Genomic DNA, 72,089 nt, shown 5'->3' on the forward strand with positions numbered 1-72,089 from the left:
AATAGTTTTATAGAGGAAAATTCAGCAAACATAGCTTATAGCTAATATGTGCTGAAGATTGAATCTACGCTAAAATACCATGTAGTTTCAGAATGCAGATTAGCTGCCTTGAACTGCATTATATGGCAGTGTATACTTATATAATCCAGTTCAATGATATGGAAGTGTAGATACAGCCAAAATTTCCTTTTCTGCATAAGGATTAAAGAGGCATGAGTCTCATGTTCTTTGACATATGGACATTCTATTGCCTTTGAGTGCTAAATTTAAGCTCACAAAGACATGTTCATATCACAGTGGGTGATGCACATAGACAGAAAACCTCATTAGTGTGAAAGGAAACGTGTCAGCCAAACATTTAGATAGGTAACACTTATAGTAACCCATGATACTATATGGTGACCTACTTGAAAGAAAAGCCCATGGTTCAATGAGAAATTATTTTTGCGATCAATAAAATGCAAACTCTGACAGAGAAAACAATCCTAAGAAAGTGATGTTGTGCTGTCACAGTGTTGAAAGTCATTTCTGCAGGAAAAGAGAGATTGAGATTGAGTTTATGTATGCATGTGTATGTATGAGAGAGAGAGCTGCTATTCTTAGGATCTCATCAGACGAACGTTGAATGCACATTTTTAAAAATGTTCCCATGGGATCGTGTATGTCACATCCTGCAATGCACATCACATTTCATAAGAAATGTGTGAGTTCTCACTGGGAAACTGTCTGGTTGTCATTGGCTTTGAAGCTCCAGTGCAGTCTGGTTTTAGGTTGGTGCAGTCTGGCTTTAGGCCAGGACATGGTACTGAGACAGCCTTGGTCGCCTTAGTTGATGATCGTCACCAGGAGCTGGACAGGAGGAGCGTGTCCCTGTTGGTTCTGCTAGACCTCTCATCAGCCTTCAATACTGTCAACCATGGTATCCTTCTGAGATGCCTCGCAGGAATGGGCTTTGGAGGTACTGCCTTGTAGTGGCTCCAGTCCTTCCTCGAGGGTTGTTCCCAGAAGGTGTTGTTAGGGGACTCCTGCTCGGCCCCACTGCCATTGTACTGTGGGGTCCCACAGGGCTCCGTATTGTCCCCTTTGTTATTCAACATATACATGAAGCCGTTGGGGGAGATCATCTGGAGTTTCGGGTTACAGTGTCATCTATACGCAGATGATGTCCAACTCTGTCACTCCTTCCCACCTCCTACTAAGGAGGCTGTTCAAGTCCTGAACCGGCGCTTGGCCACTGGATGAGGGTGAACAAATTGAAACTAAATCCAGACAAGGCAGAGGTACTCCTGGTCATTCGTAAGGCCGAACAGGGCATAGGGTTACAGCCTGTGCTTGATGGGGTTACCCTCTCCCTGAAGGTGCAGGTTCGCAGCTTGGGAGTGAACCTGGACTCATCACTGAACCTGGAACCCCAGGTCTCGGCGGTGGCCAGGGGAGCTTTTGCACAGTTAAAGCTTGTGCACCAGCTGTGCCCGTACCCTGGGAAGTCAGACTTGGCCATGGTGGTCCATGCTCTGGTTACACCCCGTATAGACTACTGCAATGCTCTCTACATGTGGTTGCCTTTGATGACTGCCTGGAAGCTGCAATTAGTCCAACGCTCAGCAGCCAGGTTATTAACGGGAGTGGGGTACCTGGAGCATACAACTCCCTTGTTGCGCCAGCTCCACTGGCTCCCAATTAGCTTTTGAGCACAATTCAAAGTGCTGGTTTTAACCTACAAAACCCTATATGGTTCTGGCCCAGTTTACCTGTCCGAATGTATTCTCCCCTATGAACCATCAAGAATATTGAGATCATCTGGAGAGGCCCTGCTCTTGGTCCCGCCACCTTCGCAGACGTGTCTGGTGGGAGCAAGAGACAGGGCTTTTTCTGTGGTGACTCCTCAACTATGGAATTCCCTCCCAAATGAAATTATATCTGCCCCCTCCCTCCTGACCTTTAGGAAGCTAGTGAAAACTTGGCTGTGGAATGAAGCTTTTGCGGATGATGTCTGAGACCAGTAATCGACCAAAGTTACTGACCACAATATATGGACTGAATATATGGACTGAGTTGAACATGATTTTATCTTGGTGAACAGCTGTTATGTAATTTATCCTATATGTATTGGTTAATTTTAATGTTGATGTATGATATTGTAGATTTTAGTGTTAGCATTGAATCTTTGCTGTCAGCCGGTCTGAGTCCCTCTATGGAGGTAGAGAAGATCGGGATATAAAAGTTTTAAATAAATAATAAATAAATGAATGAATGAATGAATGAATGAATAAATAAATAAATAAATAAGCTGGGTGGAAATTGGAAGCATCTTATTTTTCTTGGGATGAGCAAACCATACCCACCCATTGTATTCCATGTGATTTTCATTAACACATTATAGTGATGTGTAAAGTATGGGCATGGTCGATATGATGTGACCAATCTGCTGACAGATTTGGAGGAGGTAAGCACTGCCCATCTGATGAGATAGAAAGCACATTCAGTCTTTGAAATCAGAAAGGAGCACATTACATGTGATGGGGATATTTTGTCCCCTGTCATTTTTAAGACAACATGCATACAGAACATGATGGTATAGCGATTCCCTAAGGCATGTTCCCTTTGAGTGTGACAAGGTCCATATATTAAGGAGGTTGTGGAAGGCAAAAATAATAAAGTAACTGATACACCTCCCTTCATAAATGATCTCATTCTTCCTATTTGTAATGGCAGTGCTAGTTGTGGAGAAGGTTTGCTTATATAAGTGGGATTTCAAATCATTTTAAGTCAACAAGGTCACTGTGTTGTAACTTTTCCCAATAACTCTCACACAATTAAGATTCATTAATACTCTTTCCCATTAACAGATTATAATATGCTGGAAGCTCATGTAAAGATAAAAAAGCAAAAAAAAAACTTAATTTAATGTTTAGACAATCCATATTGGGATAGGAAAAGAGATAGATAAAAGAATATTATTTAAATTTCAGTATGAAAGCCAATAAAGCTGCCTGTCATGTATGGATGTGAGCCAATCACATGCAAGTCTCATGAGTGCTCTCCCCAAGACAAAGGAAGACAAAAAATTAAATAACTTTTGTAAGGAGGAAGAAGTTACCTTGGCAAGTAGGAAGGAAGCAAAAAGGTGTGAGTACATAGATCAGAAAATAAAACAGAGAGGTGAAACAAATGGGCAGGCACACTCTCTGAAATTCCTTCTCATTACCAACATGTCCAAGGTTTGTTATTAGGAAAAGCAAGTTGAACTGAGTTGAAAGATCACTATGGCTGCTACTCCACAACTCTGTATCTTTGTGAATGGCATATCATCTATCTGTGGCAAGCCAACATAATCACTCTGTACAAAGGAGGCTCTGCATTTTAATCTAGTGAATGTCAAGGCCTTGCAGCCATTAAGAGATAATCTTCACTCTAAAAATTCCAATTAAAGTTCATACATTATTCAAAATAAAATCTTAAAAATAAGAAAGGTTTAGCAAACTCCCCAGACTAACTTTAAACATAATTGTGAATTCAGTTATAAAAGTTTTAAAGTGTAATGAGTCTCTTGAGGTTCAATAAAAGACTGAGAGCAGATTTTAATAACTCTGATCTGAAAATGTAGATACCTTTTGGAAATATAAAATTAATGACCCATTCAGTTTGATTTTTTTTAAAAAATGTTAATAGGTAAATACTGGTTTTTAGTATAAACTTTTGAAAGATATTATTTCAATTTGTGTTTGCAGCACATTAATAGATTTACTACAGTTTCCTCAGATATTGTCAAGTTTTTTAATTTGCTTGGTTGTTTAGCACATTTGTACTATGTGCTTCAGCAAGAATTTGACAGTACTGTGCCCTCAGGTTAATTCAACAGTTCCAGTTCCATCTAAATGGGATGGAGCACATAGGGAAAAGAGAATGGCAGTAGGTAAATGGATTAAGTCCCACAGATATTGCCCCTTCTTTTCTCTCTCTGATACCAGGGTAATGAGAGCCGAGATAAAGATCTTTCAGCTGTTTTGCGGCAATGGCAGCCAAAAAAGCACATCAGATTTCATTTCCCAGGGCCCCGATTTGCATCGTCTTGCAAACATTATATCTGGGATGCTGCCTATCTAGAAAGGTAGAACCTTTTATCATAATGTGATCTCAAAGGGTAGACCATTGTAAGTCTGGTTTATGATATCGTAACTATTGAACAGGATGCCAGATATTGCCAAAAAGATTTAACAAGTCACAATTCCTCAGGTTGAATTTTGGTTATCATAACAAGTGTTTCTATTTCTTGAAATAAAGCCAGAAATTAATTCCTCTCATAAAGCTGGAAAATACTTAGTTGTAATCTCAAAAGTGATATTTTCTTGCTCTATCCATACTACAATTTCTCTGTTCCTTATACAGACACCCAAGTATTATTTACCTTTCCACCTATGATATTAAGCTCAGAAAGTAATAGCCTGATGTTATGTCCACAGTGTGTTACATAGGGCCCTTGTATCATGCTTTTTTTCATCAGTTAAACTAGGAGATGACTTTTGAAACAATGCCATCAAACATTGTTGTTGCTGTTGTTGTTGTTTATTGTTCGATTCTGTTGATAGATCCCAGCATCAAAACAACACCCTTGTTTACTTTGCTCTGCTTGCTTCCCTCCCTTGTGAGAATAAAAACCTTTGTAGTTAGGGACTTATTCGTTAGAAAAAATATCTTGTTTTAATATAGAAAACAGTATTATCTGTTGAGGCAGCAACATTTTCTGCACAAACAGCATTTTTGTGCATAAATATTTTTCCTGTGCAGAAAGTGAGGCTTTCTCTGCAAAAATTCCACATATGAGCTTTGTATAGAATCCATCATTTTCTGCAAAGGAAATAGATTTTTCTACAGAAAAACAATATTTTCTCATTGTGGAAAGAAAATTGCTTTCTTTAATAACAAAATTAGAAAAGAACAAAAATAATCAATTTTCCAGAACACACAGGTTTATTTTAATTTTGAATACTGTGTGGGAAAAAGTCAGTCAAAAGGACATTTGGCAACTCTTTAAAATATTTAAGGGGAAGAGAAATTCATGCATCCATAGAATATAGGTACTACTCAGATGATTCAAGGCAATATAACTTTATTACATCAATGTGTCTCCTGTAATTGAAGCAATTAATGAATCCATCTGCTCACATTTTTGAGATTCTTTTGTAATTGTAGAACCAGACCAGGTATTCTCTTTTCAAGAGTTTAGGTATAAACTTTGCACTTTTCTTTTTATAAAACTTTCCAAAAAATTGAACAGCCTTCCCATTATATTTATCTTTAAAGCTTAGAAGACAGTTTGCTATAGTGATGCTCTTAAAAGTGAAAAAAATACAATTTTAGATATTTGGCACTCAGAATTCATCTCCCTCCAACTCTATTTTTATTATTTCTATTATTAAGAGCTGGTAACATGTTATTGTTCTGATGTTAAAAGCTTGGAAAGCTGCCAAAATATTAAATTTGAGGACATTTGATTCAAATAAAAATTGAAAGTACCATAGCAAAATATGAATGATTACCCTTTTCATCTGCAAATCAAGGGAAATGGAAAAAAAAATCATATTTTGAGGTTATAACTTGCAGCCTGACTTGGTTGAATGGATATTAACTATATAGCAAGATGAAATCATATCTATAGGAAGCATTTCCATAAAACAATCTAGCTTATGTTCATTTCCATGATCACAACTTGGAATGTTACCTGCAAGGAAAAATATTCATTTCTGGTAGTGGCCATTTGGCTAGTGAGAAACAAATTGGTACCATTCTAAAATGTCCCAATTAGAGAGTTAGATATATTTAGAGTGAAAAAGTAAACAATCATAAAGTATGATATCTTGTAGAGTTGTGTGTGAAATTTGTTTCTCTCGTTTAATTGGTTCTTTCATTTCTTTCTTTCCCTTTGGGAACATGGAATGGGAAGCCCCTCCCTGGTATGAAAATCAGCTTGACACAGAAGCAAGCAGGAGCCGGTAACTGGTTCCCCCTTTGCTTTCATGACTACATACCACTTCTAGCTCAACTGAGCTCCAGGTCATCAGCTCTTCCTTCTCTGGACCTTCTTGAAATGCACAGCCAAGGACCAAGAAGAACTTCACCACCAATATGGAAAACTTTAGCAGCAGCAACAGCCAGGCTTCTAGTTCACATCCATGGAAGGTCGAGGGGGGGGGGGGACCAAGGCTAAATGCACACAGCCAAGGACCAAGGGGTTCTCCCCTTCCTCCCTCGGCCTCTCCCTTGGTGAGATGGATCTGGTGCAGCAGGAGCCTCAAAACCAAGTTGTGTCCTGCCTCTCCTCTAGAGTAGAACAGCATTAAGAAGCATTAAACCCAGTCTCCTCCTCTACAAAGAAAAAGGATCCTGAAAGAGTGGTAACTCTGATGCTTTTTAAAAAAATCTAGGTCTTAATGAAGGATATGGAAGGGAGGCCTGTGGGAAGTCCTCCCACCCAATAATGAGTGTTTTCTTAACCCCATTGCTACCAAAGGGCCAAAAAGAACCCTCCTTTTTTGTATGCTTAACAAAAACTCCATTCAGTAGTGCACCCATTTTGGGAGGTGCTGGAAAATGGATATGGGGGCATCCAAAACAAGCAAGCAGAAACAGATAGCAATTTACCCTGAATGCACAAGCCCAATATCTTGTAATATCATTACTGATCACAGGACATTTTGTATAGTAACAGTTCTGGCATACATTCTACAGTGAAAATCTCAGCAACACTTTCCAATCCTGGTAGTTTGTCACTTCTAAATTTTATATATTTGGGATTTTAAAGTGGGGATAAATTTTAATATCTTTAATGTTTAAATGTTTTATGAGCAATTATTTATGTTTATTGTTAGCTGCCTTGAGTCCCTATATCAGAAAAAGTGGGATAAAGTAAAATAAACACATTAAATATATTGTTACAGAAGATCTTTGTCTAGCTGCTTACCTGCCTCTTTGTCTACAGCTGAGTTGTAGCGCAATACTTTAATTATGAACATTATATTCAGACTTTAGCTATGCTTTTCAAGTTATACTTGAACTCTGACACTGCGAAGCCACAGACAATTCCTTACATGATATATTTTTCAGATCCATAGAATTGGATTATGATTTGCCATTTCTCCCAGTCTATCACCAGAGCACTGGACACTCTCCTTCCCTTTCACTATATACCTGCAGGCATCCAATGAAGATAAAAGGTGGAAGAGGCAGTTGAGAACATGGTTAAACCATAAGATACATTCATTGTTACAATCATATAGGTCTTTAAACAAACAAAAAGGTCTGGAAACCATGACATTTTTATTAGTAGCAGCATAAAGAGCTGGGTAAGTTTAGTCTGCAGAAGAGATGGTTGTGGGGAGACATGATAGCCATGTTTATATATTTGAAAGGATTTCATAAGAGGGAGCAGGTTTCTGCTACCCTAGAGACTAATACTCAAAGCAATGGGTTCAATTTACAGGAAAGGAGATTCCACTAAACATTAGGAAGAACTTTCCAATTGTAAGAACTGTTCAACAGTGCAACACTCTGCCTCAGAGTGTGGTGGAGGCTCCTTCTTTGAAGACTTTCAAACAGAGGCTGGATGGCCTTCTATTGTGGATGCTTTAATTGTATTTTTCCTGTGTGGCAGGGCACTGGATAAGATAACCCATGTGTTCTCTTCCATCCCTATGATTTTATGATAATAAGGCTATCAACAGCTACAAAAAGCAGCTGGAAATGGTTGCCATCTTGATGAGCTGTTTGTGACCTTCCAGTAAACTTTTGGTTGATCAATGTGAGAAACTGGATTCTGGACAAAGTAGGCTTTTCCAGAGCTCAGAAAGGATCAGCAGAAATATGTTGAAGCCATTCAAATAGAAAAATGGGAAGATAACATTTTGTATCACAGATCATATATGCTACAATAGTTGATCTAGGAATGGTTTCACCAAGGAATTTGATTGATTTGTCTAAAAAGTACATTACCAAGCTCCATGTTTGATCTGATTCTTAAAGCTCATCATATGTTTTTATGACAAGAGCAGGCTGACATAATCATAACAATTTCCTAATGCATTCTTAGACACATGCTTTAAAGTGCTGATGATATCCTCAGTCCTAATCCATATTTACATTCTTTGATGCCAGATTTTCACAGCCTGTTCTACCTCAGATTTAAATCACATTTTAACCTACAAATAAGTTCCTGTTTGTATGCTTTGAAAATATTAACAGATAATTGGCACAGACTTTAAAACCATCAGGCCACTGTCAAAGCTGACAGCAATTAGGAAAAAAACCCCACTGTATTTCTAAGAAGATGGGGAAGAACTGAAAGTGAAGAAAGCACAGTGAAACTGCTCACTTCACTAGTAAAATCTTTATTGGAACACTGAACAAAATTAGTATACCACATAAAACTCTTGGAGAAATCAGACAGCAATCATAAAGAATAATGAACAATGAAACCACAGGTCTAAGAAAGAAAACAACAATATAACATTTATTCCGGGCACAATTAAGGTGCATAATGATTAATACACAGTTCTGAAGGGCAGGGAGAAGGTGGATGCCTCAAAATTAAACAGGGTAATGGGCTGAAAAATAAAGGGGCATGAACTGAAGCTAAGAAAAGACTGGACAGCAAGGGAGTTTAGACTAAATCTCTTTGCATGGAGGGTAATTAATGTGTGGTACTACAAGCAATTAGGAGGTAAAAATAAAGACAAAATGCTAAATAGGCAGGTAGAATGACAGTTGGGCAGATGAGTTCCACAGCCTAATTTCTTCCCCAAACTCTGGTACATTACCTCTGCTGACAAAAGGTCAAAGACAACACATAATTCAAATTAGTGGAAGAACAGCATGTTCCCAGATGACTGCAGTTCAAGATTTACAAGGCAAATCCAAAAACAATGACGTGATTTACAAGGATGCATAAAATGGTAATGGTTTTGAATATCAGCAGTGCAAACTTCCCAGAAAACTTTATTATCACCTTACATATGCAACAAAAATAAATGTACCATATAAACTAGAGTATAAGCTGAGTTTTTCAGCCCTTTTTTAGGCTGAAAAAGCCCCCCTCGGCTTATCCTCGTCAAAGTTATTTATTATTTTACTCTTGTTGTTGTTGTTACATTTATGACTTTATTATTATTATTACATTTATCATTTTACTCTATTTACTATTTTTATTATTACAGTTACATTATTTTACTCTATTATTATTATTATTACATTTATTATTTTACTTTATTGTTAAATTTATTATTTTACTCAATTATTATTATTACATTTATTATCTTACTCTCTTTATTATCATTGGAAGGATACATAAACATATTTACATTGAAGATTAGAGTAATGGTTTAATCAGAGTTGGACAGTCTTATCTTAAATTACAGTTTTATGTAAACATTCAAAAACATTTAACCTACTGATGCCTCAATTTAAGTAATTTTATTGGTATCTATTTTTATTTTGAAATTTACCAGTACCTGCTGCATTTCCCACCCTCGGCTTATATTCAAATATGTTTTCCCAGTTTTTTGTGGAAAAATTAGGTGCCTTGGCTTATATTTGGATCGGCTTATACTTGAGTATATGCGGTACTCAGAATTCCGCAAACTATGCCTTTGAAAATGGAATTAATGATGAAGTTACATAGTAGTTAGTTTTGACTACTAGATTGTCTATAGGTAGTTCTACCAGTTCTCCTGTTTCTGTATATCATGTATATGCCAATCTTATGTATAAATTGAAGAAAGGTTTTGGGCCAAAATTATGAATTTTCCATGGATAAGTCAAGGGTAAAATGAAAGAACACGTTAAAAGAATGTAAAGAATGAAGCAAAGGAAAATTATGCTTACAAAAATTTTAATAGGCTTATCTGTTTGTGTTCACCATAAACATTTCATGGAGATGAAGGGAATTTTATTTATTTATTTATTTCATTTGTATATTGAATTATAGTAAATAATGGCTGTGTGTTGTGTGAGAAGGCTAAGGGAGTGTAGATGCATTCCTTTGAGATGAAACAACACAAATATCACCTCAGGAGGCCAGTTTCCCCTGGCCACTGCCATTTTCCTGCCCAGGCATTCAGAAAGATCAGAAGTAGTGATGCAGAGGAGAGAATGGAGGGGGTTAGTAATTCTTTCAGATTTCCCAAAGATTTTGGTTCTTTCACTTTCATCACTCTACTTGGGAAATGAGATTGTCCCTTAAAAAAAGAGTTAAGGTTCCTTGCTTACATTGAATCATGGATAAAGTCAACTCAAGTTTTTGGATTTGATTTTTTCACAACTTCCAAACTTATATGTGAGTATATACTGAAACTATGTTGTGCACTTTCCCAGTGCTCTTATGAATACACTTAAACTGATTCCTCAAAACCAGAGAGGACTAGCAGATTCTGCCATGTACCTACATTAAGGTAATGTAGGCATCCAGATATGGCAATTTAAAGACAAATGGCAACCTTTTTAGCTTTGCTTTGCTTCCTTGCACTGAAAATGAAACTGGCTTTGGGAGGTTTCTGAGGTTTACAAAATTCAAATGAAAAAGCATTGGGTAAATTTCATTTTTTAAGTTTTTGGTGCAGGCCACACCCACATGTTGGATATTGTGTCGTATATACAAATTTAACAAATTTGATCCGACTTATGAGGTCTAATGATAATTTTGCACAATCCTACTATTCAGCTATCCCACTATTCAGTTATCTTGAACTTGGTACCACTGGGAAGATTGAAGGAAAGTGATGGATTGAGGTTCAGTCATGCAAATCATGAAATGCTGCACCTGAACCCTGGTCAGCACTTCTCAGTATAGTTGTTAGTTTGTGCTCAGCGCTGTCGAGAAGGCCTTGGGTATCTGCCACTACACAGCTCTAATCTATATCCTTCTTTTTCTGCATCTTTTGGTTCTCTTATTAAGTTTATATGCCTCTTGTATCCCATTAGCTTTAGAGGTGGCAACTAGTGCTACCCTCCACAATCTATTTCTTGCTGCTGCTAGATATGCTATGTAATGTCATGAACATAAACATGAGAAAGTCCAATTACTTGTGTTAGTTGTATACAGTAAAGCTGAAGAAATGTGAACATTAATAAAGTATTCTTGGCAAAAATCTATAGGATCTGATTTTCTTTCTTCAATTTCATCTTGATCTGTGTTATGCAAGGCAAGTTGGAAGATGTCCAAAATCATCTAAATTATACAGCTCATGTGCATTAGTTGCCCCTGCTTAGATAATGTGTTATCAGATTTTAATTCACCCATGTTAAGGTTGGAAAATGTCCAATATCAATGATATAATCTGACTAAGTTATCCAACATACTTTGCTAGCGATTGCCTTCATTTTTGTTAGTGAAATACACATTTAACAAGCTAGCCAAATACTCTATTCAAAATGATAAATAAAATTTTATTAGCTATGAAAACAGAAAACAATGCTGAATTTATTTAAGACAAGCAAAAAACCAAAAGCAACTGTCTATTAACTCAAGAGTTATAAACATTCCACTCTATAGTTAAGATTTCTTCTGGAGAATGAATTTCCTATTGAAATCCAATACTTTAGGGAATGTACAATAAAGTGCAATTCCATCCTATGGTAGTTTGGGGCATTTAGAAATAATTATTCTATATCTTTTTTATTAGAGGCCTTGATAGGATACATATCCAGTCAACTCATATTAAGATGACAAGATTCTGGTCATAATACCTATAGCTTATTTGGTGCTTCCCTGATGAATGCAAACACAATTGCATACAACATTTTGCACATTCTTTGTTTTGGAATGGGGTGAAAAGGATGTTTTGGAGGTGAGGCTGTTGGAACAATTCTCAGAAAAGTAAAAGCCCAAATCACCCAGTGGGTTTCATGGCTGAAGGGAAATTCAAACCCTGGTATCTAGAGCTGTAATCCAATACTCAAATCACAACATCACACTGGCTAGTTACTTTCAAGAATGAGAATGTATCCTTATGATTTTCAGCCCTGCTTTTTATCACTGCCCATTTCTTTAGGAATAAATGTTCCATTCAAATTAAAGGTCAACATCACAGGGAGTTAGTAGAAGTGCACAGCTAACTACAACAGTGAGTGTAACGTGAATCATCAATAGAAGAATGGATGACCTTTCTCCAACAATATAGCAGGAAGAGAAATGTCGATAAAAAGTGCAGACTTTTCCTTCTCCCTCCTTTGTTTGTTTGTTTTTTTTTGGGGGGGGGGTTGCATCTCTCATTACACCCAGTTATTTCCTGTTTATATTCTCCAAGAGAGTCTCACTTCAAATGACCAGTTTAGTGGTAAGGAGGAGCTGCCAATGCTGGAGTGAAATAAAAGCTCACAAATCTAGTCTCTCATTCCTGCTGCCTGAGTGAAACAATCAAATATGCATGAGCCTCCCTGATCTTTTCAAAATGGCAAAATGCTTAGCACCAGCAGATCAGACAAGCTATTTTATCTTTTGCATTGTAGTAGACACTTTAAAATTCAAAGAATGCTGGCAAAGCAACTGAACCATCGTCTGTCCCAAGCTCAAAGGACACTGCACTGAAAATGCAAACATTGTTGTGTATAAATCACATTTTATCAGATAGTTCAAAGATGACAATGGCTGTCTATCTAGCGCTACATACATAGCCCTGTGCAGACAGCTGTCTTCTCAGTTGGAAGGCTAATGGGAAAGAAGAATTATGGGTGTGCTTGTGAGTACTGCTCTCAAATCTCCCTGAATGTTGAAGCTGTGTTCTAGATCCTCATATGCAGAGTATTAAGGTCTCTATAGGGTTATGCAAGGGCATTCAACTCAGCAACAGAGCTTCTGTGAGTAGGAATCTACCTTAAGAAACTCACAGTTCAGAGGAACTTTGAGTACTTGGATTCAACCAAACCTCAATGAGGAAGGCCTTGCTATTGTATATATACAGGATATATATAATGCTGCTGATGGAGATGAAAACTGCTAAAAAGAGCTTTAAATGTTTAGATAGATAAGATAGATAGATAAATAAATAAATAGATGATTATATAGTTCAGCAAAGCAACTTGAATTTTGGACACACTCTGCAAGTGTCATCAAAGGAAATATCACGATGAGCCTGCACTCCCAAATGTACACCTTAACCACTATTTCTATATACAATATATCATTGTCTTCCTTGTTTGTCTTAATAACTGCTATGATACACAATGACTATCCAATAGGCTATATCACTTGATGGACACATTGTGTGCTTTGGTAGAATAGGCCAATTTTTCCTTAGTTTGGCTGTATCTCTATTATCAGTTTGATAGAACCAATTCAGTCCCAAAAACTTGTCTTCTGTCATGAAAGAAGACTGAGTCAATAAAAATTACATACTTGATATGGAAATCTAGTGATCAGTGGCAGCTCATAGATTTCATGGCAGTGGAGTATTGAAGTGCCTATTTATCCCTCAAATAGGTTCAGCCTGTTAAAGAATTCTGTTAAAGTTGAGACAAAAATATACCATGTATTTTAGGTAAAGGTAAAGGCTTTCCCCTGACATGAAATCCAGTCATGTCCGGCACTGGGGTGTGGGGCTCATCTCTATTTCTAAGCCGAAGAACCGGCGTTGTCCGTAGACACCTCCTAGGTCATGTGGCTGGCATGACTGCGTGGCGAGTCATTACCTTCCCACCGGAGAGGTATCTACTTACATTTGCATGTTTTTGAACTGCTAGGTTGGCAGAAGCTGGGCCTAACAGAGGGAGCTCACCCCGCTTCCCGGAATCGAACTTGCAACTTTTCAATCAACAAGCTCAGCAGCTCAGCACTTTAACCCACTGTGCCACTGAAGACACAGTGTATTTTACCATCCCACTAATATGGGAGCCACTATCTGTCACCAATAGTGACATGTAATGCTTTCTCTCCAAACCTTGCCTTATATATTGGGTTGTTGCGAGTTTTCTGGGCTGTATGGCCATGTTCCAGAAGGATTCTCTCCTGATATTTCTGTTCTGCCTCCAGAAACAGAATTTATAATCTGTTCCCTGTGCCTTTAAGGATAAGAGAGGAGGGAAGAGGAGCTCAAGCCTCAGCTCCTGCCTGCTTTAAAATGGCAGTTTCGACAGTTAGGAAATCAGTTAGAAAACTAGGAACAACAGGAACAGGGAGTTAGAAAGAGTACAGGATTTCACGTCATGTCGGAGATATATTAGAAGTAATATAATATATATAATATAATATAATAGTAGTCAAGTCATGTCGGAGATATATTAATAGCACAGAGATAATAATTAGATATTTATAGAGTTACTAGCCATCCCCTGACATGCGTTGTTGTGTCCCTGTGTATATGTTTTTTTGTGTATATATTTTTGTGTATATATGTGGTTTTATGCATGTGTTGTAATGTTTTTTTTTTTTTTGGCATTTAAGTCTCTTCTGCTGTGTTTTCCAGTGTTTTTATTATGGTCGCTTGTTGGTCTGATAGGCGTATTGTGTCCAAATTTGGTGTCGATTCGCCCGGTGGTTTTTGAGTTATGTTAATCCCACAAATGAGTATTACATTTTTATTTATATAGACTAGCTGACCAGCCACACGTTGCTGTGGCCCTCAGAAAACAGAGGATTTGCAGACATGAAACAATCTGGGCTAAGGAACTCCTCTCACCAAAGGTTTCCCACTGGCTAGTACAACAACAATTTTTATTGATTAGCCAGTTGGCCTTATCAAAAACAGACAGTGCAAACACAACATACAACATACAACATACGTCTGGTCCTATTAAAATAGAATACCAACATATAGGAATTTATCAACTTAAAACCAATGTAGCTTAGCCATAGATATATGCATCAACTATCCTCGTCTCCCCAACACTGCACCCCAATCTGATCTATGAACTCTGATCTCCTTTTAGCAGCTTTAAACAAATAAAGGGCACCTTGTTTTGTCAGAATGGAGTTAAAACCAGCCAACAAAAATGAGGTTTTAGCCACTGTATCCCAGCTTATTTTATTGCAAATGAAAGGCCATAAATATTTTTTTCCTTCCTTTTTCATATAGATTGCAGTTATGTAAAATGTGGTTCAGATTTTCAACTTCAGGGGCTCCACAGATACAGAGTCTTTCTTCATATGGGATATGATTGAATCTGCCATGTCTCTCCATGGATTCAATTTGTTCAAATCTTGCCCTGGTAAAAGCGGCTCTTAGGTGTTGGCATGTCAGCTTTTAGATATGGCGCCCGCTGGAAATTATGTTTAAAGAGCCCTAACCACTTCAGGGATCCTGTGTTTGACAGAGTGGCTATATCTTTCTGGGCTTCAATATCTAGGACCCTTTGAGTTACAGTCCTTTTTTCAGCATCCCTATTCTGGCCTAAGGAGGCAATTTGTAATCTGCAGGTGCGGAGGAACCTTGTTAATTGTTCTGACCAGGAAGCTTGGTTTTGGCCATTAGATTGTACTAAAAAACACAATTTTGGAAGTCTATTATCTTCGAGATTTTTTATTTTAGACCAGTAATTAAAGGCCCTGATTTTGGCTAGTAGAAGCCAGGCTTTTAAGGTGCAAGGCTATTCAAAGGTAATCCAGGTGGGCAATTGCACATTCACAGTTGGCTCAAGTAGAAATCATTTCCTTTTCCCACCTTTCACATATCTATAAATAGAAGTCTCTCACAGAATGGTAAAACATCAGTGCAACACATGAGGAACATCCTTGGAGATGGCGTATTGTCTCACTCCAGAAATGACTTGTTGTATTTCTAGGTTTGGAGAGAAGAGGTCCCCATAAATGGACAATATTTTTTTTTAATTTTTATAAAATGTCTTTAGCAGTGTTTCTAAACTTTTTTTTAACACCACAACCCCTTAATGCAGTTTATCATGTTGTGGTGACCCCCAACCATAATGCTATTTTCGTTGCAACTTCATAACTGTAATTTTGCTACTGTTCTGCATCATCATGTAAATATCTGATATGCAGGATGTTGAAAGCCTTCAACAATACATTGTATTTCTGTTGTTATAAATTTAAAATAATTAAAGCATACTGATTAATCACAAAAACAATTCCTTTGGGGAGTATGGACAATGGATGATGGGATTTGGAGTACCTTCCACTGATTCAGCTCAGACTTCAACAGACCACTAAGACCCCCATGAATGACAGATCTGAACCAAACTTGGCATCTCCTTGACCAGCAGAAAATACTGGAGGGGGTTGAGAGGAAATTACTGTAATAGGATCCTAGTGTTGCAAGAGGCCTCCAAGGGCCATCCAGTCCAATCTCATTCTGCCATAAGGGAAAAACATAATCAAAGCACTCCTAACAGATAGCCATAGATACTTCCTCACTTCCTCACTTCTTTTCTTCCTTTCTCTCTCCCCTCCCTCCCTCCCTACCTCCCTTCCTCTTTCTTTCCTTCTACCTTTCCTTCCATTTATATCCTTCTCTTCTCTTCACCAATCCTTTTCTTCTTTTCTTCTCTCCTTTCCCTTTCTTTCCCTTCCCTCCTCCCTTCCAAGGCAGTTTGTAATGGGTTTTAAAGGTGGGGGGAGGGTGGAAGGGGGCATGTGGAACCTAAGTGGGGGAGTTGCTGGTCTTCCCATGGGTTGCATCTTCCCTTGACCCAATGGGTCCTGAGGGGAGGGGAGGAGTGTGTGCAGCCACTCGTACAGCCAGACTTGCCTTGCAATCCTCCGGTTTTGGGGGGAGGGTTGCCTGGGGGCCACTTGGGCCTCAAGGAGCCTCTACAGTGGCTCCAGCTGCTGCCAGGGCTTGCCTCACCAAGCTTCCACACCCTCTGTCTCTTCTTCCTTCCCTCTTTCCTTTCCTCAATCCCTCCCTTCCCCAAAAGAAAGAGGACTCTGCCTTCCTGCATGGCTAGACTTCTCTTCTGTCACAACAGTTAGTGCATCAGTCTTCTTGCGCATTGGGGAGGGGGCCTTTTGCATATGCTCTGTAAGGTTTTTTTTTTGCGAGGAGGGGATTTTAAAGTTATTTCCCCTTCATTTTAAAGATTTTTTTTTGTTTGAAAGACATAGATTGGATTAGTATGTGTTTTGTTGCCAAATTTGGCTCCAATTCATCCAGGGGTTTTTGAGTTCTGTTAATCCTACAAACGAACATTACATTTTTATTTATATAGATTTAGATAAAGATTAGGTATTGGTAGTGACATAGTGGCATAGAGTTAGATATAGTATAGATGACACATCAAATATCTATTTAGTAAAGTAGTCACATTCTGGATTAAGTACAAAGCTGCAGAAGATCATAGGATTTCCTTTCATACAGTGGCAACCAAAGGAAAGGAAATTCAGTTTGTTTAAATAAACCTTATTTTACTTTACACACAGCCTCTGATCTATCCCTTGTGTAAAATTCCTTCCAATCCAACCCAAATAACAGAGAGTCAGAACAATTTCGCCTGCATCTATGGCAGGCTTCCTCAGAGGTTGGCGAGGTCCATTGAAAACTAAGAAAACGGGGTTTATATGTCTTGTCTTATACATTTTCTCATTTCTTGGTTACAAATCAGGTCATTACAGCTCCATTCATTTCATATTAAGTTTCAGTCAATTAAAACATGAGAATGAGAGTGTTAATATCTTTCCAACAGTGAATACAAAACATAGATCTTTTCTTCCTGTGTTCTCTTCATCCGATATTGGTAGTTCTCTGTATTATTAGCATAATTATTCTAAATCACTTTCCCTACATTTCAACTGTATTTTGTTAGAGGTATACTTCCACTTTTCTATGGAAAAATACTCACAGATAAGTTATCTGCTTGTCACTTATTTGGGGAAAATGTTTATAAAACCAGAGGGAGGACTGGGGATTGGTAGTGTCACACTTTCATCAATTTTGATGTCATTTTTGTTTTCAAGAACAGCTGTTCCAAGAAACATCAGTCAATTCCACATTAAATGTGTTTTGCTTTTTGAGTTCAGCCAACACAGGAGGGAATTATTCATGCCACTCTAACAAGATATTTGCCAATGAAAATATACACTTCATAGGCTTGGTGTATGTGCCAGTAACTTATAGGCAAACGAAAGTAGTAGGATGCAAGGCAAAGGCAAAGCTTTTGTTCTAGAAACTCTGCAGGGGAAAATGTTTTTCTCTAAAACAGAATGGATTCATCCCTTTGAGTTCTTTCAGCTTTCATGTCTTTCTGAGTAAACACAAGATGGAAAACTTTTGGCTGCACTTTTGAGAAAAGAATGTTAAGTATTTTAAGTGTCAGGAAGCCAGCTTATCCACTCTTAGGCTATTCTTAGTATTTCCTTAATTTTGCTCTAGGTTTACAAAGAAAGATTTCTTGGCAAAGATGTTGATGAAACCATACTGTGAGTCGCTGTGCTGCTTTATTCATTGGGGTAGGGGGGTGGTGTCACATGTGAAATTTCTTTTGTTAATATGCTAATCATAACTCCCAAAGTATCTTCATAAAGGTGATGATATATTTAATTCTGTCTTTGGCGAAACATAACCAAGAAAATTATCTAATTTTATTATTTGCCCTGGCCTGCAGGTATGGCTTTTAGCTCCCTATTCTTAAGCCCATAAGGATAGATGAAATAACATTCCTATGGTGGGCCCAATTTTATTGATCTCTTGAACTGACTTAAAAATTATTTTCTTCCCCACAAAACCTTGAAATTCTGCCCATCCTATTGTTGGGTTCTAAGACAGTGATGATGGGTAATGGTTGGCAGAAGCTGGGGCTAACCGTGGGAGCTCATGCCACTTCCCGGATTCGAACCTGTGACCTTTCGATCAGCCAGTTCAGCTGCTCAGCGGTTTAACCCACTGCATCACTGGAGTTCCAGATGATTGATTGACTGATAGACAGACAGACAGACAGACAGACAGATGAAATGACCAAAGTTCTGGTCATCATAGTGGTGATTGGAAGCATTGTGAATTTGCATTGTGAATTTGCTCTATTTTAGTCAGGACTTTAAAAGTGTTATCCAAAGATGCTGAGCCAGGTTTGAGAATACAGTTCAGCACCTTGTTGAAATGAAAGTCAGAGCAGGATCTAGCTGAATTCCATATATTATGGTTCTTTGTCCATGATGGGAGTTTTCATCAAAACTAAGTGGTGTGCACCAAGCTGGTGATTAAAATTTCTTTTCTGTGAAGAAGTTCAAATCGTCAATGCCCCAACACTATCCAGTCTTAATCCTTGGAGAATGCTAGCAAAAGTTTCCAACTTTTTGGAATCTAGTATTAATATCAGGGTCAAGTTAGTTCAAATGTATCGGGCTAAATTCCCTATTACAATCAAGCTTCCAGGATTTACAGTTTGTTATATCATGGTTTCTGGCTGACCTGTGCTTCTGAAATGCAAGTACTCTGATGCAATTACATTGTGTGGCATTTGGAAATGCAATTAAAGGACTCAAGCTGACCTGTGCTCTGAATTTTTTTCTTTCTTCTTTTCTCTTTTTGCTGCCCAGGAGTCTTTCCTTTGGAGACTTTCTGCCTCCTGAAAGCATCATAACTCAAAATAACAAAAAATATATAGATAAAATAAGTGGTGTTGATTTGATAAAAAACATCATTGTTTGTGTGTTGTATATGTTTGTCATTTTGAAACATCTGATCTGTGAATGGTTTGCCTTTTATTTTGATCTGTGTTTAAACATATAAATATTTAACATTAGCTGTACAAATGCCATCGTTTCTCTATGTAACATCTTTTCACAGTAACAAGCATGTAGAAGCAATGATGTATTGGATTGTCATCTCTTCTTTCATCTCTTCTGAAAGGAAACTTAAAGTCAATCTCATGGACTAGGAAAAATGACTTTCATATAAGTACCAGTTCACATCTAACTTGACCACAGTTTAAAGAATGCAAAAATATTGTTATTCCTCATAAGCCATATAAAATCTATTAAATTTTTGCATACAAATCGATTTTAGAAACATGCAATTGGGGGGGGGGGGGATTTAGAATCAAAACATTCACCAATTATTTTCATTATGATTATGTTACATTCAGATGCCTCCCAAAATCAGTTTAATTTTCAGCTCAAGCATAGTACAAATCTGTGCTACGTTGAAGTTGTGTGGTTAATTGTGTGACATATAGACAGGCAGACATTCAAGGAAATTGCTGATGTGGCTTTTTGGGGGATAAATGTTTTTGTCTAAACTTTTAAAAATCTGTATCTATGCGAATCTTTCTGAAACTTGCCGGGGGGGGGGGGTTGATGCCCTGGTTATCTTGTGCATTATAGATAAAATTCAAATTGATACCTCTTGTAGGCTTTTTTTGTCTGTCGTTTTTTTTTTTTTGTAGGAATGGGGGTGCAGGGATGATGGGAAGCCCAGCTGATACACAGCCATGCCTGCTTCAGCACAGCTGGACTATTTGGCCAATCCCCCATCACATAGGTGTCTTTATAGTAATCTAGTGTGACCCCCATGTGGCTTGGAATGGGTATTTTTATGCCAGCATCTGTCACATTTTTTGCCTGTGTAGAAGAGCTTTGTATGTTAATCAAACCAAATTCAAGTATCATCTCAATGTTTTTCATTATTCACAACAGCTGACTAGATAAGGAAGAATAGGTAGTTGCTTCAAAATCTTAAAAGTAACAAGTGTAATGTAGAAGGCCATCTATAGATGACCTATATCCATATCACACAGACAAAATGCCTTCTGATATCCACATCACCTGAGACTTGTGATATCAAGAAAGTTTAAAGGCAGCTTTGCTTTTTAATGTATGTGGCAGATAAAGCTTTTAATGGCAAAGGTTAGAGGTGTTTTTATTTTCTTATATTTATATAAATAAGCATCAAACCTTTTTAAACTTAAATTTTAAAAACACAAATTTAGTTTGTTTTAACCTTAATACTAACTGTTTTTTTTTAAAAAAAAATTATACTGTGCATTTAAAATATTGTATACCAGTGTTGAGAGAAAGTTAAGATTCAAATCAAGTAAATAAATAAAATCAACTCTTTTGTGAGAAGTGGGGGCAAAATGATTCCCTGCATAACACAGAGAGTAGGCTTATATTTCATTTTGTAACTATTCATACATTGTTGATATGCTTTATTGCTGCTGATTTATTTTTGAGTAATTCAGTATTTTTTCATGGAACCGCTGATAACATGTTATATTTATAGTACTCATTTTGTAACAGAGTTGAGTTGAAAAGTAGGTATTCTGCCAGGTGTTGTTTTACTATTACCTTACCCTGATTTCTTGTGAAATGTCTTGAGATATAAAGGCAATTTGAAAAAGCAATATACAATAATACCTGTATAAGGTTCCCTTTTCTCATCTGTAATCCTAGTTTCCACTTTCTCCCAATCATACTAAAATGATTTCCTTTGTTCTCTCCTAAAGCAAAGCAGAGTTGTGATACCAGCTTACTACACAAACCTATATTTCAATTTATTTTTCACACTTCCTTTCTCCTCCCATCCCACCTTCATTTTTTCAATGGCTTGCTTCCTTTGCTCTTACATATTTCGCAGGGACATTCCTCTATCTAGGTTTAATGAACTCGCTGGTTATACATGCTAAACATCTTTTTTCAACTTTGATTGGTGGATTGATGGGCTAGCAGGTACCAGTGCACAATAGTATTTCTATCACATATTCTGCTATAAGACTAGGGACATCCTCCTCCCGATACCATTTTGCCATCATCCATGGCGAAACAACAGAGATAATGGGTGACTCTCTCACTCCATGAATTGCTTCATTGAAGCAATGCTTCCCCCATCACACAGGGGAAGCATCGCCAAAGTGGTGTGGATCTGTGTGGGCTCCATTGGACCAGCACAACATGGGCAGGCTTTTGTGTTTAGAGGGAAACTTCCTAGGATACTTCTGCTCCAGTTGTGAGTAGGGCCTCCACTGGCAGCCCAGTGACACTGTGAGATGAGCAGTGTGCCCATCAATCGCTGGACTGATGGAAAAGTGTCCTATGATGCTAGAAAAGCCCTGAGTGATGAAGTGGTTAGGTTACACTGGTAAGCATTTGCCCTAGTGAACCAGTTGAACTAAATTCCAGCCTAAATTCATATTTCAGAAGACCTTTTTCTTTAATTGCAGAGTAGTTCTAAAAGGCATAGGTATGAATTAGCCCAATAACAGGCTAAAAATACTTTAAAATTAAATATCTAGTCTTCTCTTCTTGCCTGCTGTTCTGGATGTAGCATTTCAAGCTTCAGAAAGCGTAAAAGCTACCAACCTAGGTTAATTATGTCTGCGATGGAAGTGTGTTCTGTGAGTCAATCAATTTGAAAAGATGTTTCTGGTTGGTTTTCAACAAACCCTCTCAAGTGTTTGGTGTTAGAGCAACACTTCCCTCGATTGAAAAATCTTAATAGCTCCTCTGAAGCCATTAAAACCTATTGTTTCAGTGATTTGCAAACAGAAGGTTTCTAAATAGGCCTTGACCAGACAGACAAATCGATCAGGAAGTGTTTTTTTCCTAGTCAGGCTTTGAATCCCTGTCCCCAGGTGGGCCCTGACACAGCATACCAAGTGCTTTGCTGGAGACGCTGTGGCGATGCATCATGATTTGTTGACTCCCCAAATAGCATTTAGCTCACTTAGATTCTTGGTGCAAGGTCACGTTTACAGTACAAGGAGAGAATAAACTTGCCATTTGGTTAGTGTTGCAATAAGATTGTCTAGAATATCCTTGCCATGAAAGAGACATAGCTGAAGAAGTCATCTAATGACTTTTAATCTAATTCATATTATACACAAAACTGTGTCACTACAGCAAAAGAAGACATTGTTTTGGTACACTGAAGACTAACTTTAATTTTTTAAAATATATTATTTGCTATCTTTGTTTGGATTCTGAGCAGGGGAGTAAATCTTAAATATGCTGCTACATTTATTTTTCTTTTGTCTGTCCTTCCTTTCTAGGCAGCAAGAGACAAACATTGTTACTTCTTTGAAAGCTAAAGTTTAGAGGTTGCTAGGAGGAGCTAGAGACTAGAGAAAAAGTGTGCATCTACACTGTTAATCCAGTTTGACACCACTTCAACTGCCATGGCATAACATTTGTAATTTGGTGAGGTACTAGCACACTTTAACAGACGTGGATAAAGACCTGGAAAAATTACAGTTTCTATGATTCCATGGCATTGAACCATGGCAGTTAAGAGATGTCAAAGCAAATTGATACTACAGTATAAATATAGCCATAGTGTATAAAATCTTCTGCTACCAATTTTGTTTCTTCAGTTTGTCACCAAGTTGCTACAAGATCAATTTACTACAATATCTTTCCATTTTCATCCTAGAATTTATATTGTCTAAAAGTACAATTTTAGACCAATAATGGATTATTCACCAGCTACAAGAATGATACTGGGAGGAGCCTTTGTCTGGAAAATTTGATTTTTTTAATAATATAATTAATATTCTTCAAACATGGAACCTCATTCTTTCACAACCAGGTACTGACTACAGGATTTAACTGGAGATGTCTTCCCCATTTTCTGATGTTAGGACTTCATGACATGCAAGCACCCCCCTAGTTTCCACACACTTCTAAGGCAGTTAATACACAAAGTAGCATGAATCCCTTCATTCAATGCAAAGAGACTTCTAACTGTTGTTTGGGCTAGTTTATCTGTGTAGTGTTTCAGAAGTATGTGGAAACTGGGGGGGGGGGGGGTGTTGAGCCTGAGAGAAATCATCTTCTGAGCTCCCAGTATGCATGGAAAAGTGAGAAAGCGGTGATTAACTCATGGAGTACCATGAAGAGGAGCCTGTCCTGCTGACAGGCCATCCAGGGAAATGGGTGGCTGGAGGGGAGGAAGTGGGAGCCCTCCCACTCCTTCAGGCTCCAAGAGCCTGATGAATCAAGATGACTGTGAGAATTGACCCCTGAGAGTGCAGAAGCTGTCCTGGGAATTAATCCTTACAGGGGCCACACGTGACAAGATCTGGACTTTAACTTAAGATCAGGTATCTTAAGTTATCAAATTAATGCAGGTATCAAATTAATGCAGAGAAAACTGGGGAAACCCTAGTTAAACTTTACCCATAGTCTAACTTCGAATGATATTCTACTCTTTCACCTAAAGCAAAAGCAAAAGATTTTTTTAAAAAAAAATTATATGCCATTTTGCAAAGGGAGAAGTGAACACTAAAAGCCAGTGAGATTAGAATTCTTCTAATCACTAAACTTTAGCATTTTGTGTAAATTGATCCATTGTCTTACTCAAGTGAAATGTTTCAGTCCCATTTGTAAAAATTATGGAAGTGTGGCTTTATTATAGTTTAAATGTATGCAACATTGTTTATAAAACTGCAGATAAACATTTATGCCACCAGAATAAGGAGGAGCAATCTTTTCTCTGTTGAGGGTCACATTCCTTTAGGGTAACATATTGTAGGGACACATAAGAGTACATATAGCTGAAGCCAATGATGGCAAAACCAGAGCTAGCAATTGGCAGAATCACTCATTTCTCCTTCTTTTAGCTTCTTTATTTATCTCTGACTACTTCTCTCTTTCACTGTCTCTCCCTGCCCAGTAGATTGCAAGTAGATCACATTGCTATGGTGCCTATTAATTTTGGCAGTGTCTTCCATTATTTCCTCATGGCCCATAAAATTATGTTGAGATTTTCCTGGAGCAAGCATCACGATGGACTGAAATGAATCAGATGCAGACTTTCTCCTGCAGATGAAGAGACAGGAGAGGCAGTGTACAACTTGTCTGCCAACAGTAGGAAATTCTGCAAAGAAAGTAAATGTCTCATGCTTGTAGCATGACACACTACACACATAAAGACAAGTGTATTGTCAGAATTGTTGGTCAAGTATGACCAGTCAGGCTACACAATGTGGAATTCTAATTGGAGTTAATGTTGTGTTGTGCTAGTCATCCTTGAGCTGATATGTCCTCAACATGGTATCATTCAGAAACCTAAAGTGCTACTACCAGTCACTCCAACCAGCATGCTCAATGTTGATGAGAAAGCTGATAAAAGAAAACATCTAGAATAGTGGTTCTCAACCTGTGGGTCCCCAGGTGTTTTGGCCTACAACTCCCAGAAATCCCAGCCAGTTTACTAGCTGTTAGGATTTCTGGAAGTTGAAGGCCAACACATCTGGTGCCCACAGGTTGATAACCACTGATTTAGAGGTTGTCATGCTAGGTGGTATTAGATATATCGAATATATACTCTCACAAAACATTTAGGTAAATAGAAAGGATTTTGATCGACTAATATATAACATGCATGGAGAGATCCTATATTCTATCCCTCTTAACTTTATGCCCTATTCTGCTCCAGAGTATGTAGAATGCCTTTTCTGATTAGCCTTAGCTAACCTGTGATTCCTTAACACTTGTAGGGTCACTTTCTTACCTCTCTTGAGAAAGCTAGAAAGGTTTCTTCTCTTAAACCCTGGAAAGCCAGTGTTAAAAATATGTGAAGAATTCAGAGTTAGAAAACCAGTGGTTTGAAACATCATTAGGCAGAACCATTCAAAAATATGTGATAGATAATCATAATTAGCATGCTTGAAAACATTTGTGGAGACAGGCCTGGACTACGTATTATAGCAATTGCTCTAAACTAAACTAAACTAAACTAAAACAAGGATCTGTACGGGGGGGGGGGATCTACCATAGAAAACAGCACTCCCCATATCTGATGCTAGTCATCACAAACTGTATCAACTTTTGCCTGTTGGATGGCATTGTTTATGGATGAACCAGTTAGCATGAAGCACTGTATGTGATGAGTACTGTCGGCAGCACACAACACAATACCTACATTTACCCCCTTCTTATTCTGCGTAGCTCCTCAAGACCCTGCACAAAACTTCATTTCTTAAATATTAGATGATTTTAAAAGATGAAAAATTATAGTATTGCTCAATTTTCTTGAAAGCTTTTTCTTGTTTCTCTTTCAACACATTCTCAAGTCTTGCTAAGTTAAATGTCATGAGGAATATTAGTCTTTTGTGACTACAAATGTAGGTGGCGTACATTACTTGACGACAGCATGACATCATTAATGGATTTGTTACCAATGCCCAGCATTTTTTTTCTCTTCTGGTCTGAATAGGCAACTTTCTTCCTCACACTGTGAAAGTTACACACAGCAAACCATCAAATCAAATTAATGGTAATCTCTTTCTGTACACTGGTTCAGGGGAAATCCAAAGGTAGAAAGTTGTGTCTAACAAAGTGCGGCACTGAATCATGGTATCTGAAAATTATACGTATGACATTTTCCTCATACAGCAATATGCCAACCACTTTCCATTATAGGAGACATTGAGTTTAGCAGCTTAGCTATTACTAATATCAGCTATTATCTTTCCAGCTATCCACTGATGCAAATCTTTAGAATTGCTGTTTTCTTCAATTGAAATGTCCTGGAGTAAGGTGTAGAAAGATTTATATTTATTTCTATACCCAAAATCAGATATGTTCATTTACTACATGAAAACTGACATATACCTTCATAAACTTGCTGCACATGAGGGCAAATTATTGGCCATATCACAAAGTACGTAATCTGCTGATAGCAGCATAAGTGTAGTTTTCTATCCCTATGAAAGCTAATACTTAGCATTATAATGGTATGGGTTTTTAACTTACTTTTTAAAAATCAAGTTAGTTATAAAATCCAAACTATTCTTACAGCCCACAGTTGGCTGAGCAGTCTTCCAGCTGCCATTTTAAAAGCAGGATTTGTAGAGAGGATATGGGAAGGGAAACATGCTACCAGAGTTATTTTTCTTCCCTGGTGTTCACTATTCAAGTTTTCCAAGTCAAACTGTAGCTTTAATTTTCCAAATAATAATAATAAAAAAATGAAGGGAAACACCCATAAAGGCAAACACTACCTAGTTTTCATACAGCCCTTTCCCACCATTTCAGTAAATACTGCCAGAAAGAAGTTTTCTGTTTACCCTGTGTATATGCCAACTCAGCATGTAAAACTGATCAATGTGAAGAGTTAGCTCTTAAGAACACTCAGTGCACCATAGAGTCTATCTATGGTACTGGCAAACTTCCCGTATGTAGACACACTTGTCATTAAAATGGAAAATACTTACTTCTTATTTTTTTCCCCAAATTCAGCATCTTTTGGTGCAATGAAATATTTTTGAAATGTCTAGAGAAAAAAAACGTTGTTAAAGTATTATTTAATATACTGAGTGCTTTTTTCTCTCATCCTATATTATGTTTTGCACTCAGTTTTCAGTAGGAGACATGTTTTAAAAATAAGTATCAAAAACAATTATCTGTTTATATGCCATACTTAGAGTAATATGGGCTGGGCATTTCTGTTATTAAATTATCCATGTCTGTAATGTAAGAGCCTTCAAACCTCTTCAAGAAACTTCTCCTTTCTCTGAGTAGAATGATAAAAGGCATGTGCTTAGTTTATCCCAGGAGAACCTAAAAGAAGCACTGACATATCCCCCCCTCTTTGCCATGACACTGTTGCTCTTTTTTGTTATCTGCACAGTGACTGCCCCCTTGAGTTAGCATTAGTGTTTTCCCCTCTCTTCAGAATGACTTTGACTTATCCATGGGCCATATCAAAATCTGTAATTTTGGCCCCAAAACTTGCCTTTGACTTAAACATAAGGTCGACTTAGTCAAGAATATATGGTACACGTGTTATTCCAAAATATCATGGTTCAGGTATTAGGGCGCTTCCAGATAGCATAAAAATGTGTCACAGATAAGCAGGGCAAAAATCATGGGACTTGACAGCAAGTCCAAACGCAAACCTGTCAGTCCTGGTAAATGGTCCCCTGCTGTCCTGACACCTGTGTTAGAAATCTACCAGATGGATGGGGGAACTTTGGCAGAATTTTTTTTTAAAAAATCATAACAAAGGAATGCTTGCAAAGAACTTTCATTGTTATTGCTTTTCATTTGTGCTTCCATTTAGCCACCTATGTGTCCATTACTCCATTTATTTACAGCCCAAATCAGCTGTTTCAGGATTTTAAAATCCTGGGGCAGACCACACCAGGGCATACAAATTAAATCATGTGACTGCAGGGATATACAACCAAGCGAATATGCAAATTTTCTGGTCAAAATAAAGTTTTAAGTGTTTTTTATTTGTTTTTCAGCTGTTAATCCAAATCAGCACACATTTTCATTAAACATCATTTAGCCACTCAACACCCCTTTTTATCCCTGTTTCTTCTGCCTATTTAGGCATGTGTAAATGGGCCCTTAGTGATGCTATGACCTGATGCTTTGTTCTTTTCTTACCAGCACTATTTCTGAATTACAGGCCCTGTTTATAGTAATAATGCATTATATGGCAGTGTAGATGGAGCCACAGTCCCACATATGCTAACATCCCAGAAATGCAAAAACAAAATCCATCTCATTTTCATTGTGTTTCTCAGAATCCCATTCTATTTCTACAGGCTCTATAACTATTACTAGCATTTTGTTGATAAATTACTAAAGCATAAGATGGAGTTGCTTACTTTTTTGGTCAATACAGAAATGAAAATTTTCTGCCAACCACACAGCAATGAAATCCTTCCAACAAATCACTTCTCCTTGGCTGCAGCTGACTAAACCTGGCCAATATCCAGCTATCTTTCTATTGCTGGAACATAACAGTTGCCCTCCAATTCTAGGCAGTCTTGGATGACACATCCCTCCTTGACCCATTTCAACCCAGTTTCAGACCAGGATTCAGAGCTGAGACTGCTATGATCACCTTAGTGGATGAGATTCAGAAGAAGTTTGACTGACAGAATTTAAGACACAAATGAAGACCCATCTCTTCTGGCTGACCTACTCAGTCAATTGAATTTTAATCTGAATTTTATAAGTGGAATTTAACTTGCATTTTAACTTTATATCTTGTCATATGTCTTTGAATAGTGTTTTATCTCTTGTTTTAATAATGTTGAAACCTGCCTCGAGCCTCAGGAAGAAGTGGGTAATAAATTAATAATCACCACCATCATCATCATCCATGGAGGCAGCATGAGGAATTCCTGAGAAGTCTCAAGGGCATTATGTGCCTTTAAATGGAGATTCACCTGTGGATCACTCCTCATTTTCCAATAAATAGTTGGGTTTGATTGGCAGCAGCTAAGATAATAGAAGGAATTGTAGAAGGAATTGTAGTCACATCTTCTATAAGGATCAGTCTGCACATAAATTTCTCACACATACTTTAATTCACATATTTGTGTCTTTCCTTCTAAAACATATAGGTTGTACATACATTTCCCTAATGTATGCATTTGTGCATATCTCTAACTACATAATGTTAATATTTTGACATAAGCTGTATTTTATTTGTATTCTTTCAGCCTTACTTATGAGGTTGTGAGCATTCTTCCCTTGCCAAAATACCCACAATCTTCAGAATTGTAAAGATATCCCAGGCAAATACACTCTGGTCTGATGTCAGCCTCATGGAGAAAAATGGATACAACACACTCTTTTTTTGTTTGTTTGTGTAATAAGCAGCACTGGGTAACTCTAGATGTTAGTGAAGCAGAACAATAGCAACAGGCTGTACATACATTAGGATTTTTTTCCAGGTAAGGGTGAAAAAAGAAATGGAAGATCAGCTGTAAGTAGATCAAGAAGCAGGGTTGTACAAATGGAAACAAAAAATGCCAATTCAAACCTTTCTTGACATGAGAATTTATACATTCATTTTACTAGATATAGGATTATTCTGATAAGCAGTATCTATGCTTAGCACACAGTACTCTGAGCCCCATACATACATCAAAACAAGAGAAGAATGGTTTGCACTGTGGGAGAAATGTGTAAGACTATTTTGAAACTGAAAATGTCTTGTTTCTGTTTGGAGAACAAATTATTGTTTGTATACTGACAAAAATCTTCAGAAAAATGAAGTAAGGGAAAGGATGCACCGTCAGAGTATTGAGATCAACATCAGAAAACTAGAATACTTCCAGTGTCCTGATGTTAATTCCAATTTTGTAATGGTGTGGATTCTCTGCATGTTTTCTACAGCTGTGGCTACAGAGGAAACACTTAGTTCAGCATTGTATTTGTATTAGCAGGTAGCCACACCTAATAAGGAACTGCCTGCAGGCAAGTAAATTGACTTCTATGCAGGAGAGCTGGTGGTTTGGCAGAAGATGTACACACAGCACACTGTCACTCCTTTGAATACCATGAAGAAACTAAACAGATTTCCAGAAAAGTGAAGACCACTTCTTTTATAAGGCCAGAAAAGAAATGGAATTGGAAACAGCAGGGGGAGGCATCCTATATCTCCTTCCTCCTAAGACTATAGCATGATAAATAGGGCTTGTATGAATATATTCAGGCTAGTGCCTTGTGTGCTCTACTTCACTGCTTCTTAAAATGTGGGTCCTGGCCCCAAATAGGGTTCACTTCCCTCAATGATGGGGTCCTGGAAAATCTAAAATGTTTCTGAATGTCACCTAGTGGATATTTTAAGGTAAAGGTAAAGGATTTCCCCTGACATTAAGTCCAGTCATATCCAACTCTGGGGGTTGGTGCTCATCTCCATTTCTAAGCCGAAGAACCGGCTTAGAAATGGAGATAGACACATCCAAGGTCATATGGCCAGCATGACTGTATGCAACACCATCCCACCGGAGTGGTACCTATTGATCTCCTCATGTTTGCATGTTTTCGAACTGCTAGGTTGGCAGAAGCTGGGACTAACAGCGGGAGCTCACGCTGATCACTGGATTCAAACCTGCGAACTTTCAATCAGCAAGTTCAGCAGCTCTGCGGGTTAACCCACTGCACCACCAGGGATTCCAGTGGCAATTTTACATTTATACATATCTGTTGTGAAGTGTTTGCAGTGGGCTCTGCAGAAGATGCTTCAGCTGTATTTCCAAAAAGGAATATGAAACCTTTCAAATATCAGTAGATATTTTATTTTTATACTGAATTTATATACCTATTTAGGTAAAATGTTCACAGGCCAAAAGGGGTGGCAATTGGAAAACTTAAAGAAGCCCTGCTCTAAGTTATGGCTCAATGCCCACCACAATGTTGCCCTCATCCAAAGTGGGGCCACTGCTGTTATTTGGAAAACACACATAAGCAGAAGTAGACAGCAATCCTACACACTTTGAGAAAAGGTATATTTGGTCAGCAATTCTAATCATTCCTATAAACCGGTTGTGCTTATGGCATGATAACAGCCAATCAAATCAATTTTATATCATATATGTATGTGTGTGATGTGTGTGTGTATACACCCACATTAAACACATATACATACAAACATATGCATACACAGAATTGAAGTCATTCAATATATAAATACTGTAATGATGACCAGAAGTCATGAGTACTTTTGTTTTACTTAAATTAAACTGTACAGCCCACAAAATAAATTTAGCTAGGATGCTAATCCCACCCATTGTGAGCCATTAAGCTCTTCCAATGCAGAAGCTGTTTCCATAGGGTGTTTTCAATTAGTGTGCAATAAAGGCATACTCATTCACACTTAATTGGAAAGAGTACTTTAATAGCATTGTTTCTTGTGTCAAAGAAACTGTGTACATTCTTGCTAGGGACTTGCAGACTATTACCAATAAAGCAATAAATAAAAGGTTGTACTGTTTGATGTGAGATGGAATAAATCAAGGCTTGATTACGCCTTAGAATGAAACCAAATAAAAGCTCTGTCTGGAAGCTCATGGCTTAAATAGGACAGCAACATCATGCAATGCATTGTTGTACCTGCAGTGAATGTATAATTGACAATTAAAGCCATCACATTTTCTTTACCGATTTTCAACTTTCCTAATCCAAATCCCTTCAGACTTCTATTATCAATCACATTGCTATAAGGATGTTCTGTGCCTTCACATTGCTATAAGAATGCTCTGTGCCTTGGGTGTATTTACACTGTAGAATTAATGTAATCTGATGCTGCTTTAACTGTCAAGTCTCAAATATATGGAAGAATAAGAGTTGCCATTCTACAATATTTTTAGCTTTCTCTGCCAAAGAGTGGTGGTGCCTCATCAAAATACATCTCTCATTATTCTATACCATTGAGCCATGACAGTTAAAGTGTTAAACTCCATTAATTCCACAGTGTAAATGCACCCCTTGTTACATACTTCTTCCCCATTTGCTAATTTTGGTTAGAAGGTGAGGTTTGTTATAATTTATAATAGAATCAAAATTTCCTATTATAATCGCATCTACTTGGGCACAAAATCAACCATCAAGTCACAAAAATTCCAGCACCAGCTTTCAAAAACAAAATGTTTTCTTGAAACATTGGGATGGGAAGAATATTTAGGTGATGACAGAATACCTTTTAGGGAATTTTTATGAAGCCAACTTCATAACTACAAATTAACCCTATATATATATATATATATATATATATATATATATATATGGCTTGCGTAACCATGGAAAAATTTGGTTCTAAACTCGTTTTGTTTTTAGGGGGCCCTTGCGTTTCATTTTTTTTAATAATTCCAAAATTTTCCTTTAAAAAATTTCGAAATTTACAAAATTTTGTAAAATTATGAATCGATTCGTTAATGGCGGACGAGATTGCGCAATATGCTAAAAAAACCTCCAAATGGGACAGGAGGAACTTCTGAAGCTTCCCTCTCCCTCTGTTGTTGACTATTGGTGTGATAAAACAAACAACAAATATAAAACTTGCACCAGACATGCGAAAATAATTACGAAATAATTTCGAAATAATTTCGAAATAATTACGAAATAATTACGAAATAATTTCGAAATAATTATGAAATAATTACGAAATAAATTGAAAAAATTGTTTCGAATCTTTATTACTCCTCACACAATTCCTGCATGGCTCAATATTGGATCGTAAACTAATTTAAATATGAATTAATAACGAATTACGAAATTAACGAATGAAACCGCCCAAGCCTAATATATATATATATATATAGAGAGAGAGAGAGAGAGAGAAGCACAATACAAATATAGTTTTTAAGTAGTTGGGTTCTCACAAAATTTCTTGACAATATAGATTTTGAAATATATCTTGATCACACTATTTAACAACTTTTTTTAAAAAAACTCTGTTCCTGGTTTGAAAGTGTTATTCCCTTTTAATTTTGCAGTATTTACATTGAAAGTAGTTGTTATATTCCAAAAACTTTGTTTTTGTGCCTGCCACAGACTATGTTGAATGGGTTAAGACTCAATGAGATATTCATTGAAAAACTATAGCAAAATTTGTTACAGTTTTTGCAGTTTAATAAACCTTTCTCATGTTTTTATGACCGAACCAATTAGGAAATGGCATTTATAACCCAGAAACAAAAATTGTGTTACATCATGTTATCAAAAAATATTACTGGTTTTTATTAAATGATGCAATCTTTCTTGTGAATTGTTCCTGATAAAAAGGAAGGCAGAACCACACATTTAGGCATATTCCTGAATCGCATTGTTCTTATCACACACATATTAAACCTTCCTCATTGCTGGCTTCTCCCATGAGAAATCCTTGTCTACTTGTAGAAGTTAGTATGCGATTCACAGCTTTTCATAATAAGGCTTGTAAACTGTATGAGAAGGCACATGGGACTCGAAGATGAAAGGAGCAGTACAACTGTGGAGTAAAAGCATTTTCCCATTGCCCTTTTTATCAGTAATCCCTATCTCTGATAATTATAGATGTCATAAGGAAGAAAGTTCACAAAGAGCAAAAAAACAAAACAAAACAATACAAAACAATATTAAAAAGGGGACACCCTTAATTGATGGGATGTCTTTTACAGAAAAGGAAAATGAAACTTCTTTGCTACACTTACATTTCAACCTCCTACCAACTTTCCTTTCTAACTACTCCAGATATCCTATATATTCTGCTTGCTAGGTACCTTTATGGACGCCCACACCATCTCCAAAGTTCTTTGAAGTTCAAAGGGGAGTGAAATCTATCACTGAGAGGAGGAAAACTAAATTAGATGATATCCATCTTTGACTGAGTCTAAAGAATAAAGTTCCACAGAGTATCACATCAGCACCTTAGGAAGTAAGTAATTTAAATGTCCTGTTGCTCTTCTGTTATGAATGAAGTGCCTGAGGCCTGCAGCTTCTGGTGAAAATACATAGCTTCTGCAAACCTCTAAGTTGTCAGATGGGAAATGGAAAGTGAGGAAAAACATTTGATCATCAAACTATTAATGGAAACTCTTGTATTGTCTTCATACAAATTAAGACAAAATGTCTACTATGAGATGATGAGGACAAGAAATCTTTTTCATATTTAGTTCTTGTTTTACCTTATCTTGTGTCCCAGTTCATGCTTCTCACAATCCATGTCCCTATGTTTTGAGCTGCTTCAGACTTTTATTTCACCTCTGAGCATGTCAACAGCTGAATGCCTTTTGGACTTGAATCCAGTTGTGTTATTACACACAGCACTATTTGTACTTGTTCTCTGCTGTGCACCAATAGCTCATTGAGTGCCTTCCAACCTGGGAGTTTCATTTTCTGGCACAATCTCTTATTTTATTTAGGATTGTCTCATCATTGGATTTTAATGCTAAGAGAAGCGGTTTACCATGGTTTTCAGTGCATTATTAACATGTATTACCCAAAGTGCCACAGCTGTTGTCTCTGTCAGATCCTTCATCAGTCTCTCTCTCTCTCTTTCATACACACATGCACACCACACAGAGTAACAGCTATTGGCCTTTTCTGGTTAAAGAGATGAAGAAATAACTTTTAAAAAGTTATCTCCATGTCCAAGATTATGGCAACAAGAATGATTGACAACTGGAAAATAGAGGGAGAAACCGTGGAGGCCGTGACAGACTTTGTATTTCTAGGTGCAAAGATTACTGCAGATGCAGACTGTAGCCAGGAAATCAGAAGACGCTTACTTCTTGGGAGGAGAGCAATGTCCAGTCTCGATAAAATAGTCAAGAGTAGAGACATCAGACTGGCAACAAAGATCCGCCTAATCAAAGCCATGGTATTCCCTGTAGTCACCTACGGATGTGAGAGCTGGACCTTAGGGAAGGCTGAGCGAAGGAAGATAGATGCTTTTGAGCTGTGGTGTTGGAGGAAAGTGCTGAGAGTGCCTTGGACTGCGAGAAGATCCAACCAGTCCATCCTCCAGGAAATAAAGCCCGACTGCTCACTGGAGGGAAAGATACTAGAGACAAAGTTGAAGTACTTTGGCCACATCATGAGGAGACAGGAAAGCCTAGAGAAGACAATTATGCTGGGGAAAGTGGAGGGCAAAAGGAAGAGGGGCCGACCAAGGGCAAGATGGATGGATGGCATCCTTGAAGTGACTGGACTGACCTTGAGGGAGCTGGGGGTGGTAACGGCCGACAGGGAGCTCTGGCGTGGGCTGGTCCATGAGGTCACGAAGAGTCGGAGACGACTGAACGAATGAACAACAAATCTCCATGTCCTGTAAGGCTGTGGAAGAACATACAACTCTCAGTTGTAGACTCCCTCCCCTACTACCCCAATATGCAATGGCTATAAAAAAAGAAAAGAATTGGCAGAAATCAAAGGGGGAGAACAGAAGGTAGTAGCATTGATTCAGCAATCAACAGTTGATTGAATGAAACCATGCTTGTTGGGGCTAACCAACTGGATCCCTGCCTCGATAAGATTCCTCCCAATAACATGCGATTCCCAAAAGAAAAAAGGGGGAAAATTCCCACCTGTGGCTTTTTATAAGTTCTCTTCAACATGTTGCTCTTCTTGCTTATGCTGCTTCATTACTATTTACGTGCTGTTTTGCTGCACCTCAGTCTTGCTCATTTAGTGGTTTGTTGTTCTAACATGTATTTGTTTCTGCTATTATTTTGTATCTCTTTGGTTTTACTGTTCTGTTTTACTGATATTTATTGTTGCTTGTTAGATGCATTGGGCATGACTCCTGGAATGGCAGATGAAATATGTTAAAGGACAATCAGACCAGACGTGAGTCATGGAGGGAAATGGGATGAACACAGTTGGAAAACAAGAACAAAAGAGTTGGAATTCTTGAGTCACAGACACAGTGCTCAACTCAACGACTAACCTTTCCATGGCTTTGTCCACTTTCATCTCTAGAAACTACCAAGGGAGCTCTGGCGTATGATCTGCAAATTTGCTTTTTGCATCACTAAAGGGATTTAACTATAAACCAAACCAGCAATTATATGTCCTTGTGTGGTCACTGGAGGTGAACAAGAAGATAACCTTACATAGTAGTAATTTTCAAAGGAATAACTGTATTAATCTCATAATCTGTGTTAAAATGCAAAGAAAGGAAATGAAGGAATTAAGATGCATATGTGAAACTGATTTGTTTTAGCATGAGCTTTTGTGGGTAGCAATTCAATTTTGGGCATCTGAAATGGATCTCTATCCTTAAAAAGTCATGTTAAAATAAACCACTTATTACTCAAAAATGTTGATGGATTGATAAATTGTTATACACAGAATTCATGTAGTTTAGTGCCACTTTAACTGTCACAGCTCTGTGATGTGGATTAATGGAAGTTGTAGACTTTTCTGCCAAAGAGTGCTGTTGCCTCATCAACCTACAACTCGGGTGTCCCCAGCATTGAACCATGGTATTTAAAATGCATCAAACTGCATCATGTAGATGCATTCTTAGTCTCAAAGGCATTGCCTTTTCCATGTTCTTACAGGTTAAGACCACAGCACTCTCTGCTTTTCTACATCAATTAGCTGAAATGGTAAGGATCAGATTATTTGAGGATGATATCACATTATCATTTTATAATGGAGATGCTCACTTTGCTATTGCTTGATTTCTCCCTGTAGAATTCTGGGAAATATAGTTTGGGATGGAGCATTTGAAATGTGCAGTAGAGATGCCCTCACCTTCCCTAAACTACATTTCCCAGAGTTCTGCAGGAACAAATTAAACAATAGCAAAACAAGTGCCTCTACTTTAGAATGCTAATGTGAAATCGTCTTGCATTAATTCTGTTTCAATGAGTAATATATCTAACAAAAGCCCTTCTATATTGTCATATAATGCAGTTTGAAGCTGCATTATATGGTCAGTGTATAAATAAGTAAATAAATAAATACTCATATAATGCACTTCAATACCGTTAAACTGCATTATATGAGTCTGCAATGAACACAAAATATAGTTTGAAACTACATTATAAGGCAATGTAAATGAGGCCTAAGAAAAATAGGTAGAAGCAGATATTCCAGTTGTGTGTGTCTGTTTCTGGAATTCTCAAAGATGCTAAATAAGGCATCAAGCCTAAACTCCTAAAGCATTCATAAACATTGGATAGTTTTAAAAGTCTGTAGTACTACTTGCTACTTCTACTGGGAGAGAAGACTTCTGACCTCATAGAAGCCCTAAACAGTTTGTTCAATAGTCAGAAGTTCTGGAGGCTGAAGTCCAAAATACCTAAAGGTCTACACTATAGGGAGGGGTGACTGCAGTTTTAGTCCAACATCAGGAGAGTCCTAATTTCTAATTATAATTAGATGGCAGCACTCCTGAAGAAGCTTCAGATAGGATCTTCTAGCATCTTGGCTGGATTTTAGAACATTTATAACATTAAAATGCAGCGCGCTTTGACAAAATATTTCCCCTTTTCTTTGCAATCTTCAATGTATATTCAGTTAAGAAATGCTTTTACAGTTGTTATATATGCCCCTGGGGAAAGGTTTTATGGGAGACATGTTGACAGGTTCTCAAGTGCTGCTGTAATGGAGGTAACTCAATTATGCTAACAGCTCTGCATCACAGATCATCAACCAGACTTGTGTTGGTAGCCGACACCTTTTCACATCTGAATCTGCAGCTGTTCTCTTAGGATGTAATTCACTATAGTGGTTAGATAACATTTCTATTCAATTTCTGAGGGTGGCATAAAAGTCATCATTTAAAGTCTGCACTAGAAATGATCAAGAGAGGCAACCATTAACATTTTTCACAAAAGTGTATTTTGATGAAAAAAACAAAAGTAAATGAAGCATTTTTCTTATATGTTTAGATATATGGCTAACTCTGCATAAGAGTGTAAAATATGGCTGCTTCATGGACCTTTCCTCTCATTTACATGTGATTCTGTACTATAAAATAAAATATAAGAGAATTGATACTTTCACAGGAGTTTATTGTGCTGTCAAAGGCTTTCATGGCTGGAATCGCTGGGTTGCTGTGAGTTTTACGGGTTGTATGACCATATTCCAGAAGCATTCTCTCCTGATGTTTCATCCACATCTATGGCAGGCATCCTCAGAGGTATTGAAGTGTGTTAGACACTAGTTAGTGAGGTTTATATATCTGTGGATCATCCAGGGTGGGAGAAAGAACTCTTGTCTGTTGGAGGCAAGTGTGAATGTTGTAATTGGCCATCTTAATTACCATTTAATGGCCTTACAGCTTCAAAAACTGGCTGCTTTCTGCCTGGGGGAATCTTTTGTTAGGAAGCATTAGCTGACCTTGACTGTTTCATGTCTGGAATTCCCCCTTTTTTTAGTGTTGCTCTTTATTTACTGTCCTGATTTTAGAGTTTTTAAATACTGGTATCCAGATTAGATAGAGGGAGAAAATGTGGACAGACTTTGTATTTCTAGGTGCAACAATGACTGCAGACTCAGACTGCAGCCAGGAAATCAGGAGACACTTACTTTTTGGGAGGAGAGCAATGTCCAATCTCAATAAAATAGTGAAGAACAGAGACATCACACTGGCAATGGAGATCTGCATAGTTAAAGCAGTGGTATTCCCCATAGTCACCTACGGATGTGAGACCTTAGGGAAGGCTGAGCAAAGGAAGATAAATGATTTTGAACTGTGGTGTTGGAGGAAAGTTCTGAGAGTGCCTTGGACTGCAAGAAGATCCAACCAGTCCATACTTCAGGAAATAAAGCTCGACTGCTCACTGGAGAGAAGGATAGTAGATGCAAAGATGAAGTACTTTGGCCACATCATGAGAAGAAAGGAAAGCTTAGAGAAGACAATTATGCTGGGGAAAATGGAAAGAAAAAGGAAGAGGGACCGACCAAGAGCAAGATGGATGGATGGCATCCTTGAAATGACTGGATTGATCTTGAAGGAGCTGGAGGTGGTGACGGTCAACAGGGAGCTCTGGTGTGGGCTGGTCCATGAGGTCACAAAGAGTCGGAAATGACTGAACAAATGAACAACAACAACAATCCATATTTTGTTCATTTTCATGTTTATGCTGGTGGTCATCAATTGAGAAGGATTTGCTAGAGTCAATGTCAAAGGTAGTGTTGGACAATGTTTTCCATTTTTTTTAAACAATCCAGTTTTTCTATTCTTTTTATGACAATATTGGTATCTCTTTGTCTTTATCTCTGTGTCCCTCACTCCCTTCTTTCTTTGCACTTCATCATCTTGAAGCATCATGAGTTTCCTGAACTTCATTTAAATCCCATAGGAGTGCAATGCAAGGTAACTGCCCCTTATGGTTTATTTTTCACAGATCAGGCAGAATGGATAGCCAGAAGAATAATAAAGCAATGAAAGATTGAAGGAAGGAACAAAGTACTCTCATCCTTTAACAACAATAAGATAAGCTTTAAAAAAGACTTAAAGAAACTGAATAGCGACAAAAATCCCGTAAGTTTGAAACAGAAAAATTGGAACCTTTTCTAAGAACAGTGAGGAGGAGGAACCTTTGTACAATTGGAAGTAATATCTTTTGGAAACTGAAACAAGACAAAACAACCAGATCATTGTATTATAGAAGTGAGCTTGGAATTAACTTGTCTGGTGGCTTCCATATTAATGAATGATGAATCTATTCCAGGATTTGGCCAAAACTTTAAAGAAGCTATCCAGCGTTCAATAGCCTGGACAGCATGTTTAAGATTAGGAGTAGAATTCAGAGCAGGTTCACTTCCACATTGATATAGAAGCTAGCAACCACCCTAACCCAAACCCCTATGGATGTAGTTTGCTTAAGCATGTATTTCCTGGCATATCTATCAACACAATCGATCTCTGAATGTCATTGAAACTCACAAAATGATGTTTCAGATAATAGCTAGCAATTAGAAATGATAAAAAACACCTGTTCTGTGAAGTAAATAGTTGTAGTCTAAAAACGTCCATGCAGCAATGTACAAATTAATGTATTTATAGGGATTTGAGTCATTTTGGAACTCAATGGATTACAAATAAATTCACTCTAACCATGCTCCCATAATTTTCAATAGTAATTGTACTGAGGAATAAAATAACTCAGTTGGAAATCTTAACACTCCTTTTCACACCACAAAGGATTGTTTTGCTCTGGAATGAGTTATTCAAAGGTAACCAAAGAGAACATTTATTTTACTTATTCTGTTCAACAAATTGTATTCTGTTCTAAATACTTACTCTGCTAAACAAATGAGTGAGAGGGGTTTTTTCCGTCTTTGAGCTATTTCTCTATACAATTGTTAAATTCCACAGCAGCATTTATTTGTTATTTATAAGTTGCGATGTAGAATCATTATGAAGGTAGATGGCTAAAAGTCTTTGAGAAACACTCTGCTGATAATACATTGATTTTCAAGGACAATCGTTCACTAGAATTTTTTTTCTGAAGAAGTGAAATTAGAGACCCTTTTAAAAAATGTCACGAACAGCAAAAAAAGATAAAAAGACTCAAATGCAAGATAAATTGGACAGGAGGCAATGGGTTTGCTACATTCCACATTTTACTACCTAGAAGAAAATAAGAAATAATGAGTGGAAATTGGTCTTTAAAGCTCCACCCACAACCAAAATTGACACGGGGCATTTCAGGGAGGCTATTCAAGTAGCAATTAACATGCTATTCATCGCTAATTTGCTGGCTGAGATCAATGAAGAAAAAATAAAATGGACTGAACTCCAAAGCAGTAAACTTTTAATCGAACTTGTCATGCACTTCTGTTGAAGGATACTTGCTTACATCATTGTCTAATTGTTCCACAGGGAAGGGCATCACAGGACAATATAATGTCATCTTCAAATGCTATGTGAAATCTCAATTTTAATATTAATTCCAGTTAATTGCAGAAAGAGAAATATCTCCCAAGCAGTGCCTAAAGGTTCTAGGATGGAAGCAGTACCAGTTGTGCCAAAATGTATGGGAAGGAGGGAGACCAAGTTATTTATGACAAAGTAAATAGGCTGTAATTTGAGCCATAGTCGCTCTGGGCCACAGAACTATTTTCCGTACTCCCACTCAAGTCAAAGGAACTAAGATGGAGTCAGGACCAAGACAGTCATAGCCTGAACAATTTTCTTCGAAGAACATAACAGGATTCTGTGAGTGAACAGACAATTAAACTGACAGCTGCAGCATTGCAGGCTAGTCTTCTAATCATAGCATGGAAATATCAATTCATAGCCTAGCCTCATGGTTGTGTTCCAATATTTATTCTCCCCCAGTGATTCTGTGCAAAATTCAGTTGCTTTACAAGTCAAAACAGTGTTTTTCCAATTGTCAGCACTCCAGGCTCAACCTGCTTTCTGAAAAACCCTGCTGTGTCTTTTCTGTGCTGTTCATGATACTAACAAGAAGACTAGAATCAAAGATTAGCTGTCAGTTTGGCTGATACGTATTTGTAATGTAGATACAGCTAAATCTTCAGCTCAGCTGTATTTTGGCCCCCAAATGTTGCAAATAAGTTTGCTGTGCTGTTCACTCTACCAGTTTTATATTTTGTGTTAAAGGATTAAAAGGTTTTTCACTGTTGCATATACTCTTATTTGCTCTGTTCTTAAAAATTGGTGGTTCAGGCAATCCCAGAGTTACAAATTACTCATAGTTAAGAACAGGGATGAAACAACAGGAAGTGAGAAAAATCTACTCCTACCAAGGGAAATTAACTCCTGAAAGAGTTATCATGGGGGAAGGGTGTCTGAACTGAAGCTTTATCACCAATCCTTGTTTCTACAAGCCATTTTTTTTTCAAAATCCTATTATCACAGGGACTGAAAGTGAGGTGAAATCTTTTGAACAGGAGAACAGACAGGAAAACAAACTCCATAAGAATATTAACTCTTCCTTATGCTATCAAAACCATATATATCTATATAAATAAAAATGTAATGTTTGTTTATGGGATTAACATTAATCAAAAACCACTAGATGAATTGAGACCAAATTTGGACACAATATACTTATCAGGCGAACGAGTGACAATCACTCATAAAAATACTAAAAAACACTGCAGAAGAGACTTTAAAAGCAAAAAAAAGGGGGTTACAACACATGCGCAAAACCACATATATACACAAACACATATACACACATATACACATAAAACACATATACAAAGACTGGGCCACAGCAATCCATAGCAGGGGACGGCTAGCGTGTGTGTGTGTATATATAGAGAGAGTTACACTTTAAAATGTACCTGTTCCAACTGACATACAATACATACTTACATACAAATTCAACTTAAGAACAAATCTACAGAATTTATCTTGTTTGTACCTTGGGGACTCCCAGTACTTTAAATATACTCAACAGAATTCACCGTTTTTAATAGAAGTTGGTAAAAATGTTAGGTTGTTTTTAGTTGATCATGAAAGAAAGAGATTCTAGTAGATTTAGCTATCCTTCTCAATACTTTCACTGTCCTTCAAGGGCAACAAATTCTACCGAATTTGCTGCCCTATATCTGCAGAATAGCTCCTGTCTATTCTACAGATATAGACAGGAGATATTGTAGGGCTTTTAATCTAAGGTAAAGGTTAAAGATGAACGGAAAAGCTATGAAACATGAACCCCATTGCACTCTTTCTAAATTAGGCAAATGGGTCTCTAGAGTTGACATTGTCTCATTACAAAACAATACTCACAGGGAATGGTTAGGAAAGGAGCTGCCATTTTTCATGTGGAATGATGAACATTGGACTAGAACTCTGGGAAACCAGGGTTCAAATCATTGCTCGGCTATGGAAACCCACAAGGTGCAGCCATCTACACTGAAGAATTAATATAATAGCATTTTAACTGTCAGGAGCCCCCAGTGGTGCAATGGGTTAAATCATGCGGGCAGGATTGCTGACCAACAGGTCAGTGGTTTAAACCCATAGAGAGCAGGTTGAGCTCCCTCTGTCAACTCCAGCTCCCCAAGAGGGGACATGAGAGAAGCCTCCCACAAGGATGGTGAAACAGTCCCTTAGGTATATTCCAACAAACTACATTATATGAAATCTCTTCATTCAGAGGATCTGCATGTTTATATGAGTAGCTGTTGACACATGAACCACTAATTGACAGATTTCTGCTTTCATCGTATCCTGTAGGTATACATTAGAACCTCGACTAGCATGGAAGACAAAATAATCCCATATTCATATGAAAAATCCATTCTGTAGAGTGTTACCATGTGACAGAGGAATAAGAGACGTATGCCATTACTTAAAAACTGGCATTATGCTTAAGATAACAGAATTGCCTGAGCCAGGTTTGGGAAACAAAACTAGGGTTACAACAAGTTGTCTAAAAAATAAAGGAAAGGAGAGGCATGGAATTGCAAGTTGAACTAGACTACAGTATTTCTTTCTCAAAACACAGTAGTACCTAGCACAGCATAAGAATAAAATAAAACAGTATTGTTATTTTGGACCAAAAGATCACCTGCTGCTTTATACTCCAGAGTCAAGTGAACTGTTGAGGTTGCAGTGACAGATATATCTGTTGTGACTAGTTTTAAAAAAAGGAATAAATAAAATATTTGCAAGCCTGTTGTTACATGATTGATCTTCTTCTGCTATTTCTGCTAAAGAACTTTGGGTCCCATAATGCACATTATTTATGAAGAGATGCATCTACATCCAGGGGATGAACTGAACAGCTGTACTGGCTCTTTCTCACAGATGTTGCAAGAAAATAAAACATTTTGATATGAACTCTGAGTTGAGGAGGTGTAGCTGATCTTTGGTGAGGAATAGGTCAACAATATGTATGGAATAAAGCAAAGGAAATGCAAGAAAACCAAGGCAATAAATGTCACCCAAATTCATGTGGTGTGTACAGCTCTGCCAGCTTGAGAGCCACACCGCTGCTGGGTTGTCAGCAAAAATTATGTTCAGCCAGTGTTCTGGGGTCACATGGCAAGGATTTTCCTTGTTACACTGAGGCACTGGAGAGTTGTTTCTACCACTTTCCACCTGGCATCTTATAGGGATTAAGAAAACAAGTCAGATAGAAAAACATTTTATATATTGTTTTTCCCCCTCCAGCCCACTTCCAGTAGTCTTTAAAAGTCAACAAATGTCAGATTTCAATTTCTTGTTCGCTGAATTACTGCAATCCCAAGGAGTTTTATTCCTGTGATTCATTCACAGAAAGTCACTAGAAAACACTTTTTCATCATAGCTTCCTCCTCACAGCTGTGTGCATGTGTCACTGATTAGGGAGACACATATATCCTACTCTCTGGAAATGTATGGATGCCACTAATGTTTTTTCTTTCATTTACTCCAGGTTTATGGTGCAGAGAAAAGAGATCACAATCAGAGTCTATGACTACAAGAGGTCAAATACCTAGACATAAATTAATATTGCTTGCAGGTGAATACTTAGCAATGTTCACACTCTTTCTCTACCTTAATGTAAGATTCTTGACCAAGCTTTGTGTGGAATAATTGAAGTAGCTGGGTATGTTTAGCCTGGAGAAAAGCACACTGAAAGCTGATGACAGCCATATTTAACAGTCTGAAGGACTGTCATTTCGAAGATGGAGAAGATTCCACTAATCCAGATTCAAATTACGAGAAAGAAAATTCTGAATGTAGTTTAAGAACTTCCTGAGATACTCAATTAGACTGCATTAGAAGGTGGATTCTAAACCTAGGTAAGATGACCATCTCCCAAAAGTGCTTTAGCGGCAAATTCCTACACTGACAGAGATTGAACTAGATATAGCTTTGGACCTCATCCAATTAGATGACTCTATGGCAGTGATGAAACTGAAGGATAAGTTTCTTCATCCTTGGGAACCATAGAATCATAGAATTAGAAGAGACCACAAGGGCTACCCATCTAACCTCTGCCATGCAAGGATACATAATCAAATCGCTCCTGACAGATGACCATCCAGACTCTGTTTAAAAGCCTTCAGAGAGTCCATCATGCACCATATTCTATTGCCAAATATCTCTTGCCCTCGGGATGTTCTTCCAAATGTGTAAGTGGAATGCCTTCCTGCAGTTTGAACCCACTGTTCTATATTCTAGTCTCTAGAGCAACCAAAAAAAAACATGCTCCTCCCCCCAATATGATATCCATTTGCATATCAAAACATGGCTCTCATGTCCACTATCACCTTTCTCTTCTCCAAGTTAAATACACTCTGCTCCCTAAGCTGCTCCTCAAAGGGCTTGGCTTCCAAAACTTTGACCACTTTGGTTGGCCTTATCTGAACATGTTCCAGCTTGTCAAAATTCTACAGTTGTAGTCTACAGGATTTGTTTGGACAGATTTTATACAGTGTTTATGTAGGTGTTAACGCGCAAGAGCCAAGACCTTAAATATCAAATATTTAAATGAGAAGAAGGTCCTGCTAATGATAATTCTCAAAATCCTATTAATTATAAAATAATACTGTACTTATTGAGTTAATTTTGTAAACCTTTACATCCATAGTCTATATTGGGGGCTTTCAAATATTTTTGGATGCAGAGGCCTTTTTGAGAAAAAAAAGGATCTCATGGAGCCTCAGCAAATGTTTATATATTATATCATATATTATATATAATGTATTTATATCAGGCATGGGCTGGATCAGTGGCAGATGGGTGGAGGATGTTTGTGTGAACTAATTCACAGAGCAAAAAAGGGAAAGAAAAGAAAAGAATGCAAGAACAATATGATATTTAAAATGAAGAACAATTTCAACCAACATAAATGTAACAGTATTTCAATGGAAGACCCCTGGGACCATCCAGTCAAACCCCCTTCTATCATGCAGGAAAAACAGAATTAAAGCAGCCCCTGAGTATTGGGTGTGGGTGTGTAGGGTTTTGGAAGCAAAGAAAACAGGAGGGTCTGAGTGGTGAGAAAAAGAGTCTGTGCAGTGAGGAAGGCAAAGGGAAAGCGTCTGGAAGCAAGGAAAAGAGTCTGGGCAGCAAGGGAGGTGAGGGGAAAGGATCTGGGTGGAACGGAAAAGTGTCTGGGCACTGAGAGTGGTGGGGGAGAAAGGGTCTGTGCCCTGGGAGCACACCGCTGGTGCTGGTGTTCTTTCCAGGATATAAAAACTTTAAGTTCCCTGTATTTCTCAGGAGAAGAAAAGAACAGGAGATGGGAACCAGCATGGAGCCCCTCACTATCACTCCCAAAGGGCTCTGCAAATCACAGTTTGAGAATCCCTGATCTATATGATAAAATTTACACATTTACCAAATCTCTTGAAAACTATTAAAACACCTCCCCATCCCAAAAAGTGGGAAATCGGTTGTTCTGAAAATGCAGATATTTGCTATGTATCTCTGTTCAAAAGACATAATCATTTAACATAGAGCAACAGTTCCCTATGAGCACTCAGTTCTTGATGGACTACAACTTCCAAAATCTCTCACAATTGATCTGCCTACATAGAATTTTTGGAAGCTGAAAACCAATAGATTCTGAGGAGGAGAATTAGGAACCCACAACAAAGTTTATTATTCTAATTTAACATGTACTTTGAAAATATTATAATAAAAGGCCAGTCATATGGTTCATTAACACATATGCTCATGCATATAGGGTGATACACAGGTTAAGAGATGTTCAGCGTCTTATGAGCTACACAGATGTCATTTTCAGGCTGCTTATTATCATAAAATGACCCACCTTACATTCATGTAGTTGTTATTCTCATATTATTGTTTTGGGTCTGAGGTAACAGGTCAAGAGAAAATCACCCTTTTACCAAGAGAAAATCGCCCTTTTTACCAGAAGTTGTGTGAACTAAAAGGCTTAGGACGTTAAGTCCTCCCCTGTTTCTACACACTTCTAAGATATTCACACAATGTAAAACTACTTCCAGTTGTCACCCATGTCCTTTAGTAGTAGAAGTGTACAGAAATGGGGGGGGGGGGTAAGGAAACAGGGAGAAATTGTCTTCTGAGCTCCCAATCCAGTTGAAAATGGGAAAAAGTGGGGGGACGCACATGGAATGGGATCTGTCAAATTCCTCATGTTGTTTTGGTCCAGTGATGTGGAGCAATTGACATTTTTATGGATTATCTCCTAACAATCATTGACATTTCTCTCCCAAAATCCTGCTTCATGAGTCTGGCATAGTAATTTTTTAAAATTAATTAAATCATCAGAGATACCTAAATTTTAAGATATCACCACTTTGTTTTTCCTGTCATGTCTTCTTCATAGTAATCTTGGCTTTTGAAATTATCTGACTTCCCTGATTGAGAGTAATAAGATTGAGAAGAGAGGAGCCCAGAGAAGGGGGGGGGGTCTACTTTAAGAGAGATGCTTCCTGTGTCCTCAAGAGTGAGTGTATTGGAAGGGAGCCCATGGAGAGAAAAGATACCTTCCTTAAGAATGATGCCTCTTGTCTCCTCCAGTGTAAGAAAGGGCAAATCATGGCAAAAGGGGTTAAAATACTGCTGGATATCAAAGTCTCCCATGATTAAAAAAAGAGAAATAATGCGGAGTGAGCAGGGACTGCACTCACTGGTGTGGTGGTTCAGAATGAGGGATAGATTTGGAGAAGGCTAGAGAATATAAAGCATCTAATGGAATTTGTAAAATGAAATGATGCCTTTTAAAATGGAAGGGGTTGGTACAATTTGCTAAGAAGATGAGTCCTTATTGTTACCTACCCAATTCAATATTCATTATTACAAAACTGGCCACTGCAGATGATATATAGATAGTTCAAAATAAATTATTTTAAATATAATAAGGATAATAAGACTTGTATTTGTAATGCACCTTATCACCCCGAGGGGACTTGGGGTGGTTTCCATCAAAAGTGACAAACATTCAATGCTATAAAAACAGATAAACAACAAGTCAATCAACACAATAAATAGAATAAAACAATATAAACTTGTAATAACTAACCAATAATAGCCAAAAGTAGGAACTTAAATAAACATAGTATGTCACATTGCACCCATTTACCAACATAACAAAGGACTGAGCTGCTAAAATGCATCAAAAATATGGGGTGTTGTACTGTGATCAACAGGGCTGAGGCAGATTTTAAAGGCTTCTGATTTTTGTAAAGGACAAGGATTTTCCATTCCATGAATTTGTTTGGGAAGGAAAACACATCAGGCAAACATACTGTTTATTCTTCAACAATTCCTTTATAACAATAAACATTTTACCCTCAGTCTGCATCTGCTCCATAGTCTAAAGAGTTAAATCCCTTAAGAACTGTTAATGCACTTTGAAAGCTTTTCTGTGTCTCTCCCCTAGGTCTTCTATTATTTAATGGAAGTCTATCATCTCTGCAAGCTGGATCTGTAAGAACTCAAAAATTTCAAAATGAAATACAGAGAACAACTGCCAACTGCTCAAAGATTGCATACTGCACACATTGGCAGCAAAAGAAGTGTGTTGGCCATCTGCTTACTTTAGAAGAAAGTTGGCTGAGAGAAGAGCAGAGCATTTCAGTTTAACAGACTGATAAAGCACTTTGGAGAGTAGTAGGATACAAATGAGCTTTTCTTTTTTTTAAAGAAATTCATATTTCAAGTATGAATTTATCTGAAAACATACATCAAATGTCTTAAGAACTGTTTCACACATGCATGCATAGAATTATGTTGTACCAGAAATTATTTCAAGTGAAAACAGTCCAACAAAAAAAATATCTTAGTGTTGATTTTAATGCCTGTTCTTGGAGTCATTTAGAGTACTGATTCAGAAAATTGCATTGGATAGACTGCATCAGCTCTAGTTTCTTAAATATGGTTATCATGGTTTTCTATGAGTGATCAATAGACAACTCTATGGAAGATGCCCTATGTTCTGTATCTCAAAAACTAGAGCTGATAGGGGGAAGCTAGCGCTATTTTTGGAATCAGCAGAACAAATATACCCAGAAAAAGGGCTACCATTTGGGTTGGTTGGCCAGTGTAATCCAAGTTGATGTATCCAAGTTCTGCAACTGTTCATCTGAACTCTTCTAGTTGCTCCACCTGCAGCCGACAGGAAAAGCTTATGGCACAGGTAGTTATTCGAAGACCTCATGAAGGAGGCCCTGTCATATGATGGGGGCAGAGTGGCAGGCCATTTAAGGCTGCTCCACCCCTTGTCACTTCTCTTTGTTTCCTCTCTCACCCTATGGACAGTGTGAGTAACTGGTCATGCAAGAACTGGGAAGATATTTCCCTCCCTCCCCAAGTGTTCATGGGAGTGTTTTCCACTTACGTCACATTCATAGAATAATAGAATCATAGAATCAGAGAGTTGGGAGAGACCTCATGGGCCATCCAGTCCAACCCCCTGCCAAGAAGCAGGAATATTGCATTCAAATCACCCCTGACAGATGGTCATCCAGCCTCTGTTTAAAAGCTTCCAAAGAATGAGCCTTCACAGCAGAGAGTTCCACTGCTGAATGGCTCTCACAGTCAGGAAGTTCTTCCTCGTGTTCAGATGGAATCTCCTCTCTTGTAGTTTGAAGCCATTGTTCTGCGTCCTAGTCTCCAAGGAAGCAGAAAACAAGCTTGCTCCCTCCTCCCTGTGGCTTCCTCTCACATATTTATACATGGCTATCATATCTCCTCTCAGCCTTCTCTTCTTCAGGCTAAACATGGCCAGCTCCTTAAGCCGCTCCTCGTAGGGCTTGTTCTCCAGACCCTTGATCATTTTAGTCGCCCTCCTCAGGACACATTGTTTAAGAGGAGTGTGGTTATTGACTTAGGGTGCAATCACTTAACTGGGTCTCCTTGAGTAATTTAAATGGTTTCCATGACATGGTAAAGATGAAATTGTCTGGTAAGCACCATGGCACTATGAATTCCTTAACAGTTCCTATACATTTTCAGGGGTGCGAACCTGAAAAAAGAGCTACCCTTGGGGCTGGAATGAGGCTTCTCACTCTTTAAAACTATGAGGTTTGGGAAGGAGATCCTTCAGGATACCCTTCCAGTTATGATCAGCCAAGAGGTGCAGCCAAAGGATTTTTGATGGTCTTCAGGATCTTGGGTGTTTGTATGTCCTTGGAGGTGGTCAGAGGAAGTGACACATGCCGGAGGACAGTTCTCACTAGGTGGCTAATAAATCAAGAATCATGTCTTATAGTTTATTTCCCCTTAATGGAGTGTTCATTCACAGGTTATTCCAAAAGTTCTTATTAATAAATAGGTCAGGAAATGGCCCTTTAGATACATTTTCCTGTGTCTGATCTCTATATTTCATGGTGGGAATTCAATAGAAGCTGGATGCTCTATTTTCATCTAATCCAGTTGTACAATGTATCAGAGCCAATGAGGATTACATTGCCCCATGTTCAAGCCATTATGACGAAAATAAGCAAAATAAATGAATAAATAACATTAACTGAAATGCCAAACAGTAAATTGGTTTGTAGCAATGAATTATGTTTAAACAAAAACAGTTCATTTCTTTTGGCTAGCTACACATATTGTATAAAATTAGATTGCAGGCTCCATGTTCCCTTCAGATACAAATATTACTCATCTCTAAACAAATGATAAAACCGAGGATATATTTTTGGTTAAGTGCATTGGTTGGATAATGGACATGTTTTCCAGTGAAACATATACACACTCATGCAATTAAAATATGCACTACACTTTCAGAGTTAATTCCTATTGCTCAGAAAATGCATAAAATCTTATGAAGATATGCACATTTCCAAAGGCTTTTTGGAGATTTATGTTTCTTGGAGAATGCACAAAACCGAATCAAGATAAAATTGGGTTTAGAAAGTAACTACAATGATTAAGAAATGTGGGTAATTCCTTCTTCATAGACAGAGTACTTTTACATGAGGTATAGTTAATGTGGATAATTTACAGGAAGACCTCCATATCTATGGGGGATATGTTCCTGTCCAGACCAAGGTTAATTGAAAGCATAATATAACTGAAGTGAATATCATTACATTATCTGACTTCTGGTCCAGGCATACCATAGAGTTACCCTAGAAGTCATAGAAATCCTAGAGATGTAATCTCTATAGAAATTTGTTAGATCCTCCAGGGCAATTCTATAGTAATATGCAATGGAAGCATATGATAGAATAGCCTGGAAGATCTAGTAAATTCCTAGATGCCATTTCCCCCTGGATATGGATATATGAAATCATGGATGTAGGTGCAGTGATTATGGGTTTTTTACTGTATTTATATATGTTTAATTACATCCCACTCTCTGTTAGGAAATCTCAATATTAGTTTAATACAACTTAGCACAGTTTACAGTTTTTAAATATGACACCTAACATCCCCAACCATATTGCTGTTCATGTGTCGAATAATTCTAGAGGAGACACATTGACCACAATTCAGAAATTGTACTTTTTAAAATAAACAAATATTTTAAAAATCTGTCAATTGATACATACTCGGCTTGTATTTTCAATCATTTCGAATCAAGCTTTGTTGCCTTCTTTCCTCTGACTTCCCTTCACTCATATTTTCTACTGTTGTCTCTGAGCACTGATAGGAATTCTCTTTTCTTCCCAGTCGTGCAGCTTTTATGTGCATTCTTCTAAGAGCAAGCAAACTCTACAGTTTCACAAAGTGTCACTATACATTGTCTTGGGCTGGTCCACTTAAACATAGAACATGAAAGAAAATGACAAATGCTGACCTATGAAGTATAGAAGACTGCAGTCTTATCTTTAGCATATTTATGAAGTCCCACAGAGACCGCACATGTCAGGATGTGATGCTCCAATTTGATCCCAATGGTTGAAACTGTTCTGACAGCAAGGACTACTATTACATTTTAAAGAAGTGAAATCAACAGTTTTTTTTCTTTTTAAAACTCACTTTGACTGCATTTAGCTCCCCATCTGTCCTTGGACTGCCTTTTTCATTTGTGTACTTATGTTGCCAAGATTCTCCAATGATGGCAAAAATGATACAGGTCAAAACCTGCTCTGTCACAATAACTGGAAACGTATTTGCCTTACTGAATTACTGAATTTTACAGTTTAAGAAAACAGGTCTTTAACCAGATCCATGGCATCTATGAACTAGTTTTCCCCACAAACACAACTGTGCATTTTTCTTCAAATTTGTTCCTGTAACTTGAAAACTATTTTTTACTTTGTTTTTTTCCTGCACAGATAATTGGGACACATGTAGCCAAGCAATATTAGAATGTGGTTAAAAATGTACATCTTATTAACGTGGAAGGTCACACAAAGTAGTTTATTTTTGCCTGAACAAGTTGGAAAGGACAAGACACCTTCCCCCTCCTACTGAGATAACTGAATAACACTTTACAGCAAATACATTTACTCTATCACAAAGCACTGGAAGTGGGGTAAATAAATTTCCTGGCATCCAGGGATGACCAGAAACCATTTATGTTGATAACTATGGGGTAAGGGAGCATGCATCCCCACCCTCCTCTTTGGAATTCTTCAGATCTTGGTAACAATGTTGGTTGCTACCTCAGGTTTTGTTAGAATTTCGTAGAGTGGCTTATGGATTATTGTCACTGTGGGTTGCAGGATTTATTGTCATTTTGGTTGCAGGATTTAAATTATTGTGAATGAATTGGATTCTAAAAAAAATTATAAGTCATTTGGGTACTAATTGATATTGGTGGTCAATTTCTTTCATACAATTTCATTATCTGTTAGACTTCAAATTTATTAGGAAGTCAAATTAAGAGGTGGTTCAGAGGGTGTGGGGGAGCCTGGGGAATGGCTCACCAGGTCGATTGTGGGTGAGGAATCTTATGGGGGAGGGGGCTCTTCCCAATAGCTTAGCACTCCCGCCCAGCAGGGACAGTAGCACAGCCACATGTAGCACTTGCCATGGCTCTTCTTTACAAGCCTTGTTCTGGCTGGGACAGTGTCACCTGCCATGTCTCGTTCTTAGCGCCTGCTGTGGCTCTTCTTTCCATGTCTCATTCTGGCTGGGACAACAGTGCAGCCACATGTAGCACCTGCTGCACCTCTTTCTTAGCACCCACCATGTTCTTCTTTCTAAGTCTCGTTTTGACAAGAACAGCAGCAGAGCCGTGTGTAGCACCCACCACAAGTCTCCCTCCTTGATCAGACTCATGGATTTTTACTGATTTAAACCTGTTCCAACTTACATACAAATTCAACTTAAGAACAAACCTACAGAAGCTATCTTGTTTGTAACTTTGGGAACTGCCTATATTTGATATCTATATCGTAATTATGACAGATATTTGATACATTAAGCAGAGTGCAGCAGGGTTCATGAAAATGAACTTGACATAGAAATAGGAGGATGTGGTGGGTGATCTTATATGATAAAATAAAGTTATAATCTTGGGAAATCCATTGTAGGGTAGGAAAGTGGGGGGGGGGGCGTCAAAGGTAGTAGTTATTATGGGATGTGTAGAAATATTTCTTTTACAAATGTTAATAAAAAAGGAGCACTTTTAGTTTCATTGTCTGCCTCATATACCAAAATAGCTTGGTTGGATTTGGATATAATGCATCATTGCTAGTTTGGTGGGATGATTTGTTTGCATGATTTGTTTTTCTGTCTTAGAGATCAAAGTAGTTTGAACCATCCTAGGATGCAGCAGAAGAATGGCAAATATTCCTAGGCCCTTGCCTTCAGGACCCAGTTCACTGCATTTTACACACAGTATGTTTGCACCCAATCACCTGTGACAGGTTTATACAAGCATTGCTAAAATGTCCCCAAATGCAGCAAAACTGGCAAAAGCCATCCTAGTCTTTGGGCTGTTTTTGGGTGAACAAAAAATGTAAAGTTCAATAGCCCTCCAGAATTATAGGGTACTATGACACTCTGCCTTTCAGCTGTTGGAGTATTTCTGTTCTAGATTTCAGGGGAAAAGAATTCATTTCTGCCAAAATGAGACAGATATTGCATTTCTACTGACTGCCATAGCATAATCAATGGCCATTGGTAGCTTTCTCTTTGGGGAAGAATGAAATGTTCTCTCAAAATGGTCTGAATTTCTCACATCACCAGGCAGGTAAATAACGTAATCCTACATGCCTAAATCTTTGAGACAGAACCTACCTGAAGCTTCCATTCAGAAATTATTGTGGTGCAGCTCACAGGCCTTATCACATTCCAGAAATTTTCTAAAGTTTACAAGGTACCAAAGAAATCTCATCTGTAAATATGAGATGGTTGTAAAATAGCATGGACTGGCAATGACTTCTTGAGATTTTTATGGTATATCTCATACATAAAGTCACATCTGACAGCACCCGAATAAAGGAGTTTTGCCCTTATGCATGCTGATAGGAGTATAATACTTATATGGTTTTAAAAAGGTAAAAAAATGTAGATGATGAGTCTAACTTTACTGGTCACTGAAGTATGCAGAATTCATAGGCAAGACAATGCACCATAGTGTGCACTAAGCATTTGCTAACTCTAGCTGCCAGCAGTTATAGATTTTTTTCCCATCCTAAACGCACAGCGGCATAACAAATTGAAAAACAAACAAGTGTACTGTTTCCTCAACTGGCCACCAGAGACTCAAATACATAAATTATTTTCCTCCAAAAATGTCATTACAGCATGAAAGGGCAGAGTGGTGCATTTTAATTAATTTCTAAAGGACACATTGTCTTGTCTTCCTCTCTCTCCTGCATCGTTAATTTTGAATCCTGTACTATCTGAATTGTCTAATTAGCATCTCTTTGCATACACATCATTGCTACAGAAGCATCACAGAGACAGCAGCCTCCAAGGGATTCAAAGAATCCCAAAGGAATCTTGAAAAAGTAGTTTCAATATCAGAGATGGGTGTTCTGCAAATTGTATTGTGAAGACACTTGACCTAATTTATGAGATATATATATATATATATATATATATATATATATATATATATATATATATACACACACACAGGGTCATCTCCAAACTGATATATTCAATGGTTTTCTTATGCCTTCTTGTCTATATCTTTCATAGTATTCCCCCTTGCATTTGTTTCCCATTTCAGCATCTTACGTTTGTCTTGGTCCATAAAAGTATAATTGCTAATGACAGAAATTGTAGCTCCTTTATTCCCCAAAGTCCCATTCATTCATCAAGCACACAGCTTATTGGCTTTCATTTTCCATTATGTGAAGTTAATACTGCTTGGAGAAAGCTTATGTTTAGGATAATGTTGGTGAATAATGAAGATGGCTCCTAGAAGACTTAGTTACCAAGTGCAACAAGATGGATTTATTACTGAAATTCATTTCCCAAATTGAAACCATTTGAATTTCAAAGGCAGAGTAGAAAAAGCTGCTTTTCACAATAGTTGGGTTGTGTATATCCAAGTGAGCCCCATGGGATAGATCACCTATTACCCTTGATCCATTAAAGGCAGTTCTGAGGTAAAACCAAGCAGTTGGAGAGAAATAAAGCATTTGCAATTGTATGTTTTCTGTATATCTAGAGTCCATTGAAGAACTTACAATAAAACAAAACAATTCAAGAGGCTAAACTGCAATTGGTGCAAAGATCAGCAGACAGGCTACTAACTGGAGCTAGCTACAGAGAGAACACGATGCCCCTACTAAAGCAGCTCCATTGGCTGCCAATAAGTTTCCCAGTTCAAAGTGCAGGCTGTTACTTATAAAGCCCTAAATAGCTTAGGTCCTGTCTATCTTGTGATCACATCCTCCCTATGAACCAACACAGATGCTAAGATCTGCCAGGGAGGCCTTCCTCTCAGTCTCACCACCATCACAAGTGTGGTTGGTGGGGCCTTCTTGGTGGTTCCCCCCATCTTTGGATTGCCCTCCCCAGGGAGATTAGGCAGGCCCCCATACTGTCCTCCTTTCAAAGGGTCTTGAAAATGTGGTTATTAAAACAAGCTTTTGAGAATGCCTAGTCCCTAGTTGTTCTGTGTAACAGTCATCTAGCCTGCACTTTATCCCATGCCCTCTCTATCTCCATTGTTACAGCTTTGCGTTTATCTCATTCTCTTGTCCTATTGTCTACAGCCTGACCATGTTTACAGCAGCTTACTGCCATTGGTTGATGAACACAGTTTTATTGAGTTTTGATTGGTGTTTTATATGTTTGTTTTATTTATTGTATTTTATAATGTATTTTATGTTCTGTTTTTAGGCACTTTGTGTCATGGGTAAGCTGCCCCGAGTCCTTTATGGGAGATGGTGGCAGAATAATTTTGTTGTTGTTGTTGTTGTTGTTGTTGTTATTATTATAACATTGAATTGTCAAGGTCTGGATTTCACCGGAGCCCCTTCCACACAGCTGAATAAAATCCCACATTATCTGCTTTGGACTGGAATATATGGCAGATATTGTGGGATTTTATGCCTTGATATTCTGGATTATGTGGCTATGTGGAAGGGCCCTGGGTTTCAAACACTTTGGTAAGTGCCAATTTATAATTATTAACTAACCAATCAACAATTGTGAACCAATCAATACATTGAGAGATGCTTCTTCAGGTATTGAGTTCCCAGTCTATAAAGGACTTTAAGTGTCCTTACCAACATTTGAATTCACAATCAGTAAGCATATTGGTGGCTAGTAAAAAAAATTCAATATAATCTGATTTCGGAATAATGTTCTAGACAGCAATCAAGTCATTCATGCTATACTGCCTTTCATGTCAATTTTAAAGATCACAAAGACACCATGATCAAAGGCATGAAAATCACTGAGTTTCAGAATAAAAAGTAATATTTATCATTTCTTTCATCCACAACAGGCCATTTATCTCATAAAACTAGACTCGAATTTATTCAAGCAATTTTTGTCTTCCAAGAGGTAAGAAGTTGCCCAGCCAGTACGTGCTTGTGCACCTTGCCTAAGAAAGAAACATTTGAAGATCAGTAGTAATTGTTATGCCTCTCTAGGGAAGCTACTACACTATAGAAGTAATACAATTTGAAACCATTTTACCTCCATGGCTCACTGAGATGCAATCCTGGGAATTGTTATTTGGTGAGATACGAGCACTCTTTGGCAGAGAAGGCCTTGCAAATTTATAACCACTATGATTACATGTCATTGAACTATGACAATTAAAATTGTCAAACTGCATTAATTCTATAGGTTATATGTACCCGAAGTTGAGGGAGGTCATTGCATCAACATTTTTTTTCAAAACTTAAGGCACATACTCCATCTCCATTCAAAAATTCCTCCACACAGGACATATTTCCATTTTTCTCAGTTTTTCTGAGGGAGGGTAGAAATAGTGTTGTCTGTTCAACCTCTGAAATGGCACTTTGAAAAGAGAATAAACACTCATACATCATTTAGGCAAACAAAGATGTCAGACAAAATAAGCCCACATCAAACCATCCCTGTTTGGGATAGTAACATCATTAAAGACCTCATCACATGGGGCTTTTTGCCTGTCATAGGACACTGCTGAGGGGCAGTGCCCACCTGAGACAGTCACATTACACAATGCTGCTTCTGGCAGGGCTCTGTCCTGACTCCATGCACACTGCATCTCAGTACCATGCTAAGAGACAGCCATGAAAACATGGGTGATTACCTATATTCTCATAGACTAATCTGGGGGCAGATGGAAAATGGTCTGTGATGGGCACTGCCTGATGGCTTTCTTTGCTGCCTCACAGATTCCCCCACTGTCTCCTAGCTTATGGACCTCCTTGTCATGAGATTCCAAGTAAAGTATAATCACTTTAGGCCCAGTTGTCCAGTACATTCACCTATTTGTACTCTTGATTGAAATTTTTACGATATTTATAATCTTTGAGAAACTCTGAGTGTTGATACTGAGCTAGGGGAGGAGAGAGGGCAAAATATATAGGATGTAAAAATGGCCAACTATAGGAGACTTCATTCAAACAGTTGGCCAAAGACATTTTTTAATGGAGAGGTTGAGCATTCTGTATCTGGAAATCCAAAATGCTTCAAAATCTTAAATTGTCCGCATGAGATACTCAGAAAGTGAAACTTTTGCTTTCTTATAGTTCAATGTACACAAGCTTTGTTTCATGACTAAAATTATTTAAAATACTGTGTAGCATTCCCTTCAGGCTATATGTATAAGATAAACATGAAACATACATGGATTTCTCATTTCATACTGGGTCCCATTTTCAGGATATCTCATTATGTATTTAAATGCAAAAATTGAATATACTTAACATTCCTGGTCCCAAGCATTTCAAATAAGGGTATTTAATCTATCTGCATAGAAATAATATCATCATAGAAGCTAGTAGCTACAAAAAGAGATGGAAGTAGAGGAAAATTGTTGTGAAACATTTGTTCTTATTTTGGGAGATTAGCTAGGGCAGTTTATGCTGAGAGCGGAAAACACTATAATGATGTTCTTATTTATTACTTTATTATTATTTTACTGACACAAAAACGCAGTATAAACTATAGAAATTATATTTGAAATATAAGTCTTAATTTCAATTTTTTCACTCCACATCTTAATACATTCTCTAAATAATTTCTAACTGGATCCCACATACTCTTAATTATTATATCATTTTCTATTTTTTCTATGTTGTTCAATTTCACAATTTGTTATTTCCATATTTAACATTTTTTTCTATATAATTATACCAATTTGTCAGATTACTATATCATCATACCAATTAGTGAGGGGTTGGAAAGATAAAACAAAGTGGACTCTGACAAATATAAAGATGTTCTTTAGCAGGGAAAAACTTTTTTACATATTTGAAATGATAACCAGGAACAATTTAAGTACATATTAAGTAACTTCATTTTATAATTCAAAGTGCTACAGCATATTGTTTTCTGTGAAAACAACAAAAAAAACCCATCCCCCAAAGAAAACCCCAAATCCTCCCATAATACTTTTGCATTGACAGAACCACTTTTCTGAACTTGAATCCATTTTGAAATGAGACTAAACAGGGGAAGGGAACCTGAAAAGGTATTAGTGGCACTCAGGCTTTGAAATACTGAGTGTTGTCAGTGAGGAGGAATAGTAGAACAGGTAGAGAGAATGTAGAATCATGAAAAATGTGTCTGAATGGGAAATTTACTCATTTGTTCTTGACAAAAATGAACAAATAACCCATTTATCAGGACACATACCTCTAGCCACCCAAAATTGGGTGGGGGTGCAAATTAGACAGCCCATGAGCAAGCATTTAAAACATTTGTTTTGACTTTTAATTGGCCTTCAATTTTCACAGAAATTATTAGAAAATGCAGTTGGTTATCAGAAAATTTTGCAATGAGTGGGCTTACAGAGAACCTGGCACCTCCACCTTGGCATTGCATTGGTAGGATATGCTGCCATATGCCAGTGTTTCCTTCTGTATACTGCTTCTTTTCCCCATAACTTGTAAAAAGTGAAACAATAACTTTATTATCCATAAATTAGGACCTACAAAACAACACAAGAAGTGACAACTATATGTTTATTCACTTGGTTTGACAGAAGAGAATGACCTATAATGTTATAAACATAATCAAAGATATTTTAAGTCTGAATGTATTAACAGTACATTCACAACAATGATCATAATCCATTTTTTAACCACAGGAAGACTAAATATTAAAAAAAGTGAAACATGAATAAAGAATTATGCAAAAAATGTGCTCCATACAAGTGGCTTATAAATATATTTAAGTGATTTGGCTGGATGTGACAAAGATAAGTATAGTATGAGCATTAATGTGAATATGACTGACTGATGAAATGTCTCAAAATGATTGCCAACTCAGGAAGAATTTGGATAAACAAGGAGAAGGTTAATGATCTGTGAAAGTCATTGATAGACAATGCAAACTAAAAAAATACATCAACAGGAATTGTCAATGCTCACCATATGTTCTTCCCTGGACTTAAGCGTTCATTAAATCATAAAGCAGCAAAAACAGTGTGTCAACACTGAAGGGGGGGGATATAGCAGCACATTTTTGACAGAATAATTTTCAAAATACTTTTTAAAATATGGAAGCATCTTAAGCTTACTGACAAAGTTATTTGAAAGCTTCTGATTGTCATTTGAATGCTTGCTGAATTTCCATCATGCCCATCTACAGTTGTCCACTCTACTTACATTTAGAATAGAAGAAACATGCTTTACAACTGAGAATTGTACTGTGATATAAGAGCCTCTCAATTTTGATGTGTTTTGATATTTGCTGGATGAAGACATTTTGTTTCCACTTTATTCTGATGTAGCCAAAAAGAAGAAAAAGAAAAATGCCTTTGGTTTTAAAAGGTATTTTTTAAACAGACAATGTTTTGTTTTGCAAAACACTCAGTGGAGAAGACAGACAGATGACAATTCAAAAGTTCTATCTCCTAGAGCACATCTTCACCTACACTAAAATCTGGGGCCAGTCCAGAGTATTACACCTCAGGCTGACCCTGGGTGGGAGGGGGCAGCTACACTTTCCATATTCTTCCACATCCATGGCAGAGTAGAGTTCAGACTGTAGTTGAAACCAGTTTCATTCCACTGATCCGTCACCTTACCTTTTCTATCCCTGTTGCTGATACCAAAAAACCCCGTTCGGTCACTGGGTGCCTTTGTTGACATGAGCAAAGGCACTCAGCAAAAGCCAGAGTGCTCTCTGGAGCTACATGGCCATCTATTACAATGCCAGGGGAAGATATGGGCCCAATCTATCCCCATTTCCACCAGTGCAAGAAAAAAGGGTATGGCAGTGCCTATCTGTGTGGATAGCAAACTGGTTTGGATTTGAGGCAGTTGTGCTGTTCACACTCACCCTAAAGTGTGTGGCTGCTCCAAAGTTTCACCAAGTCTCTGGAGCATTCTCCAACTTACCTCAACATGTGGTTGAACCAGCTTAACCTGCTTTACCCCACATTAAGTCTGTCATGTGTGTTGTTGTTGTTCATTCGTTCAGTCGTGTCCGACTCTTCGTGACCTCATGGACCAGCCCACGCCAGAGCTCCCTGTCGGCCGTCACCACCCCCAGCTCCCCCAAGGTCATGTGTGTTAAGGTATATAAAAAACTGGGTGAGATGGCAGATGTGTATGAGGAAAGAAAGAATCCACATGCAGATGTATTGCTGTGATTTCTCTTGATGCAATCAGTAGGGTATAACAACAGAGGTTTTAGTATACCATTTGGAGATTTTTATAAACTAGCTGTGGGTGCCAAGATCTATTCTTCTCAACAGAATGTTGATATTTTCCACTCTAGGAAGGACCATTTGTTTTGCATGGAAGTTGCTGAATTAAGTTGTATTTTATTTTGAACACTGGAGGACTATATTTCTGCTATGTTTGGATAAAACTGTTTATTTTTCTCTGCTGGAAAGGGTAAACATTTTTATTTTGTGCAAGCCTACTGCGACTCTTGTGTCATTTTATCTTCAAGGGAACTGCACCTGGACTTTAAGTTTAGTGCTGGGTGGGACTGATTATTTTCCTGACACTAAACACAACAATCTGGACATCCAGAGGTGACTTTTGGGGTGACATCCATATTGTTGGGTTGTCCATTCCACAAGCCCTAGCCACCATACCCCATAGTTATAAATAGTACAACTTGCCATCAAAGGCCATGTGATATCCATCTTCTTTTAAAACTTTGATTTGCTCACAGTAATGATGCTCAGAAGCCTCAATTCCAATGTATTTTGGATGTTTACTGTACCGTGATGCCACAGCTGATCAAAGTATGAAATAATGCCATGAAATTCAGACTAGGATATAATTGCTGCTCCTCACAAGCATCCTTCTAAGAGTTTACTTGACTTTCTCTTTTGAATTTTATTTTAAGATTCCTAGCATGTTTCAGTTCTTTGGTCCAGAATTTTCTAGTAGTGCTGTGTGATTCCTTTTCTGCAATAACCATATTTTAAGGCAATAAACTCAATTAATGCTTGCACACACAAGCTTTTCTTTGCAGCCAAAATTGTGCTAAGACTTGCAAATGTTCCATTTAAAGTTGTCATAATATTTTACACCACTTATTTATTCATTATTCAGTCCCAGCTGAGCTTGGAATCATTAAGGCTGTACCATGTTTATAATTGGGAAGTTTAGCACTTAATGACCCAACTCTCTACAGGAACACTCGTGTGAAAGTATGAAGGTCTTGGAAAGTATGGGGTTCTTAATTTAATCCCGAATCAGTAGAAGCTGTGCATACAAAATAAAGATTCATCAGACATTATGGTGCATGGGAATACATTTGCCTGCACACAAGTTGGGTGAACATATGATAATGGTAGTTGTTTTCTAAACCAGCTAGTAAGTCAATATTAGTTTTATCATGCAGTGGCTGTATTATAAACAAAGAAACTATCCTGTTTTATTTAACACAGTTTCAGAAAATTAAAACATAGGCAATCAGTTATTTTCTAGCAGCTCAGAATCCTAGTCCATCATGTCCACTGTTATCTATCGTATGTGGCCCTCTCACCATCTCATCAGATGGGCTGATTTGCCCATTGTATGCTGCTTCACCTCCCTTTTTGGCACAGAGCCCTTCATATGATGTAAAGGGATCTCTGACTGGGCTCCATGCCAGAAAAAGAGAGGTGAAGCAGATCCCATCGCCGCAACAGTTTGCCCATGCCTGATCTAAACTCTGCCCCCACTGCTGCTATGAGTCAGGGGCAGAGCATCTGAACACCTCAATGGCCACTTCAGAGCATTTCTGCTCTGGACTTGCCCTGGATTTTGTGGTAGGTGTAACAGAGCCCTGAGACTCTTCCCACATATGAAATAAAATGGCCTATGTCTAACACTGTCACTGCACTAGCCCAAATTCCATTGTGCTAGAGGTTGAAGATTTTTAAAGTTAGTGCAGTCCAATATTGTTTTGGTTATGCAACCCTTTTACATAGTCCTGTGCCCCAGTGCAACTATGTCAGTAAGGATTTTCACTCCCTAAGCATTATTTTGGATTTAAAGCAATGAATTTATCAGATGTGCTGGGTAGTGTTAAAATATATGCTATGGTATTAAGGATATTAAAAGCCCTCCAGATATATTCAGAAAACACTAGCAGTACATACATTCATAATCCCTTTGATCTAAATGTATTTTCGGGGACATTTATAGCCTCATGTAGGAAATACAAGAAATTGCCCTCTGCATCTCTTGGGGAAGAATTCTATTTTTAATTTTGTGCTTTGGGTGCAAAAATGCCTGAACTCAAGATTATCATAAAGACATACCCTAAGAGAAGAGTTTGTCCTTCAGACGACTTCTTTATTTTCTACACTTATGTACAAGACCATATAGAAACAAACAAGTCAAATAACTTTTTGAAACCTTACCAAGGAAAAAATACTACAAAAGAGTCAGTTTTTTTTTAAAAAAAAGAAAGATACAAGTAACCTCTCCCTATCAAAATAAGATATGGGCTTTCTCCTCATTTGTAACTGAAGGTCAGAAAAGAAATGCATGTTTTTAAAAAAATACAAACTTCTCGGGGCCTTAGGTGGGCAGCAAAGCTCTGTTGTGACTCTATCAATATTCTAGCTCCTACAGAGCTTGCCAACCTGTCATCAATTTAAAGTCACTGTCCCATGCTGACATTTCTTGCACAAACTCCATGCTGCTTCCTCATCCGCTGTAATTTACCATGACAGCTTTTGTTCCCAGCCTAACTGATAATTTACAGCAGTTCTAGAAACTCACGCCTAGGGATGCTCAGAAAATGTGCATTTCTCCTCTTCATATGCTAGAACATTAAAAGCATTTAAAATCATTTGTGACTGTTCATTCTCATAGGTAGCCCAGTTTTTCTTTCTCAGAAAAAAGGAGAGAGGAAACAAGACTTCATACTTTCATATTTCTAGACTATTCAGTGTTTAAAGACATGGCAGAACCATAACATTGATTTTCATTAGGATAACCTTCAGATTAAGGTGTCAACGTTCAATAATAATAAAAATAATAAACCCCGCCACCACCTCCCCAATGGGGACTCGGGGCGGCTTACATGAGGCCAAGCCCAAACAACAAATTACAGCAGAATAAAACCGTAAATGCAAACAATTAACAACAACATCATAATTACATAAAACATATAAATGCATAATGATATATCAAATCAAATCATTTATTTTGGTCATTGACCAGCACAGGAAATAGAGTCACATTTTCATACAAACTTGGTATGTTTGGTACATTAAAAATATAAATATAACTACTGAATTCATTTGATTTGCATAATGATATAAAATTACAATAAACACAATCACAGTGACAATGGGTGGGCTACATGTAATGATTAAAAGAGAAACTAATTAAAAACTGATTAAAAACTCGGGTGAGATAAAGGAGAAACAGGTTGTTTGCGGAGGAGGGCTCATTAAAGTGGGGGTTGTGGAATCAAGCTTTCCCAAAGGGGGGGCGTATACTCCAATGACAAAACATTGAGGCTAAGCAATAGTGTGAGGTTGTATACCTACTCACCAAAGGCGCAGCGGAAGAGCCAGGTTTTAAGATTCTTTTTAAAGGTTTCTAGGGTAGGGGCTTTCCTAATCTCTCCAGGTAATGAGTTTCAGAGTCGGGGAGCCACAGAGGAAAAAGCTCTCTCCCTTGTGCTTACAAGGAGAGCTTGTGAAACTGGCAGGGGCAAAAGAAGGGCCTCCCCAGAAGATCAGAGGGCCCAGGTTGGTTCATAGAGGGAGATACAGTCACAAAGGTAGGCGTGTCCCAAACCGTTTAGAGCTTTATAGGTGATAACCTGCACCTTGAATTGGGACCGGAAAATAAATGGCAGCCAGTGGAGCTCCTTAAACAGGGGGGTAGACGGCTCCCTGTAACGAGCCCAGGTTATTAATCTGGCTGCCGAACGTTGGACAAGTTGTAGTTTCTGGGCTGTTTTCAAGGGTAGCCCCATGTAGCCCCATTACAGTAGTCCAGTCTAGAGGTAACTAAGGCATGGACCACCATGGTCAAGTCAGACTTCACGAGGTAAGGTCGCAGTTAGCTCATGAGTTTTAATTGTGTGAAGGTCCTCCCGGCCACCGCTGACACCTGCACATCAAGTGTCAGTGCTAAGTCCAGGAAGACCCCCAAACTGCAGACCTGTGATTTCAGGGGGAGTGCAACCCCATCCAGCTCAGGTTGCCACCCAGTACCCCGATCAGATGAGCGACTGACCTGGAGGCCCTTTGTCTTGTCAGGATTGATCCTCAGCTTGTTCGTCCTCATCCAGATCATCACAGCAGCCAGGCACTGGTCCAGTAAAAGAAGAAGACATGTGGAATTGCACCATGTCATGGTAGTGAAAAAGTATAGAATCTGCTGTATTGCTACTAATGTTTGTAACAGAGAAGAATGTGATTAATATAAAAAGTATCAAATATTGTTTGAGAAGTATAGATATCAGTATGAAATATTTTGCTATTGATTGTTGTTATATTGTTTATTGTTTTAATTGAAGTCCACATATGGCGGCCCTATCATAGCATTTTCTTGGCAAGATTTAGTCAGAGGAGGTTTTCCATTACCTTCCTCTGAGGCTGAGATAATATCGACCTCTTGACAAGGGGCTAAATTTCGTAGCATGCATAGATTTAGCCCTGGTTACACACCGAGCCAGCAGGCTCCCATCACACGGTGTGGCTCCAAGGGTGAAGGAGGGCAGAGCCAGAGCATGCCACCAACAGTGCAACACAAGAGGGCTCCCATGTTGCCACTGGAATGCATGGGGGGGGGGAAGCTCCACACACAACACAAGCTCATGCTTCCCCTTATCTGATTGCCCTCAGCTAGGGTTGGGTGATACGGGATGTAGAGTGTAGGGTTCCCCATGTCTCCCTATGAAAGGAGCAACTCCAGTGGCCATCTGACGAGGTCATATGACTGATTCAAAATCACACAGAGGGTCTCCCCAGAATCCTAGAGTACACCTACACTGTAGAATTAAAGCAGTTTGACACCACTTTAAACTGCCCCAGCTCAGTGCAATGGAATCACAATTGTTGTAATTTTTTCAGGTCTTTAGCCTCCTCTGCTAAAGAGTTCTGGTGCCTCACCAAATTATATTTGATGATTCCCAACATTGAGCTATGACAGTTAAAGTGATGCTAAACTGCATTACTTATATAGTGTAGATGCACCCCTAACACTCAAACCATGTTATTGTAATGTTGGTCAGCATTGCAATTTCCAATATCTGGGAAATTTGTGCTCTATTATCTTTCTTCAGCTTGTATCATCATATTTCTTGGGTTTTATTTTTTAAATATATCCAGATATTTATTTACTTTTCACAGTGCTGTAGCTATTTACAACTTGCCAAATTTTGACATGTACATTCAGAGCTGTTAGGTAGATTGGTTAGCCTTAAATGTCTGAACCCACAAAGGTGAATTATAAATAGAATAAATACATAAAATAATATCATGGTTGGCTGGCTGGCTGGCTGGCTGGCTGGCTGGACAATTGACATCTGAAATGTAACTTAGTCCATTCGGCAAAACAACTGTCCATTGCCACTAAGGATTGGCATTTACTGATCTCAAAATTCTCATAGATGTATGAGACTTTGCTTTCAGTGTGGGTCTTCTTAACAGCATCTAGTCAGGACAATATAGTTATTATAAAATAACTATTTCTGTGAGATACCTGAGTTCTGTCAAACATTTGTCAACATACATTTTTGAACATCAGAATAGGGAAGTACCAAGCCCTATCAATTCCATTTCATCATTTACTGAAATTCTACATGAGAGGGGTCATCCTCTCAAACAGTTTGTAAAGTTGTTTCAACCCAAAAAGTCAACAGTTTCAAGCATCATATGACTGAAGTTTCCATATGTACCTGACATGATGGGGAAGTCAACTACTTTGAAGCTGTCATTGAATATTGCATAATTTCTGCATTCCTCTCACTGTCCACTATTCCTAGTGGATAGTTTATAGCAATTGTGATTTATTTAATGGAAAACTAATTGAGACATAATAGACTCTGCAGACTTACAATAAAATAGCACTGGTATTCATTTACAAGCGTAACTACCTCAATGACATACATTCATTATTGATTCAAGTCATCTGAATGGAAAAAGGATCTATTTTATACCCCATTCATCACTAACAACTTTCAAACCACCAACCTCTTTTTGTTAGTTATATTTCTAAGATAAAATCATACATGTCTAAGAATCCATTGGTTAACACAAGAGAAACTTTGTATCTTCTGGACAGAGTTATCTTTCAGTACAAACAAAAGACAGAAACATAACAATGAAATCATGTCTGTTTTGCTAGCAGTCCTGAAACTTAAGGCAGCCAGAGCTGTGGTATAGTCAGAGGCGGCCCTAGGTAATTTTCAATGGTAAGCAAACAGTATTTTGCCCCCCCCCCCAACCAATCATTGATATATATTTTCTGTTTGTCGTGGGAGTTCTGTGTGCCATATTTGCTTCAATTCTATCATTGGTGGAGTTCAGAATGCTCTTTGATTGTAGGTGAACTATAGGGCTGGGCGGTTTCGTTTCGTTAATTCATAATTCGTTAATAATTCGTTAATTTTTTCAATTACAAAACGATAACGAACCATTCTGGAGCAATTATTAAAAAAACGAATTTTCAAAAACGTTTTGTAAATGCTTCGTATTTCGATATTGTATTCGTTTCGTTATTGTTTTGAGGTCGTTTCGTTATTATTTCCGCATGTCTAGGCCAGTTTTATGGTTTAATTAGTGAAAAAAAATTATAATATCACACCAGCAGTCAACAACAGAGGGAGAGGGAAGCTTCAGAAGGTTTTGGAGGTTTTTTAGCGTATTTCGCGGTCGCGTCCGCCATTAACGAATCGATTCGTTATTGTTTCGGAAATCGATTCGTTAATTTTTTACCATTTACGAAATTTCGTAAATATCGAACTTTTTAAAAGGAAAATTTTGTAATTATTTTAAATGTCGAAACAAAAAAACCCCCCAAATACAAATCGATTTTAGAAACAAATTTTTCTGTTGTTACTATACATCCCAGTAACTACACTTGCTGCACTTGCTCCCTTGCCTGGCCCGCTTTGGGTCCGGAGGCATGCCTGAAGACCCTGGCGTGTGCACCAAAAGTCACCTCTTCTCCTGACTTTCTCCTCAGCCATTGAGACAGAGAGAGAGAGAGAGAGAGAGGTGGAGATGCTCACCTTTCCTGAAGGTAGGCACAAAAACAAAGGAGGGAGCGGAGGTGGGAGATACCTCCTGCCAGAGGAGCTCTCTCTCTCTCTCTCTCTCTTGGTCCCAATGGCTGAAGAGAAAGTCAGGAGAAGAGGCGACTTTTGGTGTGCACGCTGGGGTCTTCAGACACGCCTCTGGACCTGAAGCGGGCCAGGTGCGGCGGCTCCGCCCCTTGGCCCACCCGCAGATTGGGGAGAGGAGAGGAGGTGGGTGGAGTGCCAGGGGATCGGGAAAGGAAGCCGGTCATGGGGAAGGGATCGAACGCGGCGAACGATTGAGCTCCGGCTCTGCTCGCACACCCGGTGGCCGGGTGGAGCAGGAACGAGAGGGGCTAGGTGAGGCTCAAGGGCCTGGCCCCTTTGAGAAGAGGATCGCCCAGCAGTGAGGCAAGAAAGCCAAGGCTCCCCCCGGACTGCTAGGGCTGTTGTGAGCTGAGGGGGCGCTCCTCAAGTGGCAGTCGAGGGGCATTTACAGAACTGCCTATGCGCCCCTAGCAAAAAAAAGTGTTCTGTGACCGCTTACTTCACATAATGGACAAGCCGCCCCTGGGTATAGTTCACAGAAATATTACTTTTATCTCGTGTTTTTAATGAATAATTGAACAAAAATCACTTTTCTTAAAAAGTGAGAAATTTTAGGGCCCAGTTGGGGGGGGGGGAGCAATTACTAGTACCAATATGTCCACTAGTAGAACTGAAATGAAAGTAAAACCACAGTTATATGTCCTATAACTAAAATAATATTCTTGAAATTAAAGTCTGATCTTGGAAAAACTACATTTTGGAAATACAACTCAGTATAGTATGACTCCTGTACCTGCAGAATCCCCCCCCCCTCTAGTTTAATTTATCCACTTAGGGCCTTTTTTCAGTACCTCATCATTCATCTCATTGAAAATAATAGTTTGCTACTATCTGTGAGTTCACATATCCACATGAAGTCCAGGAACATAACTCCTACAGATATAGAGATCATACTATATTCCTCAGCTAGCATGCCCAGTGGCTTTGTTGACTGTAGAGTATGAGACTTGGAGTGCAAAATGTATTTTCTAAGCTCTAAACCTCACATGTTGCTTATACACACTTGTTCTGGTTTTCTTGTGAAATGTTGGACACTGACAAAAGTAAACTTAAGTTTGAAGGTACATTTAGGATTTTAAGGACTTCATCAGATGGGGAGAATTTAGCGTCCTGGGATGCTTTCACTTGGTCGAATGGAAGGAACACCACACCAACCATGATACAATGTTGTGTGACTTCTGGTGAATGCCTCACCCCCAGCCAGGATAGAGTCTCCCCTCAAGCCTGCTGTTTCACCACACCTGCTGGTGAGACAGCACCAGAGGGATGGCCTCCACTTTATGATAAGTCTGTAAGTCAAAACATTCCATGCAAAATAAAATCTAAATTAGAAACAGAAGGGTGCCTCTATTAGTTCCTTTTTGGAATTAAATGCTGCATACTCAAACCATAGTAGAAATAGTGTGGCACTATAGGCTGCGTGTAGCACTTGGGGCTACTTTTATGGCCCATTAAGCCACTGATAGACCCCAACTCCCAAGATCCAAATCCAATTTTTAAAAATTAGCATGATTTTCAGGCAACCTTTTCATTCAAATAACACATGAACTCTCCAAATTCATAAAAAAATGTTAAAGTACATCTACTGAAGCCTTCGTACTCCTCAGAACAGTTTTCCTCTCCCCAAGAAATGGGGAGAGAAAAAACATTTGTCTGCCTCACACGAGGCAGGGAGGAGTTCTGGAGGAACCCTCCAGAACATCCGGGGGCGTGGCCTGATAGCACAGGTCAGGCCCTCCCAGGCTCATTCCGCGCCTGGAAGTTGGGGAGAGAGGTTGCAGAGAAGAGCGAAGACAAAAAGTCTGAAGAGGTTCAGCAAAGAGGAGAAGAAAAGAGGTTAAGGGGATAAGAAGAGCATCTACAGGTCTGTACAGGGGTCCTGGGGGAGGGAGGCTTCACCCACCCACCCCCCTCCCGGACGAAGGCTGGGCCCTTCAGGGCCCTTCACAGAGGCCTTGGTTATGGCAAACAAGGGCACATGTGGCCAGGGGCCTGGAGCTGGGCGGCTTGGCAGGCGGCTAGCCGGCCATCGACATTCCCTGGCGCATGGTCACCGTGGCCTAGGATTGGGCCCGGCCTCGAGCTACCTGAGGGTTCTGGCAATAGGGTTCGTGTTGAATTGGCATCCGTCACTGCCGGGGCCCGCAGCGTCAATTTTGGTCGCCGTCCGGGCCGTTGATGGAGGCCATTGAGGGAGATGGGGCGGCTGCCATTTTAGGATAGGCCCAATTTCGTTTGCCACATGGGGCAAAATGAAAGTGAAAGGTATTTCAATTACTTTATTTTGGGCCGGATGCATGTTATATGTAGTAGGTATGATGTTAAATATACAACGTTACACAGGTAATAGGGGAGTTATACCCTTGGCTACAGAGGTTGCTGACCTAAGGTCGATAGTTCTTATTCGGGAGCGGAGCGAGCTCCCGATGTTAGCCACAGCTCCCAAAAAAATGGATCAGGGAGAGAGCTCCTGCTGTTAGATCCAGCTTCTGATACCAACATATATATATATGTGTATATATATATATATATATATATATATATATTATTTTGAATAGGATCAGAGGGGGAGCTCCTGCTGTTTGATCCAGCTTCTGATAGCAAAAAAAAATGGAGCAGGGAGAGAGCTCCTGCTGCTAGATCCAGCTTCTGATACACCCCAAATAATATTATTATTTTAAATAGGATCAGAGGGGGAGCTCCTGCTGTTTGATCCAGCTTCTGATACCAAAAAAAAAGTATATATGTGTGCTTGTTATACCATATATGCATCCCTGCTAGTGGAAGCTCATCCTTACAGGGCCAAGGCCTTGTTTAAATATCAAAATATAATATATGGGGCATATGTCAACTACACTGGTGAGGCGTGGCTTGTTTACGATAGCCGCTTTCGTTCTGAGGCTGCCACGATGCCTAACAAGCGATGGGACCTCATCGACAGTCAATTGTGGATGGAGGTAATGAATACAACCAGAGCAGTTTCTGGTGAGAAGGCCGATAGCGGCCATACTATACAGAACACTAAAGAGAGTCAGCCCTTTCGGCAGGGAGGCCCAGCACAACAGCCGCAAAGGCAAAAGGCTATGTGCTGGGAATACGCGGCCCAGGGAGCTTGCGCCCGCGAGGACTGTAAATATCAGCACGCCTGTGCAATATGCCAGGGTAACCACGCAACCAATAGTTGTTACAAGGGAAAACCCACAAGAAGTGGGCCAAGAGGTGCCCAGTTCAATAGAAGGAACCCTGGACAGGTTACTGTTCCAAAAGGGCCCCAGCCCAATCAAGGCGGGTCCGCTTAGTTGCTGGCTGGAAAGTTAGCCTTACAGAGCTGCAGCAAATTACTGGCTGGCGGCTTTAGCACACATCAGTTTATGAGCAGGTGTTATATCATGCAGCGGCGTTGACTGCATTGCATTGGGACGGTTTGTGTTCCCTTTGTTGTTTGTTACCAGGAGTGGGTGTTTCTCCTGATGTGTTGGTTATCCACCGTTGGTCATGGCCCAGGGTGCACGTCGTTTGGTCTGCTATCATACCTCGTCGCAAGTACAGAGGCGACGTGGGAAGGCTTCAGAAAGCCAGAAAACGAGTGACTCGGGCCATGTGATTGTTCTGAGCCACGGGCGGACATTCTAAGGATTTGTTGGTCATGGCCCAGGGTGCACGTCGTTTGGTCTGCTATCATACCTCGTCGCAAGTACAGAGGCGACGTGGGAAGGCTTCAGAAAGCCACAAAACGAGTGACTCGGGCCATGTGATTGTTCTGATCCACGGGCGGAC

General features: G+C 38.4%; 1 long non-coding RNA gene across 1 annotated transcript; it reads left to right on the forward strand.

Annotated features, from left to right (window-relative positions):
• Positions 1-18,308: 18,308 nt before the first annotated feature.
• On the forward strand, positions 18,309-36,361 carry LOC137096804 (uncharacterized). Its single transcript, XR_010909733.1, has 3 exons — positions 18,309-18,355; positions 33,876-34,034; positions 35,886-36,361. It is a non-coding gene; the product is annotated as an uncharacterized lncRNA (long non-coding RNA).
• Positions 36,362-72,089: the final 35,728 nt, after the last annotated feature.

This window comes from Anolis sagrei, chromosome 4 (genome assembly GCF_037176765.1).
Source record: "Anolis sagrei isolate rAnoSag1 chromosome 4, rAnoSag1.mat, whole genome shotgun sequence".
Lineage (NCBI taxonomy): Eukaryota > Metazoa > Chordata > Lepidosauria > Squamata > Dactyloidae > Anolis > Anolis sagrei.